The 70,601-nt window shown below is 40.8% G+C and overlaps 1 protein-coding gene across 1 annotated transcript; it reads right to left on the bottom strand.

The window, feature by feature from the left end:
• Positions 1-32,033: 32,033 nt before the first annotated feature.
• On the bottom strand, positions 32,034-43,528 carry muc15 (mucin 15, cell surface associated). Its single transcript, XM_040045538.1, has 4 exons — positions 43,406-43,528; positions 38,439-39,163; positions 36,160-36,336; positions 32,034-33,811 (listed from the first exon to the last, which is right to left on the bottom strand). The coding sequence occupies exons 2-4, from the start codon at positions 39,142-39,144 to the stop codon at positions 33,702-33,704; spliced, it is 993 nt and encodes a 330-aa protein (XP_039901472.1). The 5' UTR covers positions 39,145-39,163; positions 43,406-43,528; the 3' UTR covers positions 32,034-33,701.
• Positions 43,529-70,601: the final 27,073 nt, after the last annotated feature.

The raw sequence follows: 70,601 nt of genomic DNA on the forward strand, positions 1-70,601 counted from the left end.
GCTTTCATGCACCAACAAGCCAAGTTAGAGGGAAGAAAAGCATGTTCCTACAAAAGTGAAAGTGAAAAATACAACATTCAGTGTTTTACAAAGAAAAATCACAGCCTCAAGAATGTATATAGACACAAGAAAACAACCAGATTCCAGTTATTAAAAGTTTTAACTGATTCAGTTTACATCTCACTTAAAAAGTTGATGTTTCTTCAATGAACAAGCAATTAAATTTCATCCACAGTGTGTGCTGCAGCTATTATGAAAAATAAACTCACAGTTCTCCAAAATCTTTGTTTAAAAGGTCGTGAGGCAACAATGGTCTCGCAGAGGCATGTTACTTTAATCTTTTCTTGCTGTAAGCCCAGCTGACACATACTGTAGTACATATGTTTTGTTTGTACTTTGATTCATGGTTGCTATGGAAATAAAGGTTCTTGGATCTCGGAGAAAGTGAGCACAATCTAGTGGTCTAGTGGGAGCAGGTTGCATGTTGACAGCGGAGTACCACTGGCTGATTTAGAATAGCACACAAAGAGCTGGATACAGATTCAGAATGGTAAGCATGCATTGCTGCTATGCTGGCATACACAAGGTGCACAAGAGATGTTGTCTTCTCTGGTCCTCTGAGACAAACACAGACTAGCAGAATACATCTTTGGCAAAAGGCAGCATATAAGACACATGAGGATCATGAGCGCATACAGAATGTATATGTGGAGAATCACCCTATCGAATATTCTACAATACTCTATACACGTTTCTGTAAAGCCTGGTATACTGAAAACTTAGGAACTGAAACTCAGGTTCAAACTACTTGTGTTGGTTCGTTGTTTGTGCAGCTGTGTGATCCCTGACTCCTGCAGTCCACATGCTTGAAATGTCCTTGGCCAAAATACTGAGCTCCAAAACTGCACCCCAAAATATAAGTGTGGTATGTCTATTTCAGTGTGTGTACATATATATTACAAGGCAAGCTCAGATCCAGAAAATCAAAATTAAATTTCATGCTTTTCCTCTTCTGGTGTGTAATGGCCTTACTAAACTTTGTTAATACACTTTATCAGAATAGTTGTACTCTACTTTTATTGTTATTAACCTGTCAATAGGAAAGTGCAGGTTTTATTTTCTGTATTAGCATTTTAGTCTTCCTGGACTTTTGGAGAGGTCATAGGAGTCTGCTCATCCAGTCAGCAGGAGTTTCATGGACTTTCAAAAGACTTGCTGCCTGTTTCCCTGTGGGATCATGTGCATGCTAGTGTAGGAAAACTGAGGGTTCTTGTATAACCAAAGTGAGAGCTCTTATACTTGTGTAGGTGTATTTTGACATTTGTTGCCAGGTCTCTTGGAAATGAGATTTTTAATCTCAATGAGATTTTACTTGGATAAATAAAGGACTGAAAACTAAAAGAGCACAGTGTTCACAGTAGTGATGTGCAATTGCACTAAAGCTAGTGCACCTGAATGTCATACTAGGGAGGTAAATACAAGTGGGGAGCAAGCAAATCAGAAACCCAGGGCACTGCAACACTACAGGTCTTAATTAGAAAGAGTTTATTTCCAGGCCAGAAAGGAAGAATAACAAACAAATGTATGAAATGTTCTTTGTGCACTGAAATCCCCCACAGTCCAGCAATGCCATTTTCCACAAAAAAAAAAAAAAAAAAAAAAAAAAAAAAAAAAAGGCAGGACAAATGTTCCTAGTATTTGACAACAGGGGTCTAATTTCTCTTTGGAGCGGGGACTAGATTTGTAGTCAAGACCGCCTAAACCAAGACAATACCAAAGACTAGAGGGTATCAAGACCAGGACCAGACAGATCAAGTGAAGACCAAGACAAAGTCGGGACAAGACTAAGACAAAAAGCCTTTCAACTGCAGCCAGATGCTGCTTCGTTTACGGGTGTCAGGCATATTTATGAGTTTTTGTGATGCACTCGCACAGCCCTCCTCACCGCTGTCTACGTCTCACTCACTGAGAGGACAGACGCACGCTCCACTTGACTGTCGCGTCTCTCACCCTCTGTTTTTCACATAATGATATTATCCTATATCCTCGCATGTGATTAGCCACAATATGGAGGGATTGGAGCATAGCTGAGCCACTGTGTGAGAGCTGAGCAGCAAAAAGAAATTAAGGGGGGAGCCGGCTCTCGCTCAATGGGAGTCGACTCTTCTGATTCATTACAAAGCACGGCTCTTAGAGCTGATGCTTTTACACATGAAAACGTTACATTGTGTGTCGTGGATACTGTTTACTCCAAATCTCCCGACTACCATGTCGATCTGAGACAGCAAGACCACGTAAACGTAGTCTTGAGACATCCAACTCTAGCGGGGACAACGCCAGCCTAGTACCAGGAGGACAAGGGGGACGCCTCCCATCACAGCCCAGCTTACACTCTGCACTTTAGTCTGTCGCTTGCTACCACAGCGTCTTCCCTCGTGGCATCGCCCTGCAAGCAGATAAATACTGGCCAGAACCATCATCCGGGAAGCTGGCCTGGCTAATTGCTATGAAGACACTCCAACATAGTTGCACCTGGTAAACAACAGTTGAGACACTACTAACAAATGCACCTCTGCCCTGCTGTCAATCACGCGCATTGTCTCTTGCCATTACCGTTCCTACTGTCCAAACTGGGTCGCCGCATTACGCCTCTGACGATCGGGCAGCACAATCTCGCCAGCGCCTGGCTTCTCTGCATTCCTCTTTATATCTGGGCCTCCTGCAATGCTCAGCCAGCTTCCTTTTAAATGGGCCCTTTCACCAGCTGATAGGCCACCTCAGGACACACCCACACCTCAGCAGGTGATTGCTATCAGCCAATTTGTCCCATGGCCAGCCAGTCCACAGTGGATTAAAACAATGTCATATGAAAACACTTAAAAAAAAAAAAAAAAAATCATGCAATACAAACATCAGAATAAAATCATGCAAATAAAACAAACACTAAAATCAGAATAAAACCAATTATAAAAGAAATAAAAATTTCCACTGTGTCACAACACAGATTTCCTTTTCAATCTGATACTTAAGAATTATCATACGAGAAAAAAAAAAAAAAAAAAAACCTGGAGTCCATGCCTGTATTTCAAAAAGTTCAATTAACAAGCATTCAAAACAATGTGACTGAAAATGGAGCTTAAACATTTTACACATACATGTTATCCAACTTCCTGTTAGCTAAAGCTTGTGTAAAATATTTGAGTTGCATTTTTATTTTCTACAGCCTACAATATTTGTTTTACAGCAAGTATGCTGTATACAGTATTTTAAAGATACCTAACCTTTAAAATCCACTTTAAATACTTACCCTACAACATTGTTACATCCCCACAAAAGAGGTCTAGGGGTGTGAGTGGGATCGGTAACAGAACAGAATGAGAAGGAAAGCAGACCGAGTTGTTTAGCATATAATGTTTTTATTGCAAATAATCCTAACACAAAGAGTTGGCCACACCACTTTATCAATAAGGCCAAAAAGAAAAGAAGAGGTTGAAAACAACAAAGGAAACAACTACCAAACAAACAAAAAACTCCACACCACAAAAAGGCACTTTCAAAGGCTCACCGGCCCGACTACTCACTTAACACCACGGGAAGGACAAACACGCACTGAGACCATTCCACCACCTACAAAGACAGAGTAGAGTCACAGGAACAAACCACCCACATCACACAGTCTTCCCCAGCCTATATAATCTCAGAGAGGTTATTGCTGACTGGGTCAAGATGCCAAACAAGGGTAATGAACAACAGGTGCGTCCTGGAGAGAGGGCAAACAGGGGTGGGAGGGGCAAGAGAGGAGGAGGCAGAGAGAGAATGACACCACACCCACACAAGAGTAATTTCAAGAGGAGGCCCTGCTAGGGCCATAACACCTTACCTGAGTAAATCTAGGCCAATTAAATTGATATGAGGTGATTTTAGGGACACACATTTTACTCCAAGCTATACTCATACAGCTGTTTACCGTAGCATGTATTTTTTTCATTCATGTAAATTAGAAAAATGGGATTCTGTAGTTTTCAAGATGTTGAATTCTCGTTGTTTAAACATAGATTCAAAGACCTAAGTCTAGATGCAAAGTCACTTTCCAAAATTCAGCAACAGTGCTACACGTAGCCAACAACTCCATATGTTCTCCTTTTATACCTGGATAGTACCTGCCTGCAGCATCAAAGGACTCAACGAGCGACGTTTGTCTCAACCTAGCAGCACGTGTCCCTCGCCTCCTCTTCAGTTCACCTCATCATAAACTCATCATTATATTCTGTGTCATGATTTATTTTTGTTTGTATTTGACAAGGCTTGTGGTCTTACCAAATGTTTCACAAACTGCATCTTGGCTGTTTACGATCAGCCTTTTTTACCAACTGAGAGATTGAGTACACATGAGCCATGACACATTTATACAGCCGTATTTCATTATGAAAGGCAGAAAAAGTATTCCCACCAATCATTTATACTCAGAATTACACTACTTTTTGCAGATGACTTAGTTCGGTTAACTTCATTGGAGCGGAACCTTCACCACATGCTGGAACAGTTTGCAGCCCAGTGTAAAAGCAGCCAGGTGAGAGTCAGCACTTCCAAGTATGAGTCCATGGTATCCTGCTGAAAAATGGTAGATTGGTCCCTCTGGGTTGGAGAATTATCATCTCAAGCGAGAACTTTCAAACATTTCAGTATCTTGTTGATGGTCCAGTCATCATAGGAAGGTCCAGCAACTGCTTTTAATTTAGCATTCAGTCTACTTTACAATCCTCTTGTGTACTCATGACCTGTGGCTAGAGCCCTAGAGATAGGGCAAGGGATCTGTAGGGAGCTTGGTGAGGCTTTTTTGTTGCTACTTTTTTGTGTTGAAAAAAGCTAAAGTTGTTCAGGCATCTGATTTTGGAAGATTTATCCAATCATGTACAACTAGGAGGAGACCCCAGAATTTGCTGTGTCTGGTCTGATAGCACCTTGGGATCCACAGGAGGGAACATTTTGCTGATGAGAATTGTATGTGTACCCTGCTCAACCCTTAGATGCATGAGTGACTGGACCCTACAATCCTCCACAAGTGGTTTAAAAACAACCCCCCCCCCTTCCCCCCCCACCTGCACGTGGTTTGTCACAACTCCATAAAGTTGTGACTGCTGTAATCACTACACAGAGGTACACTGTACAGTGATTTTCCACACAACCTCCTGACTTCACTATTTTCATTTCTTGAATATCAAATCTTTTTTTTTTTTTTGCCTGTCCTGTTTGGTTCTTTTGCCATCAGAATTATTGTCTAAAGGCGATGAAAGATGCCCAACGGATTTACTTTACCAAATGGACCATCCCAGCCTTGCCGTAATGGTCTATTTGATTCACCTTTTATTGTTTATTTTATTTATTTTTTATTTTCACTTGCTAGATACGGGACAGACTTGAATGAGGAAAAGAAAAGGGAGAAAGGAAGAGGGGGGGAAAACAGCGGAGAAGAGGGACGGGGATAAAGGGCAAAAAACAACTAAATAAGCAGACAAAAAAAATACATATATCAATCACCTGGATCACCTGTTGAGAAAGAAAAAGGAAAACAAGCAGAAGAAAACGAGAGCAATACAATAAACAACATCACGATGATATATGGGAATATAACAGTAAATACTAAATATTAAACATTATTGTGCAGCACGTAAGATCGACAGCGCACAGTGTGCTTTGAGGTAGGAGCCAAAGAGGCTGTAGTTTGTGTGTGTGAGCACCCGTGTGTACACCTGTGAGCATGAGCGCGCTTGTTTTTAAAAGGTTCCTTCATGTAATGATCTGCTAGAGGGTGTGGGGAGCCACAGCTCCGTCCTCCAGGGCATGAAGCAGGTATGGAGGAGATCAAGACTCCAGACATCCAGAGGCCCCCAGAACACAAGAGACCAAGGAAGACCAACAGAGGGGCAGCTGCTCCACTATCCCAGAAAGAGCTGAGGAGAGACCCAGATGAGGGGTCACTCAGCAGCTGCGGAGCAGAAGCCAGGGGGGGTTGCAGTGACGTGCCCGTGAGCTCCGCCGGCAGCCAGCTGTGCCAGAGTGACCGAGCCCCAGGCCACCCCATCCCCGAAGTGGCCCGAACGAGCCCCAGGCTCCAGGCCCCGATAAGCAGCCACCAAGGAGTGAGCCGGTGTGTACCTGGACGCCCATCCCCGGACACAAAGAACCACCAACGCACTGATGTCTGAGGGCGTCTGCCACTGGCAGGGGGAGTGGTGGGGGGAGATAGGCCTCCATACCTTGAATATCAAATCTTGTTGTCTTTGTTTGGCCCTGTCTGCTTTTTTCCTGTGGCTGGTAACAGAGTTGTGGCTTTGTTAACCTACACTTTCCCATTGCTTCAGTGATCAGGGTTTGTAGTTGGGGTCAACCTTCTCATATGTGGTTTAGCAAACTCCTTTGAGAGCATAGTGACAATGACCAGTCATACAGTGGTGATACCGTTGTTAAATTCAGGGTGCCGAGCAGTGAAAAAGGTGTATTCAGGGTGGCAATGTCAAATACAGCACCATGGGCCACCTTTATGTTTTACACTTTGAGGTGTAGTAGAATAGGTCCCCACAATCTGATTCATAGTATCTACATCTTCTTTGGTCTTGTCGTAGAATCTGATAAATTATGTTTATCCACTTTCTTTTTTTTCATCAACAGCCACCGATTCTTTCTGACATAGCTGCCATATTTGATGGGCTTGTTTAACATGTGATGTAGAAATTTGAACCTACCACCAAATGGCACAAGCTGTTCGTTTATTGTAAAACTATCACTGGTCCATAAAATTCCTTACAGTTACAGTTGATGAGAATCAAAAGTTCCCATGAAATGCCATAGTAAATGAATGTGGGTAATTTTTGACCCATTTATGGAAGTTTGAGGTAGTATTACAAAAATGACATTTTGCAAAATGTATAAAGTGTAACTTAAGAATTTAAACTGCATGATTTTAAAACAGATTTTTTTAAGGAATAGCTGGAACATGAAATTATAACAACTTCATTAATTAGATATTGCAAGCAGTGGCGGTCCTAGCCTGTTTGGCACCCTGGGCGAATACTCCCTCTGGCACCACCCCCACCCCCCCACACACACATAAAACATATTAAGGATTGTACATTGACATAAAAATGTTCAATTCAATTTTATTTATATAGCGCCAAATCACAACAAAGGTCAACTCAAGGTGCTTCATAGATACAGAGAAAAACCCAACAATCATATGACCCCCTATGAGCAAGCACTTTGGCGATAAAACTACTAACTAAAGTCCACAAACAGGACCCTGGCATAAGTTCCCCCCCTTGACCGCCCGGGAACTTATGCCAGGGTCCTGTTTGTGGACTTTAGTTCGGCTTTTAACACCATTGTGCCTGAACTTCTTTCCTCCAAACTCTCCCAGCTCAGCGTGTCACCAGCTACCTGTCAGTGGATCACCAGCTTCCTGACAGACAGAAAGCAACAAGTGAGGCTGGGGGAGATCACCTCTGAAACCCGGTCCCTCAGTATTGGTGCCCCTCAAGGATGTGTCCTCTCACCACTACTGTTCTCCCTCTACACTAACGACTACACCTCCAATAACTCTGCTGTCAAACTCCTAAAGTTTGCAGATGACACCACTGTCATTGGCCTCATTCAAGATGGTGATGAGTCTGCATACCGGCAGGAAGTTGAGCGGCTGGTACTCTGGTGCAGTCAGCACAATCTGGAGCTGAACACTCTTAAGACTGTAGAGATGATAGTGGACTTCAGGAGACATCCCTCAACTCTGCTCCCCCTCACCATATCAGACAGCCCTGTGTCAACTGTGAAGACCTTCAAGTTCCTGGGTACAACCATCTCCCAGGACCTGAAGTGGGAGACCAACATCAACTCCATCCTCAAAAAGACCCAGCAGAGGATGTACTTCCTGAGACAACTGGGGAAGTACAGTCTTCCACAGGAGCTGCTGATCCAGTTCTACACTGCGGTCATTGAGTCTGTCCTGTGCTCCTCCATCACAGTCTGGTATGGAGCAGCCACTAAACAGGACAGGAGCAGACTGCAGCGGACTGTACGGGCAGCAGAAAGGATCATCAGCACCCCCCTGCCCTCCATCCAGGATCTGTACCTCTCAAGAACCAGGAAACAGGCAGGGAAAATCATCGCAGACCCCTCACACCCTGCACACAGACTTTTTGATCTGCTGCCCTCTGGCAGACGGTACAGAAGCCTGCAGACCAGGACCACCCGACACAGGAACAGTTTCTTTCCCCTCGCCATCTCCCTTCTTAACAGTTGACCTGTCACACTGCTCCCACTGCCAGACTGCAGCTGGACCTTATGTACATTTTGTAGTATTCATTCCACCTCATTCATTTCTGTATTTTATGTATATAAGTTTAGATTCGTTATTTATAGTTGGTTTACATAGCTTTGTGTATGTATGTGTAATGTGTATATATAGACACTTGTGTGTGTGTGTGTGTGTGTGTGTGTGTGTGTGTGTGTGTGTGTGTGTGTGTGTGTGTGTGAGATTTACATTGCTGTGCTTGAGAGCCACCATCTACCGGAACCAAATTCCCTGTATGTGTCTGCACATATACTTGGCCAATAAACACGATTCTGATTCTGATAGTGGGAAGGAAAAACTCCCTTTTAACAGGAAGAAACCTCCGGCAGAACCAGGTTCAGGGAGGGGCGGCCATCTGCTGCGACCGGTTGGGGTGAGAGAAGGAAGAAGTTGTCGGAACAATACTGAATTTCACCAGAGAAACACACACACACATATATGAAGAGAGAGAGAGTATGCATTGTATGCAAACGGCTACCAAACAGCCATCATAATTTGTCATACAATGAGAACAGGAACAATCAACAATTGACAATGACTAATTAATATTAAAATCTGTAACATAATGAATTGTTTGGAGTTTAGTCCGTTACTGTTACTATTTCTTCTTGGAGCAACTGTAACCCACATAATTTCCTTAGGGATTAATAAAGTATTCTGATTTTGATTGTTTCAGGATGACCTGCCATTATCCAATGACACATCTGCTTACCTGTATCATTTGTTCGTTTCTCCTCCTCTTCTTTTCTATTTTTTCTAAACTGAGCACCTGATGGCTTTGAACTTTCTTGTCCATCTTACATTGGTTTTAATTTTGCACTCCAGTATGAACACCCATCCCCCAACCTGAGGATCACCACAACATAACCTAATAGACCTACACCTTAGTTCACAGATTCACTTTGTCTAGGGTTTATTTTTGGGATTAAGCACAACCCAGGATTCAAATCATGGATAGATAATGGGCTTGGATTTACAACATTATGAATGAAATGTGCTCTATTTGGAAGCAGCCGGTCCCCCTCCCCCATCGACGGGTTGTGTGTGAGATTTTAAATCATCAAACTGTAAAATATACATTTTAAATTGTTATTGATGCCTTTACCCCGAATCCTAAAGCGTATATTTATTTTCTTACTGTTCTTATATTTATTGTTTGTTTACTTGCACTGCTGTAACTGGAGCCTCGTCGTCTCATCTCTCTATATACTGGACTGTATATAGAGAGATGAGACGACGAGCGGAGATAACAATAAAGTTTACTTTGACTTCAGCTGTGAGCAGGTGCACCGAGGGCTCTTGCTCTCAATTTATAGAATTTCGAAAAAACATCAGTGCATAAATAAGTCTGTATCATAATGCCTGGTGTTTTCGTGTTTGTTGTTTTTTTTTATTTTGTTTTATTTTGCGAGTTGGTTATTAGATGCTGCTCCAGCCAGCCAGAGAATCCCCCGACGCCCCGGCCACAAGCAGCAGGCGCACCTCGCAAACGGAGGGCGCTCTTACTCCCAGCAAATGGGCGATAGAAAACTGATCGGTGCCTGTGCCATTCCCAATATGCTCTGGCATGATGTTGGAGCAACATGAGTACGAGTAATTTTTTATTTTTATTTTTTTCCGATGCCCGTGATGCCGCCCCCACCACGATGCCGCCCCGGGCAACCGCCCGTGTCGCCTGTATCAAAAACCGCTACTGATTGCAAGAAAACAACCCCACTGGGTCATTTTTGACCCACTTATGCATCTAAGGGTTAATCCGCTGCCACTGCACTGAATAAGTGGAAGCAAATGGGTGGATAGACTGATGAAAATGAAGGCAATACACTGTAAAATGTCCATTCCCTTTTGGAAATTACCCTGAACTTCATTATATACTTGTGTGGACTTTCACCCAGAAAAGAGTGGAAACCACTGATGCAGAAGAACAGTTCCTGTTACTTTGGTTTGGCAAAAAATGATCTTTATCTTCTGCACTTCATCAAACCCACTACATTTACAGCCTGAGTTTTTAATCATTTATTTAAAACTGAGGCAATCGTGCTTAACTGTGGGCCTTTTAGGATATTTTAGTTCAGTGTTTGAATTCAGCATGAAAAATCTTGTCTTATCAAGCTAATTTCTAGTTGCAGCAGGCAGCATGAAAAAGCATGTAACTATAGTGAACGTACGTTAGCATTTAGCAGATAATGAGCCAAAAAAATGAATCTCTAAACAAAGATCCTGCAGAGTGTAGATATAGATGTAGAGTTGTGTGACATTTACCCAACATATAATGTTTTACAGTTTATAACAGATACCTATTGCCTATTTGCCATTACTAATGCCATTCTTATTTCAAATTAGAAACTAGCTAAGATACTAAGCTAACATTTTTAGCAGCTAATCAGACCAGAGAATACTGAACTTACGTCATTTAGCTGCTTGCAGACATGACTCCAAATGACTGCTAATGTTGCTCCATGTGTTTAGAGTTTGTTTTGAGCTTCTTATGTTTGCAAAGGGCAGCAGGTCAGAAGAAAGCTGCTTAAAGAGAGAGCAAAGGGAGCTACAATTGCCTGTTTCAGACAGTCTAAAAATTGAAGGACTGCAGCAAAGCTCACTAAAGTCTTGTTTTTGGCAGCAACTTTCTCAAAGATGTGTAGCAAATGCACTTTTTGTGAGTTTCTATCGCTCCCTTTGGCTTTTCTACAAGCCTTTAGTTTTCACACAGTGAACGATCAAATATAGCCTTGTTTATCAGTCTTCCTGTTGAATATCACAGCCAACCAGGTTTTAATTTAGTTCAGCTGAGAGGCATGTAATTAATTCGCCATAAGCAGTAATGAGCTGCATTGTAATGTACCATGTAATCACATCCTGTCTAAAGAAAAACGGCTTTGGTATTTGCCTGTGTCTCCAGATATACCTGACTTAAGTATTCTTCACACCCGAATAGCACCAAAGCTCCCACTTGTAAGTCCATGAAAGACACTGCTCTGTCTCCTCCTTTTATTACCTGCACAGAGTGGGAAGAAAAAAGAAGCAAAAAACTGGCAAAGGACTATCATCCTCTGCATTGCAGGCCCCAAATAACTTTCATAGTCTTCGGTGCATTAGGCTGTGGCAGATTTTAATCAGCTTTTCACCTCAGCTATAGCATGATATGCACCGCGGGAGCAGTGGGACCTAGAGACGCACAGTGACACAGAGGATCTTCGATTGGCAGTGAAAGGGGCTAATAATGCACGACATCAATTATCAATGGAGGCATGAGCACTGTTAACTATGCGTCACAGAAAAACCACAAGAGCACTTCAAAGTGCGTATTTATTTCGCCACATGCGGGGCAGAGGGCTTTAAAGGACACCAAATCATGCTCGTCACACGATTTGTCTTTGAAACCTGAGCTCTGCAGCCTGGATACAACAGCGTGATTTTCAAAATAAAACAATCAAACACTAATTACCTGCAACAGCTCATGTGAAATTCCCACTGCTGGTGATATGCGGCCACACTAGGGGCCATCATGCTCATCTCATGGTGTCAGCAATTGCTGCAGTGGCTGCTTTGCAATCAGCTCAGACTGTCGCGTGTACAGTACAGGCATTTCCCGCACAGCGCCGGCTTTCAGCGCTCACATGATAAATGCTGGCACGAGTCTGCTTGTCTCACAAAGAACAATCACAAAGCATTTTGAGCCACAGTAAAAGCTGTGCAGATCAAGTTCTGCAGGAGTGAGAAAAGGCAGCTTCTGCTTGGTGTTGCTCTGACTTTGAGGAAATCGGCCCTTTCCATTTTCATAGATATATTAATCTGTGGTTGTGTTTTGTTTTTTTAACTAAAAGATGCAACACCACCCTTCTTGATTCTTTAACCTCTGGTTTTGTCTTGCTTTCCTCATCCTCATACGTTACATTTATATTAACATTGCTGCAGATTCTCTGGGCTCAGTTACTCCAGTTATTTTATCCAGTGGAATATGGGACAAAAATCACTGCTTTTTGCTGGAACTGCCACTATCAGTTCATTTGCTGAAAGGTATTCACACAGTGTTGATCTTTGACACACAAATCCAGTTTGCAGGGGGATCCGCAGCAAACTGTCTTAGAAGTGCTGACCTTTGAGGGGAAAGAGAGTATAAAATTAAGGACTTTAAATTAGCTGTGTATACTAAATGTTTACGGACCTATCTGCCAGACTTTAAGCTTCCACGCAAAAGAGATGTAGGATGGGGACATATGAGGAATGATGCTAATGGTATCCATGCAGTAGATATATTCCCCTGTATTAACTTACTGTCGTGTTGATGACTGGATAATTAGCCAGTATGTGACCTTCAGTTTCCAGAAGCTCTTACTTCACAAGATTGAAAAAAATGCATCCCTCTCTCCTGTGATGAAAATATATTTGAAACCAAAGCACCAAATTAATAATATACAAAAGGAAAAGTTAGAAAGGTCCCTGATGCTTTAAAAGTGGGTATTTGGTATTTATTCACAGTAGCTTCCACGTAGTCAATGACCTGCTTTAATTATATGTTTTCATTTGGAGCAGTCTCAAAGTGAAAACAGACTGATTGATGCAGTTTTGACTATAATTTTTTATTATTTTTTTTGTGAAATCACATTAGCGCAAAAGCACCGAAGTCTCAATGTCATAAAGTTTCCAAGCACAACTAATTAAAACTAAAAAATGTTTGCAACAGTCAGAAAAGTGTGTCAGCTGAAAGTTATTTGCATTAAAATATCTTTATACCTTTTCCCATACATGTCCTACTTAGGCACAGGATCATGTACTTTATGATTAACAAAGTTACGCTCCCAAAAATATCAGTGACTAATATGGTCTCCTCCGCATATTGTTTATACCAAGTTTCACTGTAAACACATTCCATTTCATCTTCCCTGCCTTTGTTATAATAATATTATTTATTTATTTTTGTGAATTTTTATACTCATGACTAAAAAACAGCAAACCAGAGATGCTGTGAGATTTTATCCACAGGGCTCAAACTGGCAGCAGCTCGGCTGGACACATAATGGGATCTTCTGAGGGGAACAGACTCTTTGCATGAAGCCATTGTTGTAGACTGTTCAGCAACAACACTTGTGTAAAGCACAATGTATCCTTTTAATGACTAAACTCCATGGCTGGCTGCTCTGGCGTGAATGTAGACATCCTGCATGATAATGGTGATAATGAACTGGGAGCATGCGGAGACTCGGCTCGGCATACACTTCACTGCAGCAGTCTGGCATATGGCTTGAGATTTCCATACCTCCTTAACATTTGTTGACCTTGATTTGAGCTAGCCTGACTCCCATACATAATTAGTACCTGTTAATTTCTACATTCCTCCCCAGCCATCTAAAGTCAGATGCCAAGTGGGAAGTGGCAAGTGCCTAACCAGGCTCCCTCTGCTTCAGCTGTCTGAAGAGTAGCGGAGGGGTGTAGTCGCCAGCCTTGTTGCTGACCGGCGAGACAGCTGGTGGCTTTCCTGCTGACTCACTTAGCTGATCGATAGCTAATTCCCTTAAATAATCAAGGGACCCCTGCAATGGGAATGGGAGGTACGATAATTGATTACTTTTGCTCTACATTTTCCCCAATGAGTTCGCTCTCTACGATACGTTGCCGCATTTTTCATTGAGCTGTTCAGCGGGATGCTGAGGTATGCGCCTTCCATGCATCACATTTGATTAGGGCAAATTCAAAGATATACTTCCACTTTGCAACGAAATTTACTTTGGTGCAAATCTGACCCGGCAACTGCTTGGTTTGCTCTATTTGAGTTTGTTTTTAAGACACAATAGAAATATAGTAAAGGCACCAGGCTTCAGATCAGTGTGTGTGGTCTCTTATTCTGAACAAATCTACAGATTGAATTTGAAGGTACCACACAAACAACCTGGATTCAATTTAGATTATTTTGCAAATAATGTACTTAAAGTTTGTTAAAAGGTTTTGTGTATACATTACAGTAGCTCAGATGTGGGATTCAGCTGTGCTGCTGAGTAGAGGACTTGAAGATGAAGAGGACTGGGGGTGAATTTTTTTTGCTTGCCTTGCAGTTCTTATGCCTCAGATCTTCTGTCAGCCTGTTTGTGTGTGTGCGTGTGTGTGTGTGTGTGTGTGTGTGCGTGTGCACGCATGTGTGATCTATGCTGGGAGGGCTAGAATAGAGGGTAAAGCAGAGAAATAACATTTTACTGTTGAAGAGGTACTTTGAGTGGCACAAAGCATCTGTTGTTTTATTCTGTATTCTGCTGGCTGCTTATCTGCCGAAACCACAAACATTGTCAGGAGGACCAGGCATAAAAGAAGAAAAGTGCATAAGCACAGAGCCAGCAGCGAGTCAACACAATGAAGAGCTACAATCTCACAAGTGAACTTACATTGATTCATTTCAAGGTGCAAATTAGTTGGTTCAACACATTTTCAGTGGCAGGGGATGCCTGCAGCCTCTGTCTTGCACCCCGTTTGGAAAAAGAAAGGTTGCTTTTATCTCCTGTTTAAAATGTATTTGGACTCAGTGATGTGTCATCAAAAATGTGCATGTATCAACGGATTTTGACACAAGAAAAAAAATAAATAAATAAGCCCGACCTCACTGGGAAACAACAAACGCAGCTTAAACAGTGTTAAAACGCTTGCTGTTTATATCAGTGACTTCTCATGGACGTGTGAATGCAAGTGAATGTAAAATGTAAAATACTGGTGATCACCACTGCCATGAGTGCAAGAGTTTTACCTCCTGTGAGTTTACTAATGCAAATAAGCTTGATAAACAAGATGATATTCTTGCATGTGATGGTACATCTGTAGAGTCATGACTGTATGCAGGCCTGTGAAAAAGTACATCCTGTGATTTAAGTGGGTACATCAAGTTGTTGTTCAGAGCAATAACCTGAAGTAATTGTTCTCTGTGTGACTTTATCAGACTCTCACATTGTTGTGGAGGAATTTTGATGCACTCCTCTTTACAATATTGCTTTAGTTCATTGTGGTTTGAAGGCATTAATTTATGCACAGCTCTCTTAAGGTTCAGGTTAAGGTCTAGGTCATTGCAACACCTTGATTCTTGTCTTTTTCAGTCATTCTGTTGTACATATGTTGCCGTGCATGGTATCTTTGCCCTGCAATGTCCATCTTAAGCCACATTTTAGCTGTCAAAAAGACTAAAAATCTTTAGTGTACAGAGCAGTCGATGGCTGACTCAATGACGTCAACGTGTTGAAGAGGTATGGTCCCAAACTATTTCCAAAACAAGCTCAAATCATCACCATCAATCAGCTGGTACATGGTTTGCATGAAGCATGGTTCTGTTCATTGTGGCCAGACATCTCCACTTTGTCTGTCCAAGGGACATTGTACCAAAAGTTTTGCTCAGATGCAACCTTCCAATACTAAGCCATATTTGCATGTTCTTTTTAGAGAGAATAGGCTTTTTTTTTCTTGGCAACCCTTCCAAACAAGTCATGCCTGTCCAGTCTTTTTCTAATGGTACTGTCATGAGCTTTCACGTTTAACATGTTAACTGAGGCCTGAGATGTCGCTCCTGGGGTGGGTTGGGGGGTGTGCAATTTCACTGAGCATTACTTGGTCTGACCTTGAGGTGAATTTACTGGGATAGCCACTCCTGGAACAACTGTGTGAACACATATCTGAATGCTCCAGATTAGCAAATTTCCAAAACTCCTGTTTTTGTAGAGGTGCTCACACTTGCTGATGATCAGTTAGACCTGTACATTTGATTAACAGCACCTGGCTGCTAATGTGGAAAAATATATGTTATGTGATGTATTTTAGACTGACAATCTGTTTATTCTTGTTTAGATGTGTGGATGTGTAATGCAAACAATTCATTTGAAAAAAAAAAGTCCTATATTGCAGTAGATCTTGGACACTTTACGATATCACAGAATTTTCATTTTAAGAAGATGGAGCTTGTGCAGTTGTCTTTTGTACCTTTTTACCTTTCAGAAATTGTCAGATGTTCAAATGGTTCATGGTTATCAGAGACCTGTTTTCACATTAGATTACATTCTCTTAGTTAAATGTCCTATTACTGCTCACTGTTGTATGATAATTGTATAGATAATGTAGATGTAATAGTAAAATCTGTGCACTTTAAATAGCCTGTTTTTTTAATCTGAATGAATCTATGAATCCCAATAAGTTCAAACAAATGGGGAAATTGTTTCATTTTATTACATTTTTATCTTTTTTTAATCTTTTTATTGTTGTTGTTTATGAGGTTAAAACAACATTTAAATCTATCCATCTATCCATCTTCATCCGCTTTATCCGAGGCCGGGTCGCAGGGGCAGCAGCCTAAGCAGAGAGGCCCAGACCTCCCTCTCCCCAGCCACCTCCTCCAGCTTATCCGGGGGAACACCAAGGCATTCCCAGACCAGCCGAGAGATATAATCTCTCCAGCGTGTCCTGGGTCTGCCCCGGGGCCTCCTCCCGGTGGGACATGCCCGGAACACCTCACCCAGGAGGCATCCTTGTCAGATGCCCGAACCACCTCAGCTGGCTCCTTTCGATGTGGAGCAGCAGCGGCTCTACTCTGAGCCCCTCCCGGATGGCCGAACTTCTCACCCTATCTCTAAGGGAGAGGCCAGCCACCCTTCAGAGGAAGCTCATTTCTGCCGCTTGTATCCTCGATCTCGTTCTTTCGGTCACTACCCACATCTCGTGGCCATAGGTGAGGGTAGGGACGTAGATCGACCGGTAAATTGAGAGCTTCGCTTTTACACTCAGCTCCCTCTTCACCACGACGGACCGGTGCAGCGTCCGCGTCACTGCAGCCGCAGCCCCAATCCGTCTGTCAATCTCCGGCTCCCTTCTCCCATCACTCGCGAACAAGACCCCGAGATACTTGAACTCCTCCACTTGGGGCAGGAACTCATCCCCGACCCGGAGTGGGCACTCCACCCTTTTCCGGCTGAGAACCATGGCCTCAGATTTGGAGGTGCTGATCCTCATTCCCGCTGCTTTACACTCGGCTGCGAACCGTTCCAGTGCGAGCTGGAGGCCCTCACCCGATGAAGCCAACAGAACCACATCATCTGCAAAAAGCAGAGATGAGATTCTGAGGCCACCAAAATGAAAGTCCTCCGCCACTTGGCTGCGCCTAGAAATCCTGTCCATAAAAATTATGAACAGAACCGGTGACAAAGGGCAGCCCTGGCGGAGTCCATCACCCACCGGGAACGAGTCCGACTTATTGCCAGCAATGCGAACCAAGCTCTTACAATGGTTGTATAGGGATCGAATGGCCCGTAGCAATGGGCCAGACACCCCATACTCCCGCAACACCTCCCACAGGACACTCCGAGGGACACGGTCGAATGCCTTCTCCAAGTCCACAAAACACATGTAGACTGGTTGGGCAAACTCCCATGCACCCTCAAGTATCCTCGAGAGGATAAAGAGCTGGTCCAGTTTTCCGCGACCAGGATGAAAACCGCATTGTTCCTCCTGTATCTGAGGTTCGACTAGCGGACGAACTCTCCTTTCCAGCTCCCTGGCATAGACTTTCCCAGGGAGGCTGAGGAGTGTGATCCCCCTGTAGTTGGAACACACTCTCCGGTCTCCCTTCTTAAAGATGGGGACCACCACCCCAGTTTGCCAGTCCAGGGGTACTGCCCCTGATCTCCACGCAACATTGTAGAGGCGTGTCAACCAGGACAGCCCTACAACGTCCAGAGCCTTCAGGAACTTGGGGCGGACCTCATCAACACCAGGGGCTCTGCCACCAAGGAGTTGTTTAACTGCCTCAGTGACCTCGCCCTCGGAAATTGGCGGGTCATTCCCCTCATCCCCAGACTCTGCTTCCTCCTCGGAAGATGTGTCAGTGGGATTAAGGAGGTCCTCGAAGTATTCCTTCCACCGCCTGACAATTTTCTCAGTCGACTGCAGCAGCGCTCCGCCAGCACTATACACAGTACAGGTAGAGCACCGATTTCCCCTCCTGAGACGCCTGACGGTTTGCCAGAATCTCTTCGAGACAGTCTGAAAGTCTTTTTCCATGGCCTCTCCGAACTCCTCCCACACCCGAGTTTTTGCTTCAGCCACTGCCCGAGCCGCATTCCGCTTGGCCAGTCGATACCTGTCGGCTGCCTCCGGAGTCCCACAGGCTAACCAAGCCCGATAGGACTCCTTCTTCAGCCTGATGGCTCCCTTCACCTCTGGTGTCCACCATTTGGTTCGGGGATTACCACCATGGCAGGCACCAACCACCTTGCGGCTGCAGCTCAATGCAGCAGCTTCGGCAATGGAGACGCTGAACATGGTCCATTCGGACTCAATGTCCCCAGTCTCCCTCGGAATGCTGTTGAAGCTCTGCCGGAGGTGTGCGTTGAAGATCTCGCGGACTGGGGCCTCTGCTAGACGTTCCCAGCACACCCTCACTACGCGTTTAGGTGCACCGGGTCTGTCCAGCGTCCTCCCCCGCCACCTGATCCAACTCACCACCAGGTGGTGATCAGTTGACAGCTCAGCCCCTCTCTTTACCCGAGGGTCTAGAACATATGGTCGCAGGTCTGGTGATACGATTACAAAATCGATCATCGACCTGCGGCCTAGAGCGTCCTGGTGCCACGTGCACTTATGGACACTCTTATGTTCGAACAAGGTGTTTGTTATGGGCAAACTGTGATTTGCACAGAAGTCCAATAACAAAACACCGCTCGGGTTCAGATCTGGGAAGCCGTTCCTCCCAATCACGCCCATCCAGGTCTCGCTGTCGTTACCCACGTGAGCATTGAAGTCCCCCAGCCGGACAACAGAGTCTCCAGGTGGAGCCCCCCCCAGGGACTCTAAGAAGGCTGGGTACTCTGAACTGCCACTCGGCGCATAAGCGCAGGTGACAGTCAGGACCCGTTCCCCGACCCTAAGGCGCGGGGAACAAACCCTCTCATCCACCGGGAAAAACCCCAACGTACCGGCAGCAAGCCGAGGGGATATTAGAATACCCACCCCAGCCCGCCGCCTCTCACCAGGGGCAACTCCAGACTGAGACAGAGTCCAGCCCCTCTCCAGGAGACTGGTTCCAGAGCCCAAGCCATGTGTAGAGGTGAGCCCGACTATACAGGGAGTGCAGAATTATTAGGCAAGTTGTATTTTTGAGGAATAATTTTATTATTGAACAACAACCATGTTCTCAATGAACCCAAAAAAACTCATTAATATCAAAGCTGAATGGTTTTGGAAGTAGTTCTTAGTTTGTTTTTAGTTTTAGCTATTTTAGGGGGATATCTGTGTGTGCAGGTGACTATTACTGTGCATAATTATTAGGCAACTTAACAAAAAACAAATATATACCCATTTCAATTATTTATTTTTACCAGTGAAACCAATATAACATCTCCACATTCACAAATATACATTTCTGACATTCAAAAACAAAACAAAAACAAATCAGCGACCAATATAGCCACCTTTCTTTGCAAGGACACTCAAAAGCCTGCCATCCATGGATTCTGTCAGTGTTTTGATCTGTTCACCATCAACATTGCGTGCAGCAGCAACCACAGCCTCCCAGACACTGTTCAGAGAGGTGTACTGTTTTCCCTCCTTGTAAATCTCACATTTGATGATGGACCACAGGTTCTCAATGGGGTTCAGATCAGGTGAACAAGGTGGCCATGTCATTAGTTTTTCTTCTTTTATACCCTTTCTTGCCAGCCACGCTGTGGAGTACTTGGACGCGTGTGATGGAGCATTGTCCTGCATGAAAATCATGTTTTTTTCTTGAAGGATGCAGACTTCTTCCTGTACCACTGCTTGAAGGAGGTGTCTTCCAGAAACTGGCAGTAGGACTGGGAGTTGAGCTCGACTCCATCCTCAACCCGAAAAGGCCCCACAAGCTCATCTTTGATGATACCAGCCCAAACCAGTACTCCACCTCCACCTTGCTGGCGTCTGAGTCGGACTGGAGCTCTCTGCCCTTTACCAATCCAGCCACGGGCCCATCCATCTGGCCCATCAAGACTCACTCTCATTTCATCAGTCCATAAAACCTTAGAAAAATCAGTCTTGAGGTATTTCTTGGCCCAGTCTTGACGTTTCAGCTTGTGTGTCTTGTTCAGTGGTGGTCGTCTTTCAGCCTTTCTTACCTTGGCCATGTCTCTGAGTATTGCACACCTTGTGCTTTTGGGCACTCCAGTGATGTTGCAGCTCTGAAATATGGCCAAACTGGTGGCAAGTGGCATCTTGGCAGCTGCACGCTTGACTTTTCTCAGTTCATGGGCAGTTATTTTGCGCCTTGGTTTTTCCACACGCTTCTTGCGACCCTGTTGACTATTTTGAATGAAACGCTTGATTGTTCGATGATCACGCTTCAGAAGCTTTGTAATTTTGAGACTGCTGCATCCCTCTGCAAGATATCTCACTATTTTTGACTTTTCTGAGCCTGTCAAGTCCTTCTTTTGACCCATTTTGCCAAAGGAAAGGAAGTTGCCTAATAATTATGCACACCTGATATAGGGTGTTGATGTCATTAGACCACACCCCTTCTCATTACAGAGATGCACATCACCTAATATGCTTAATTGGTAGTAGGCTTTCTAGCCTATACAGCTTGGAGTAAGACAACATGCATGAAGAGGATGATGTGGACAAAATACTCATTTGCCTAATAATTCTGCACTCCCTGTATCTAGCTGGTACCTCTCAACCTCACGCACTAACTCAGGCTGCTTCCCCACCAGAGATGTGACATTCCATGTCCCTATTGGGCCCCATGGACTAAGGCCCGGCCACCAGACGCTCGCCCTTGGGCACCTTCCCCGGGCCTGGCTCCAGGGCGGGGCCCCGGTAACCCTATCCCGGACAGGGTAAACTGTTCCATCGATGTTCTCTTCATAAGGGTCTTCTGAATCGCTCTTTGTCTGGTCCCTCACCCAGGACCAATTTGCCATGGGAGATCCTACCAGGGGGCTAAAGCCCCCAGACAACATAGCCCCTGGGATCCCTGGGACACACAAACCCCTCCACCACGACAAGGTAGCAATTCACGGAGAATCTACTTATTAAAAAAATTTTAGAAATGAGAAATAATAACAATAACTATTCACGTTCTTTAAAAAAATAACAGACAGCTGTTACAGCTCAATAAATGGACTGGACATTTTCTCATAACTGAGACTGTAATGAAATAAGGTTATCTGTGGTCATATCCTTCCAGAAAGGTTGATCGCATACAACAAACTAAACATGGTGGATGATAATTATTCATCTATTTTTTATTATCTATAAAATTTGATTTTAAACCCTTTTAAATTAATTCTGTAGCTGGATTTCATTTAATGTGTTGCAAATTGGTATTTTTTCAATGTTTATATTTCCAAAATGCACCTTTTCCAGTTGATTTGAGAATAACTCAAACAGCTAGAAAAGAATTAGTCTTGATTGGCTCTCCTAGCAGTAGAATTACTTTCTCTAATCTGCACGTTTTGCAGCATTTGAGCTGGAATGCCTCAAAAACAGCAGGTTTGCCCCAATTTAAATACACCGAGCTGCTGCTGTCGACCTGTGACCACTCTGCCTGTGACTATGCTGCCTTAAAATCCATCCAATTAAATGCTGTATTAATTCACTTGTCTTTGTTCATTAGCAGTTTACTTGCTGACATCCTGACTCTACATATCACCATATCTCCAATATCCTTATTTCTCTCTTGCAAAGTAAATATGCAGTAATAGACATCGAGTCAAAGAGGTTATTTTGTGTCAAGTGCATTTTTTATATATATATTTAAACCAATATAAAGGTGGCTATTTGTTTTCTTCCTTATTTTAAAAAGCACATAAAGTGACTGTGATGAGACACCACCATGACCACACTGTGCTGTTTTATGTGAGATTACCACCTGTTTTCTCAAGCCTCCCTGAAATGATCTTCTGTAAACAATCCTACGATTTCTTCTAGATTGTTGTTGGCAGTTGAGTTAAAGATCTTTAGCAAGTAAAATCCAGGCAATAATGATGCAAATATTGGACATTTAAGTCCACGGCGCAAACATCTGCCCACAAAAAAAACACAAGCTGCTCGGAAGAACATCATAGTCTAAAATTTGCCATTTTTCAAGTTATTCTGAAAAAGCACAAGAGACTGCAGTGAAACTGCAAGCTTACTTTGTTTTATGGGCAAGCTTTACTCAGATTGTTTAAAACATGTGGACACATCGTTTGGGATGATCATTTTAGGATGACGCGGCAAACTAATCAGTAACTATTTAACTATGCAAAGGGCCATCATTATAATATACCCATCGTTCTTTGGCCTGTCAAACTATACTATACCTAATATTGTGTCTCTCTTTTTTAGCTGTCTTTCTGTTTAGATCAGTTCCAAAGGGACATAAAAACAATGATCCACTTGTTTAGTATAAAAGATAGAAAGCGTAGTGACCCGTGCCAAGTTATCCTTTTTAAGAGATCAAACTCTTACTTAAAGTACCTGCTGAAACCTCTTTCAGCCAGCCATTGACCCCATTAATATTCCATTCTGTGAAATCTGACCCAACCTTTCGATGAAAGCAGGTAAAACTAACATAATGATGCACTGACAGCCTGGAAACGAGAAGCCTTTCCCAACATCACCTATTTTTATAAGCGACAGACTGTTAGGGCTTGATATCTTTGGCTTCTCGATGCTATGATAATGGGGCCTTACAGCTTTTAACTAGAGTTTAACACATTTATTGCTGTACCTTTAATGACAGTGTTGGCTAGCTCTTCCTGTAGAACAGTCATCCATGCATATCTCAACCAATATAACCCCCCCAATAAAATTATGAATTATCTTACATAAATAGGCTGTTGGTTTTCTTATTCATTTCCAGTATTACCAGCAATATAATCATCTGGCAATTTACCCAGGTTTATTTATTTAGACAGAGATCTTGACCCCTCCCCCAATGTTCAGCACAAAGTCACGCCGATGTTTGCATGTCTTAGTTCTGTCAGTGTTAGTTACATTTCCTGTTTTGCTGTGATAGCCTCTTGTCTCGTGCATGTTTTTTTGAGTTTAACTCCTCTTGTCTTATTATTCCTGATTTGCAACTACTGTGTTTTCCACCTCTTTCCTCTTTCCTCACTCATTACCTGGATGTAAATATTGTTTCAGTCTCTCTTTGGCCCTTATTCCCACTTGTGTGTCTTGAAAGTTCCATTCAGTAATTTCTTAGTTAGCAAATTCCTGGTATCTTCCCAGTTTAAGTTCTTTTATATTTTCGATCCTTCCCCCGAGTCTCGGAATAAAGCTGTATTTTGAGTTCAGTGCCAGTTTGCAGTCCTGCATATTGGGTCCTAATCTTTCCAGCCACACCATAACATATGTCAGCCTCCAAGGCCACACTGGATGAAAATGAGGATGGATGATGGTTCAACAAAAAGTCAGTTACTCTTTTGGTCACCACCTTTCAAAAATAATTTATTTTACCCTTGTAGACCCTGCGCACATCGATATATATTGAGTTACAGTATGTTTTTTGAGTTGATATTTTCTCTTTTATTTATTGTTTTTTGTCATTTATACCAGTTCCCACACTCACATAATCCCCAGCACAACCACACCCGTATGTAACCTCAGAAGGTCAGTTCACTCTGAATAATGTGTATCTTCCTAAGCCTCTTTGCCCCATGAGGGCCATAAGCCATTGATGATTCCCCACGAGCGCACTTGGCTCTGGGCAGTCTTTTCCATGCATGTCAGTTTCTCTACGTTTCTGTGTCACTGTACCTGTGCCATGTGTTCCTGCGGTGTCCTCTCTTTGTCTTTCCCAATGGATTCCAGGTCAGAGCTTGTCTAGTGATGTTATTTGTAGGCTTCCTTAGAAACCCCATTTCCTACTCAGGGACTGTATGGATACTGGTTCCTTTATTCTTGTGTAGAGTTGTAAAGAGTCTTGGACATTGTTTTGAGGGGTTTTCTGGCTGGGAAGTGTAAGCTCTATCCCAACCCCTTAACCTGTATAGCTTGGATGTCTCAACCAGGGGCTTATGCACTCGCTGTCATAGCTTTCTGGATCATTAGAGCAATTAGGCCACCACACCACAACAAGAGGTGGACTGAATGGTAGGCATAATATGTTTATGTCTAACATGAGTGTTAGGTCAGAGCTAGTCATTTATATAAGATTTATGACATAAACAGGTGTATTAATCAACATATTTCTAAAAAATAACTAATTCCTGGAGCTTTATTATTATTCATTATGTTATTGTTACAGCAATAACTGGCAACAGAGCAGAAAACACTACATTGCAGATATACTTTTGGTACTCTGTTGTATTACGTCAGCCACAATTCTTACTCCAGCTGTTCTACGGATGCTGTCAATGAAATTCAACTTCTCCTCTGTATTGGATTGTACTGACCCTCATTTTATTTATATTTACCATTTTTTTGTGTGATAAATTTGCAGGAAGTGTTTGGTTTTATTAAAAAAATGTAGAAAGGCAGTTCACTGGTGACAGACAATAACAGAAAACTTCTCATGCAAAGGAACTGACTTTATTGCCAAGATTTAGCATCTGAAATGATTAAATTAGGTACCTTATGAGCAGTCACAGTGAGCTGCTTGTTGTTCCTTCGCCCTTGATGTTTATCTGAGACTCCACTACAATTTTAATCTTGCATTCACAGGAGGAAAAATACTGTCTCTGCGATATATGCTTATTTGTTGTGTGCTTGCCTACTCCCAGTAAATGTAAGTTTAATGTCAGTAAGGCTCAGTGAAGTGAAGGCTAAGTGAAAGTCAAGCGTTTCTGTACCTAGCGGCAGTGCCTGTATATTGTCCAAAAATGTATTGGCTTTGAATACCACCGCACTGTTCCAACAATTCCCAGGCGTCTTAGTTTGCATAAGTGAAATAAAAATCCTTCTTGTTTTTCACGGTGCTCCTCAATATTCATTGCCTGTATGGGCAAATATCACTCCCCTGTCTCATCTGTATATTTGGAAACGCTCTCGTATTTGTTTAAAGGCAGATGCTGACCTTTCAGATCCACCCCAGTGACCCAACAGCAGTGGCGACCGGTGTGGAAAGATCACTGACAGACAGTACCCCGTTAGACACATGGGTAATGTATAAGCTACAGAGAGCAACCGACCTGTGCAGGAAGACAGCGACAGAGGCAGAATGTTAACCTGCTGTTTGGCCTCATTTCTCTCTGTGTGTCATAAGCTGTTGAGTTAGTTTTCATATACACCCCAGGAATCTCTTTCATAGCACAACATTGTGAGGAGTAAATGCACCTTTAAAATGCAAAACAACGCTTTCACATACGCACATGCATGCATACGGTATGTTGTTATAACATACGTCTGGGGATATTATACTCACAATGATAATTCCCCATGGATTTGCCTTAAACATGGTTTGCCAGAATAGACACAAGTACTTTTTTTTTTACTCATAATCAGATATTTTTCATAATAACAGCAGTTTGCTCATCAGCATGCTCACCGTATTATCATCAGTGATTGTACATAACATCAGGTCTGAGGTCTGTACTATTAAGGAAGATTTTTTTTTCTTATCCAGCTAATTTCAGGGCTGACGATAGGTTTTCTGATATATCGCCTGGTAACTTATTCTGCAAAGCTCACCTGCTCTGTAGCAGGAAATAACACCTGCTTTGAAATAATGATCTACCGATCAATCACTTAATCAAAATAGCATCACCATTAATGAAAAATCTCTGTGACCTCTGTGCAACCTAGGAGGTTGAAAAGTTTTTAAATAATGTGAAAAGAAAGGAAAAGAAGATAGATAGATAGATAGATAGATAGATAGATAGATAGATAGATAGATAGATAGATAGATAGATAGATAGATAGATAGATACTGTACTTGTTGACCTCATCCTTTCTGTTTTTATATTTAATGCTTACCCTTGAACACTTTTTCCCTGTGCCGGTTAAACATCACTGATTCTGAAGCTCAGGAAATAAAAAAGTCCTTTAAACAATAATTTTATGAAATACTCGATTATAATCCATCCTCTGTCTTAATGACAGAGTTGTGATATTGATTCAAGTCTGTTAACTCATACAGTCTGCATTTTACCTGCATTTTGCCGGCTTTCTTTCTTTCTTAGTTTCAAATGTATTAATACATCATCTCTTACTGACCAAAGCCTCTAGAGCATAGGTGTCAAACTCTGGCCCGCGGGCCAAATTTGGCCCGCAGCCTAATTACATTTGGCCCGCGAAGCCATACCAAATTACTATTAGAGCTGGCCTACTGGTATTATACAGCTAATATATATATTGTTTAGTATTAAGCTTTGCTTGTTCCATATTCAGTTTTCCAGCAAAACTTATTTGAGTCCATAAGAAAAGATTCATCCTTATATCTGGAGGAAGATTTTTTTTTTCAATAAATATTAATGTCAGCCCGCGACTTTGTTCCAGTTTTGAATTTTGGCCCACTGTGTATTTGAGTTTGACACCCCTGCTCTAGAGTGTGTGTTTTTAATACTATATTACTGTACGGTGCTTTTCCTCTGACACACTCACACTGCTGCTTTGCCCTTTGCAGCTGTGTTGCTTTCAGTCTGTATTCTGTGTTTAATGTCTTCATATTTTTCCTATAACATTGTTTCATCTTTCTTTGAAGCTGCTCTGCTGCAAGTACACTTATCAATAATTCTTTCATGTGAACATGCTCATACCAAGATCGGGAATGCTGATTACCGGCTTTATGTGACCAGTTATCCTGATTGCCAAAGTTAGGGTAAGTGAATCTTGATCTGCTAGTAAATAATAGATCAAAATTCCCATTAGCTTGTTCAAATAAGTGTTGCATAATGTTTGTGTGCTTTGCTTGTTGCTAAATAACAGATTTGCGGGGACTTGTGTTAAAGAGCAAAACCTTTTATGGCGGATACATGTACTGCTCTCAACTCACACATATCGTTTCTGCACCACATGAATGCCAACATATAAAATATTCCCATTGCTATGCCAGGTTTGCGGGAGGATTTTTGGCACAACTGAAAACACACCAACACCACCAGGATTGGCTCCCTACGACTTTGTCCTCTTCTCCCAAATAAAACTCAAGTTGGAAGGTTGACGCTTTGATGAAAGAGAAGGAAATTCAGCAAAATTGCATAAGTGCAGTCAGAAGGAACATAGAACACAGGAAGCAGTTATAAATGTGTATAGAAACAGTCCTAAAGGAGACAGTGATCAAAATATAATCGGGCAAGATTGTTGCTTTTTATGAGTTTTTCTGATTTTTTTCTGATTGCAGCTCATACAGAATTTAAAGCCACACAGTATTTTTCCAGCCCTAAACACAGAAGGTGGAATCAGCATTGCGGTGACTTTACTTAAGTAAAATTTTATTTGTATAGCACCTTTCAAGATAAAAATCACAAAGTGCTTCACAGAAGCTAAAACATAAAAACAAACTTAGTGTACAGTCTGTGTCAAAAAGAATCCAATTTCAAAAGGCTGTTTTTAAAGTCCCGTATTTTTTGGACTACAAGGCGCACCGGACTATAATGCGCATTAAGATAAGTCAAAGTTCAACTCATTCACAATAACTTTCAACATTGTTCAGTTGTAACACATAAAATACAGAACAATACACTCACTTTTTCAGTTCATTCCTCATCCACAAATCCATCAAATTCTGATTTTGAATTCTCTTGCAACTGCTCCATCCCCATGTTCTACTGCGTGACTGATAGCCTTGAGTTTGAAATCCGCTTTGTAAGCATGGTAACAGGTGCCATTTTGGGGTCCTTATACACACACCATAATGTTATGTTGAAGCACAGTATGTATTACTCCGCGAGGCTCCTGACTGCGGTAGCCGTAAAGCTCCGACAATCCATCAAGCGATGCGGCTTCGTAGCTTACCAAAGTCGTACTTAAACATTTTGATAGATTTTTGAGCGCTGTGTAACACATGAAATCGGTTCAAGGTCAGTGAGCGCAACTAGAATTCATACATAAGGTGCACCAGATTATAAGGCACACTGTTGATTTTTGAGAAAATTAAAGGATTTTAAGTGCGCCTTATAGTTTGAAAAATATGGTAATGGACAGAATCTTGTAACAAATTTTAAAATACATGGCTGAATATAAAGATTTATATACCAAACTTGATGATCGCAAGTGCTCAATGTGTCCCCCTCTGGATGCACAGTATATGTGCACAGGTTAGCCAAATGTCCTATAGTTTTGCAAGCATGTCTGGAGTCACTGAAGTTGTTATGCTACCAACCAGGAACCACATGAAAGTCACAAATCTGCTCCCTCTCTTGTTTGGATTGTTACTGGCAAATGGGTGCAGAATTAAAGCACTTTGAAATCGGAGGATTCTTTTTGATACACCCTTTATTTCATATTGTCAACCTTATGGGGTAAAGGCATTTTCACCCCTCCCAGTTTACTTTTTGTTTTGTTTTTGTGACATGGACATATTAATGCTCATAGCATGTAGTGGTAAAACATATAGGAAGAAAAGGATAAATTATCAATTAATAAATGAAGTAGTGCAACATGATTATAAGTGCAAAGAACAAAACTGAAGCTGGAATTTCACATTTCTATTGTTTATTTCAATGAAAGTATTTCAAGGGCTAAGAATGAATTAATTTTTTTTAATCTTGCTCTCAAATTTTCCAAATGAAGATAACACTATATCCTGAGAGTGGCAGGTACTGTAGCTTCAGGTGTTTGAATATTTTGTCAGACTACAGTTTCAGCTGTTCCTTCTTTCTCCAGGATTTGTCTCTGAGGATTCATGAGGCAAGTTTGGCAACTCAGACGGAAACAACAGCTGCACATCAGCCTCCATATGCCACCTCTCCCTGCCATTCTTTCGAGCTACTAACTAAAACTGGGAATGCGAAATCTGTTTGGATATGCTGATGCTCCAAATAATGGCATGCCTTCACCATCATGTGTGGTACACACGGATCTGTGTGGCTTATTATAAAGAAAGAAATAATAAACCTGTAATAGTTTCTTGCATATATGACATAAAAGTAAAACTAAAATTCAGATCCTGCTTACCTTTTATGTGAGGACATGTCTTACATAAACAGTAAACTGACTCACTTTTCAAAGTAAATAACACACTTCCTGAATAGTGGTGAAACCAATGTCACTGCTGGAAGTGAGTAATTTCACATTGGCAGCAACTTACTGAAGTGATGTAAAGTTGCAAGGATGGTACAACAAGTCCTTTTGGAACATGTTTATGCTTCTCTCACAAAGACAAACCTTAGCTCATCTGTCCCCTCAGTGTTTAAATTTCAGCGGTGAATGTTTAAAAAATATCAAACATCACTATTTCAAGTCTTTTCACCTAAGAGTGGGAGGTAGTTAGACTTACTTAGGCTTACAAATATTACACTTGTTTCTCAACACAATTTTAAATTTATATTAATATTACTTAAACACATTGTTGGGTATTGATTCTCGGACTTACGCAGCTTTGCTCCCAACATGCCTGTCCATTTGTTTGCTATATGATCAGTGTGACCAAAACTTGGGGCAACAGCAGTTAGTCTGGGTACTCTTTATGTTACCCCATCATTTGAATCACAACATGGAGTACATATAGAAGTGCCTAAGCCACCGTTTGGACTGATCCTTCATTGGGGTTAGTGTAAATAATTAACAGGGTTCACCTCAGAAACATGACTTTTTATGAGAGGCAGACTTTTCAGTGTCAGCAGAAAAGCAGTGTAACAGGATAAATCCAAGAAACAGGGGAAGATAGAATATGATTATGCTAACAGATAATTTATTTTGTATGCACTTCTGTGGATCAAAGCCACACTGAATGACTTCAGAGCTTGTTTGTTTTCCTGGCTTCAGGAACGGAGGTTTCATCCGCCTGTGCCGATGTTGGAATGTACACTATATAGGCAAAAGTGTTAGGCCACACAGTCTCTTAATCTTTGAATTCGGGTGTTTTCGGTCCCATTGCCACAAGTGTCACGCTCCTAGTCATGCAGTTTGCCTTTACAAACATTTGTGAAAGAGCTGTAAAGAACTCAAAAATCTCTTCCCTCAAAGACATTCTACAATGAGCTGTCAGTGGTGATATTATAAAGTGGAGGCATTTAGGAACCACAGGAAGTGGTTTCATGTGAGATACTCGAAAGTGCCCAATGTTCTGATGACTCAGTAACTGCAAACCTCCTCCAGCATTGCAGCATCAGCACCACATCTGTATGCCAGGAGCTTCATGGCATGGGTATCCCTGGCCAAGCAATATTGTCAGGCATAAACTGGTCCGTGGCGCAAAAAAGGTTGGGGACCGCTGCTCTTAATTGTTGTGACACGTGTTCGAAATGCAGAGCGGTGCGCTTGATTTACCACACGGAGCAGCGCGAGAGTAAAGCATGAGGGAGGGGCTAATAATCGGCTCAGTCATTTTTAATGATCGTTGAAAGCCCAGATCGTAATCGTGATTAAAATTCGATTAATTGAGCAGCCCTAATAAATACAACAAAATAAAACTAGTACCGGTACCGAAAAAAAGAAAATTTATTCATAACGCACGTGAAAAGACCAAGGAAAACCGAGTAAACGATCAAAACGATAACAAAATAACGCTGAAAACCGATAAAAACCCTGAAAACCATACATTTCACACCTGAGCCTCAACTCTCGCGGCCCGGTACCAAACAACTCACGGACCGGTACCGGTCCGAGGCCCGGGGGTTGGGGACTGCTGGTCTAGTGTACCACTACACTGCCTTCGGCTGCACCGGCAACAGGGGCCTGGCTAGCTAAGGGTTTTTCAAGGGTGCAAAGCTGAGTGTCCAATTCAGAAGTGAAATTAATTAAATACTGAAAAGTCCCAGATCAAGACCTCAAGTGGTAGAGTGTATTGTCCACTAATCAGAGGGTAGTTCAATCACCCTACGCCTCCTGTCAACACTGAAGTGCTCTTAGACAAGATGCTGAACTGCAAATTGCTCCTGATAGAAGACAAGCACCTCACATGTCCTTGAATGCGGTCCATTAACCATTTACCACTAGAAATAAATATGATGTCTTTGTGAAATACAGGAGTGAACACATATTTTCACCTTGGAAGTATGTAAATATTTGTATTTGGTCCTGACACATCTGCTCTGGTTTTGTCTTTCCAACCCTGTGGTCAATGACTGTGCTAAATAACAATAACAGGACTTTAGCGTAATTCACCACTGGCGATTAACCTGTTGTAGAAGGCTCATCTGATAAGAAGGCACTGATTTGAGTTATTACAACAGGCCTGGCTTGTAGGTTAAACTCATTTCCTGCAAGTTAACTTGGAAAAAAAAAATTTCAGTTTAGCCACTAAAAAAAAATGGCCTCAATTTAGATAGCAATCATTTCATTTCATTTGAATTAATTTGGCTCAGCTGGAAGTAAAATTAACCTGTCTATACCACCCAAAGAAATGTGTACACATTCTTTATCAAGGACTTAGCCTCAGTTAATTGATTTGAGCACCCTGCCAAACAATCACATCCTAAACTGTTGCTGTTAATTAAAAGAGACCGAGCAAGTTTTGTGATGAAAGAAGGACGCCCTTGTTGTCCAACATTCTTAATACTGACTCTTATGTCTGTGCGTGCATGGAATGACTTGTTTTATAATGAAAGCAAACACAATTTGTATGTCTTTTACACACATTTGAAGGCAATTATGCAAACTCATGAAACAGAGACAGTTTTGGGAAGGCTGTTTATTTAGTAAAGCATCATCCAGTTACGTATAATTTACAAGCAATCACAACCCATGTCGAATTCTCCAATAATCCAACTGCATTGCCTTGTTTAATACTGCAATGCTAAACTCGCTTCTCTGACTCAGGAAAAATGCTTCATGCACTGATTGATGTGTAAAATTAGAGAGGAAGGAAGCAGACCCAACATGTCTGCTGAACTAACCACAGTATATATGTATATATTTACATGTGTGTGTGTGTGTGTGTGTGTGTGTGTGTGTGTGTGTGTGTGTGTGCGTGTGCGACAGTTGTCTATTGACTATTAGGGCAAAGCTGAGGTACATATCAATCATAGAAAGGAAGCATATTGATTGAGTGTTGGTGTCACTCAGGTAATGATGAGTGAAAGGACTGAATGAGCTGAAAGATATGTATATATCTGGATTTATTTTCTTTAAAAAAGCATGTGTGTTAACAGAACCAGTGTAGAAATAAGCAATATTGTTAGATTTTCTTGTACAGTTGCATTCGATACATACAGAATGGAGTTAATAGCTACCTATTGTCCAGCCACAGTGGAGCAGTTAGATAAGAGATGCTTTTTTCTGAAGCAAAATTATAGAAGAATAAAAATAATAATAATAATGACGATAGCCTTTTTTCTAAATTTGCTGTGGTTATGCTGCAGGTAAACAGTATGTACCGATGTGCACACAGTCACTACGAGAAAGTCAAATCTGTGTTTGGACACCTGGAGGTCAGAAGATTTAAGTGGTATATTATGTTGATATAGTTGTTGCTTCTGAGTAGTGCGAAGACCAAATACACAGTTCCCTTCCAGAATACCAAAATCTCAGCCTATGAATAACAACGCAGCACCCAGCCTCCCTCCCCCTCAGTCACTAGTGTGTAGAAAACAAACTGAAGTCTTTGGCTTTGACGCTTCAATTCTCTGACTCTGACTGCCAGTTGTGGAATATCTGAAAAGCACAGTTTGAATTTAACTGCTTATTGCCTACCTTATGCTGTAACAGCATGTGATTGGCGATATGGATAATGTTATTGTTCACCACAGCTTCTGAATTTTGTTGAAAAGGCCTCGATAGGCCAGCTGTGTCGTCTGCTATTTAGACGGCAGGACATCAGTGCTATTTTTTTTTTTCAAACATTTTGCATCAGCTGGAACCTCGTTGTGCTTTGATGTGCTTTTATGCTAATGTTTCTGTTTTGCTGGTGATTAACTGAATTCTGTTGGTGCCATTCACACAAATATGTTTAAAAGTAAGGCAAAAACTTTTGATTTTGACATTGTTCACTGACTGCAAAGCAAATTCTTCATTAGGAAAGACTGTCTTTGATTCCCTTTGGCAACACACATAAATGGCTAACAGCTCATTTTGGCTTTCTCGGTGTACTCAGATGGATTGCCTTCAGTGATTCCTAGTTAAATACAGAAAATCTGATTAACGTAATACATAATCTGACATAAGTATCATCTGTGGCTGACAAGAGACCTACATAATTCACTTTGTAATTCCCATCCACAAATGCCACTCTCAGACCATCTTATTTACAAAAATCCACACATTAGACAGTAAGCTGTCTACTGAATGCCAATAATCATAGCTGGCAAACGTTTTTTGAAAGGGAGTTCATGACTTTGTAGTTTCAACGGCGTCCTGGAAGGTTGGACATTTGGATGGTGTCCCCTTGTACTCCTGGGTTGTAGTAGGCACCAAACTTCAAGTCCATAGGCTCACTGCTGTCTAATCTGAGAACTGGAAAGTAGACAATATTAAATATTTATAGCATAAACCTTGTCTTTTGCAAAAAGAGAAGTACTCTAATTAACTTGTTTAAGTGGAAGATTAAAGAGTAGACCGCTGTCAGTGGTCCAATCCTATGTCTTTGACTCCTAGGTTTTCTGTTGTAATGCTTTTATTTTTAGCATAAGATAACCAAGTACACAGAAAGGAGCAGTCTACTGATTTATTAACACACTACCATTACACAGTGGCTTTGACAGCAAAAACATACCCTAAAAGCAAAGAGCAAGAGCTCTCTTCTCGAGGCTCCATTTTGAAATAACCTTAACAAAAATCAATAACACAAAGCTCTTTTCCTGAATGTGCTGCTATTGTCCCTGCTGAATAATTGTTTTCCTCTGCACCTACAAGTACCATGGAGCATTATATAGGAAATCACTACACCTAACTCCGATTAATAAATAAGATCGATCGAAGGTAAGTGGACACACCTAAGACATAAATTACACTTAACCTGAAAATAACTGCATCACAGAGATAATGTCGCCAGCCCTTAAGGATCTGCTGTGAAAATATACTCAGTGTAGCAAGAAGGACAGGTAATAAATCCTAAACAATCTTATGTTGGGTTTATATTACTTGTGTTGTTTTCTGGAGTTGCTTTGCTTGTGCAAACGAAGAGTCTAAGAAGAGAAGGAGCGGTTGTAAAGGCCAGGGCTAAAGTGACACTTGGGGCTATACCGCTTACTCAACTTGTGTTGTGTAAGCGATTCTAAAAATCACCAGTTCCATTTTTTTTTAATCTCATGTACCCCCACAGACCTGTCAGACTGACTTGAAAACCCTTTCATCAATAACACATATAATGGTCAACTTTTGTTTTTTGGTGGACGGGTTGTTGCAATTTTGCTTTTGCTGGGGAATAAATGGTCTGACCTTGAGATGAGTTTGCTGGTCTGTCCACTCCTGGGTAGATTGTGGCAATGTGTTAACACATAAATTATATTTGATACCTGTATGAGGCAATGTCACTGACATCAATGACAACACTGAGATCAGTTGAACACTTGATGTTTCTATCACTGAAATAAATCCCGGGGAAGAAAAACACTGTCTTTGCAAGGTCAAAAACGCTTCTTCAGCCTGAGACTCTCTGGCTCACATGTACAATTGATGACAGTTTACCACACACAGATACAGACACTACATGCAGAAAACAACTCTTGCTTTAGCTTTCAAGCGAGGGGTAGCAGTACTAGCAAGGTTATTGGATGATAACAGCCATAGAGGAACAAGCACACAGACCCGCAGTGTCTGGCTACCTCTTGCCTCTCGCGAGCTTTTTTAATCATTCATTTCTGCACATGAAGCTTGTGGGCTTGTTTGCATTAAGCGCATAATTTACATACATGGGCCTCAAGTAGGCAGTCATATCACGTCACTTTACTGGTGAACTGCCAAGCAGTTTATCAAGTGCTCTACACTCTTCGAGTTATACTGCGCAATACTGAGCGACTGCGTGACCAAAGAGGTTTTCTTCCTTTCCATTTTGTAACTCTGCCTTTGTTACCAGAGGAGTTTCTTTTAACAATGTTGGGTGTTGTCAAGAGTATATGTTTTTCAGTTGCCACCCTGTTTCTCTTACATTGTCGTGGGTGTATGGCTTAAGATGGAATGTGACTCATCTGGAAAGTGCAGGTACATTTTCAAGCCGGCCTTCACTAGACGCACTTTGCCAGCTAATCGCCTGTGCAGTCATGAGTCCCACGTGCATATCTGTGTGCACTTTAATGAATTTAACTGGAGATGAAGGAAGGTTATGTACAAGGGCGTGTAGGGGAACTGTGACAACAAAGTGCTGTTTCCCTCTAAGTTCATGGCAGGAAAGCAACAGATTAGAAACTATCATAGTACATGATCCTATTTTGCATGGTGAGGTTACCTTATTATGGGAGGGTTGCCTTATTAAAACAGGATTAGTTATGCACTTGTGTGTGTGTGTGTGTGTGTGTGTGTATGTATGTGAAAGGGAGAGAGAGTAAGAGAGAGCAGCGCCTCTCTCTTTTGTCACTATGTTAAACAGCCAACTTTTTTTTCTTTTTGTAAAAGGGACTGCGGCACTATCCAGCAGCCAGTTACCTTAAATACGAGGGGATAAGTGAGTTATAGTGGCTCATTATGAAGCACTGACAAAGGCATATTTAGCACAGTTTTATCTCAGCACTACATTTCTCGGCATAATTTAATAGTCTGCTGCCAGACGTTTTATTAAATATGAGAGTCTTTCGATAGCTATCAAGTCGGCAACCCTGATTAAAGCGAACGATCTGTTACTTTATAGCGCGAAGGAACACACATACCTGGCTCGGAAGGATACTCCTCAACCAGCTTCCTGTGAGAGAAGGCCTTCTGTTGTTTCTTCTTCAGGATTACGAAGGCCACCAGTCCCACAAATGTCACAGCCACGGCTGTTCCCAGCACTGCTCCCCAGGCGTTGTGTCGTTTACTGATCTGGGGATCTGTTGCGAAACCTTCGTCTGAGGAGTGAAGGGTTGTGGGGGTGGGAGAGAGTCACAGATAATTTGTCAACAAGAAATTATTTACATCGTTTGGCATCTTTGAGGGATAATTGTCGACTAATTATGGCTAAAATGTGTTTTTCAAATTGCGTTCGGAGCCGCAACACATTGCATGGTGATACATCACAATTATTCAGAATTGTATAATTTACGCTGTGATAATTAATGCAATTAACGTGCCAAATTCATGATAATTTCTGGAATACATTTGAATATTTTAAGGCAGCAGGTTGTGATCGTAATCTAAATGTGGTGAAATTTGGCTGAATACTTCATGAATAGCATTCAAGTTGTCGTTAAATTATATATAACAACTGTTTAAATGGAAACTGTGAAACAATAACTAGCCTATTGACTTTTTGTTGTTGTTGTTTTTTCAAAAAAATTGGGTTTTATTTGTATATGACATAAATGTTTGCTGCTCTTCTATTTTAATGTATGTGTCCAAGGCAACAGCAGTGGAAAATAATTGTTTTTGCAAGTGATAGAATCGTCTTCAACATCCTTTGACAGAGAAATACTCGAGTGGTATTTTGTCAGGGCTCACACATAAATAATTCAGTGACTTTGTTCATCTAGAAACGGCTCAATTGACAGACTTGCTAGGATCAATTTACCCCTAATCCAAGGCAGGCTGAACCACAAGACTTGTTTCATTAAGTGTTTTTCTATTCTTGTCATCTTTTTTTTTTTTATTTCACTTTAAAGTAAACATAATGAAACGTAGGTGGAAATAAAGATTTTAGCAATTGTTGCTCCTGCTGGGAATTTATTTTTAGTTAGCTCGCAACCTTTTAAGGTTGGCAAACAAATTGAACTGCAAGTTATCAGTTTTTTCTTACATTTTCATCTCATGATGACAAAAATGTACAAACACAGGCAAATAAAGTTTGTCTAAAATTGTGTAGAGAGTTGTTCAAAGTTTTACTGAATGGACGATCAACGACTACGAACTGGACTGCTCTGAAATTTGGCACAGATACACGTCATGTTCTCTTTAGGATGAATCTGGAAACCTTGAAAAAGCTCAGTATTTTCCTAGGATATCCTTAAAAGCTACCCATGTCATCCACACCATTATTAGGTAATTCCCACAGGCATTTCCCACACAGAGTTACTAACAGGTCTGTATGGATTGTAGCTGAGTAAGTGAGGTGATTAGCTAATTGTCAGTTAGTGTCAGAGAAAGCTAAGGTGCCTTGTGGGATCTTACATATAGACTGTTTATCTGTACTCTGTGCTTTTCTACAGTTTCTGTGCACATGCTGTTCCTGTCATGATAACTATGGAGCTTTTTTTTATCATTTTGTGCTGCCCACAATTTCACATCTGTTTTCCTGCTGCCTATTGCCATCATCTGTTAGTGTTATGTCCTACTGTCCCATCTGTCCACGAGCTGTGTCATTTTAATCCCCACTGCAGCAGCTCTGCAAAGGTTTTGTTTTTTGTACTGTGGTCTTCTATTAGCTTACGCACTGATTAAGAAATATAAATTTCCTTTCCAGTCTTGTCTTCCTGATCTGGTGGTCGACACCAAAGTCTAGTCTCACGCCCTTTCACCGACACAGCACAAGTATCTCTGACCTCAGTCCCTCGCTCTCTCTTTCAAGTTTTTTCCCCCCTAAAACAGGGTTTCATTGTTCGGCTGAGAAGGTGGTTGTAATAGACTCCTTTGCTCATAGCAGCCACCTCGATAGGACTTGAAACCCAATCCAACCTTTGCTTTTGAAAAAAGGAGTATTTGTCCTCTTCCAGTGGGAAAATAGATGCTGGCAAATATGGGCCAGGAAAGGGATGTAAAAAAGCAATTTGTTAAACATATGACATGATAATATTTTCCTCATGAGCACCAAGCATAGAGGTCACCGCTATTTTTAAATCCTCCTTTGCCGCCTCATGGATCTTATTCTGATGTCTCAACCCGCATTAACTAAGTCAAGTCAAAATCTTCTAAAACTTTCACACAGACAGCATATTCTCCGACTGTCCATCTGCCTTTTGCCTTCAGGATCAGACACACAAATGTGGACCAGATCCTGTTACGCAGACTGCACCTGTACCTGTATCGGAGCTGCCCGCTAAGCCCGCGCTTTTGTCAGTCTTGTTGACCTTCTCAGGCGTGTTTGGAGCAGCAGCAGTTGTAGTCTCCGGGACGTCGGGAAGAAACACCGTTGTAGGTGAAGATGTGGTGGTTGTCGCGTTCATCCCTGGCACCGCTTTTGTGGTCAGAGTTGTTGTGCTGGTTGTTGTGTGCTCTTCTGTAGTGTTGGTCTCTGGAACCGAGGTTTGTGACTCTAAATCGGTGCGATTAGAGTAATCTGGGAAGCTGGTGGAGTTTCGCGGGGTCAGCGTTTTATTAAATTCCCCTTCAGTTTCCGTCATGTTGATCTGGCTTGTGTTTGTGGGATCTGTGGTTGTGGTCGGCGGCAGCTCGGTTAGCTCGATCGTACCGTTTTGAACTTCAGGACTCAGGGTCGTGGTGGTAACATTCTGATCCTCCCATTTCTCATTTCCACTGTTTTCCTCTTCTCCTGAATATGGTACCACTGAGCCAGATGCTGTCCCACTGTAGTCATTATTTGACTCTGTAACATCAGCTCCCTCATCGTTTCCTTTAGTAACTGTAGCATTCTCACTTCCTTGTGGAATTTTGCCTCGTGCACGCAACCAACTCTTATCAATCGTTCTCCCTGGAGAGTCTGTTGTATATTGGAGTGATGCCAGGTGGAATGCTTGGACAAGCAGGAGAAAGAGCAGAAGTCTCATTTTCCCTTTTGTTGTTACTCTGAAACACATGAAAAAACATAAATAATGATATAATAATAATAATAATCAGCTGTAATGATCGTAGCATATGTATGTATATATGTCTGTACAAGAAAGCTAATCAGAGATTATTCCTAACAGGATGTTAAGGGCCTTTGGAGTTAGCCACAACTAACTATGTCAGCTTAATTGAAAGTATCCTTAATAACTACTCAGTAACTCAAATACCATATGATATGACAACCTGCCCATGGCAATAAGGAGGAGGCTGAACAGAATTTGTCAGTGTCTGGAAAAAGTATTAGTCAATAAGAAATTTCATTGGATGAGCTGTATCGACAGGCTGTCTTAAGGAAAGCCCAGTCTGCTGTTGTTGTCCAAAAACAATGAGGACAACTTCAATATTTCTACATTTGGTTGAGAGTATACCTTAATACTGACACTAACTTCAGCTCACTCCATCATGTGATGTCACTGCCAAGCTCAGTGTTTTGTTTGTTTGTTTGTTTGTTTGTTTGTTTGTTTGTTTGTTTGTTTTTTGAGGGCTGCATAACTTCTGTTAGAAGACTTATTTCGTTCATCTATTTTTGGAATTTTTATTTTTTGCCTTGAAAATCATTTTTATTTTCATTTTGTCGCAGATTTATTCATCGAGGTCACCTTCATGCGAGTTGCTTCTTTAAGGTCATCTTGCTCACTTCTTTGAAAGCTGCTGCTTGCTGCCACCTCCAGCAGATAAATATCCGTCATCAAGAAACATTGAGACCCGACTTTTAAAGTTACTTTGCAATCTGCTTTTTCCACGATCAAAACTCAGCTGCAACATTTATCCATTTTGCATTGTAAAATTTCCCAAAAGGGCATCAAAGCTAACGATAGCCGAGCAAACTTGCCCCTCTAAAAAGAGTGTGGATGTGATGTAGCGTTGAGTGTTATGTCATGTATACTGCCATACAGCAGTAAACACTGATATGAAGAAAATATTTTATTCCTTTCAGTCTAACTCAACGCTGCACTACTATCTCAACTATAGTCCAGGAAGATAACATTTCAGTAGAGCTGCCATCAACTCACTACTTAGAAACTGTAGTGATATAACACATTATGAAGAAGACTCATTTACAATAATAGGCAAATTGTGTTAATCATTAATATACCATGGGCTATTAGAATAATTAGAAAAAGATGCATGACATTTACATTGCATTGTTCCTAACCTAACCAGTGATAATTTTAATTAATATTGTGGATTATAACAATTACAAGTCCTCATTTTCCCAGTTCTACACTTGTACTTTACCAGAGTTTTGTTAAATTGCACATTGACAGACATGTTCCCGACGGGCTGTTTATTTTTGTTGCTTTAATGTGTTTTTTTTTTTTTTCTTCAAAACATAGGGAGATTGGAAGTTGGACACAAAATGAATTTTTGATTCAAATAAAAGCTAAAGGATGAAAAACAGCTTTTCTGTTATTTCCTTCCCCCCCTGTTTTCTTTGAGCGTCTGAAAAGTCTGTTTACCACCTGCTGAGTATAAGCACCATCAGGAAGGACCCACAGGTGCTAAATGTGTGTTCATCACAGCCTTCAAAGTCCGCCTGGCCACACTGGAAGACTCAACAACAACAAAACATCTCTAGCCTGATTTTTTTCTTCCCCGCATTTTCCAAAATGCAACCAAAACACCTGCTTGAGGGGTGAAGGTCAGCTTCACTGACATGAGTCATAATAAAAATCCTTGAATTCCACGCCACCACCTGACTTTCAGAGAGCTGCTCAACGGACAGCTGACAGCATTGTGAACGCGGCACATTCGGGAGCTTGTTGGCAAATTTCTAAGCAGTCATCCCCTACGATGTCTGCATAGCCCCGACACCATCTCTGGTGAGATCTGTGGCTTTTTGACAGTGTGAATTGTGCGAGTGCCCTGTGAGCTATGTGTTCTCCCCTCGGCTTCACTCCAGTACACAAATGACTGCAAATCCCTACAGGGCACTCTTGCTGTGAGTCACTTTGTTGATCAGTTGCTTTGTTCTAAATTCATGCTTGTTATAATCAGCACGAGAGGCTCAGTGTACAGTGTGTAACATTGGCGCCTGGAGCAACAGAGGCTTCACTTGCAAATCTGGGAATTTCACATTTCCGGTTTTACCTGTTTTGACATGTTCAACAAAGGTGCTAAAAACATCAAGGAAGTACTTTGTTTTTAGCTCATCGGGATTGATAATCTGGCAAAAAGGAAAACCCAAGCGTGTATATTCGTTATGTTTTGAATACAGTTTGTATTTCCTTGAAACTGCTGATGTTAGCTTTAAAATAGCACTGCTCAGTTGTTTTGACTGACAACTCACAATCAGCCAGGGATTGTTCAATCGCTGGTTAGCTTTTCGACAAGCTTGTTATCATCCGACGACTTTGTTTTCGTGCTGGTCTTTTTTGTTTTCCGAGAAACAAATGGGGGGGGGCGGGAAACGTGTGTGTTTTGCTTTTTCAGCCTGCCGCAGGATCAATCGGGCTCATTCGTGTTCGCCGATCGTGCAACACACACAAAAAAATGTTTCAGTCCAGCAGCAGAATGGCGGGAACAAGTTAGAGCTCATAACACTGCAGCGGTGGAAAATAACAAAGTGGCGCTTTTAAGTGACACACTAATGCATCTCCTGCCTCTCCCGTCGCTTGATGGATTTTGGAATACTGTGTGAACTTTTCATCCTTCCTCTTTCTCCCCACATTTCCCGTACACCATCAATTTTAAGACAACAGCTCTCAACTGAGCACTCTGTGGAGGATAAAAGTCTAATTACGCTGCAGGCATCTTGAGAAGCTCGTGTAAAGGAAACCAGTTAATGTGGAACCAGTTTTACAAGCAGCTCAGCAGCGTCACTGTTCTGTTTTGTTGTTTGATTGTTCAATGTTCAAATGAGCACACAATCAGCATGGAAGTAGTTTCTCTATAATGCAAAGACCAGAGTATTATTGGTGATTGTCAACTCGCTTTAAAAAAACATAGAAAAACATTGTGCAGCTGACCTGTTCAGACACAGACTCTACCACTATTGTGTCTTTGGATGGCACATGTGGGCCGTGCAATTTCAAACCAGCTATGCCCACTTTGATGCTGTGACACAGAGCATAGCTATGAACAACAACTACTCTGAATCATTAAAAAAAAAGAAATTACAGCAGTGAGCTGCGCCCAGAGAATATTTTGACCCGCCAACTAGTCTTCGCGCAGCAGCAAGTTCACGGCAACGGGGAGAGAATTTTGCTTCTGACCCTTCGCACTCAGAGAAGCCATCTGTTGAAAAGAGCTCCCACTATGCCAGTCTGTCAGAGCGCAAGCTATCATCTCAACAGCTCAGTCAGCCGTGCCTTCATCAACATCACACAGACACACTCACGCAGGCTGAAAGGGACACTAATGTGATTCCTGTAAACACCTGGCGACAGCGTATCCTTCTTAATTATCTGACATTTTAGCTGTCTGAAGTTATTATCACCCCTCAATATACTGTAATTTATTTTACATTCATGTGGAACGCAACCTCTGCGTACAGCAGAAGTTTCAGGCTGTGTTTATACTCCTGGTTAAGAGCAGTTGAACTCTTAACCAACTCTCAGCCCTACCCAACAGTGTATGAAGAAAATAAAATTTTCTTTGTTGACTCTGCTTATCAATGCATTTGTGTGGTTAGGCCATATTTTGATTGGTTTTTTTGATCTTAAAGTGTGCGTACTCTGGATTAAAAGATCTCAATAGTTCATCCATCCCAGTTTTTAAATGTACAAAACATCGCTCTAAGGCTCTTAACTGTAAAAACTGGCAACCACTTATTCCCCCTGCCTAGGTTATATAAAGTCTTAAAGTATGTATGTCACTCGTTGTGACGTTGTGGCACCTAGCAACCAACTTGTTTTCTTACTTTCATGTTGAAAACAAAAGCTCTTCAGTTTTTGAATCTTCTATTTTTACACTTTCAAAATAAGAAGCAGTGACAAAACCTGCGGGGTACGGCCAATTGTTAAGTGTAACTGTAAATGTTACAGCTACCAAATCAAATATCATCAAACACAATGCCGCTGTGAAAACAAAAAGTGGAATGAAGATAGGGGGTTTGTGAATATTCATAAAAAATAACAGTAAATATGGTCCTGAAAAGCATATTCCCGACAGCTTTTAGCCTCACACGTTTGCTGTGAATTGGAAAGACAAAAATATAAATAAATAAATAAATAAAACCCTCCCTCAGTAAATCCTTACCTTATTCTTAGGCTATATCAGATGAGAACAGGTGCACAGGCAACAAAATCTCTTCACTCAGCTGCCAACATGTGAGAGTGAATCAGCAGTCGGCTTGGAGAGAGAAGGAAGAGAAGGAGGGAGGGAGGAGGGCCCGACAGAGTGGCATTCAGGGAAGAACCTGTTCAACCTGCTTCTTCACCTGCCAGCAGCAGAAACACGCCCTGAACCGCATCCAGTTGCATGCCGTGAAAAGGCCACGAAGGACGGGGATGAAAATGAATTGGTGTACGAGTAAAGAGGGTTGGGGGAATGTCAATTTGCTACCACCTCATTATTTCATGTTGCCATCTAAATAAGTTGATTATATTAATTTTTGGTTGCCAGGTTTCCAGGTTGCCAGGTTAGATCTGTGAATTCCCCCCCAGTGGGCGGAGCATTTTGCCAAAGGTCCTCTGAGCCTTTTTTTTTTCCTCCTGCTGCGGTCGTCATGGTAACAGAAAAGAGGCTGGTAAGCTCGGGTTTCATCCATGCTTTTGTCTCTGGTCTATATCAGGCTACCAGGTGACGTGTGACTTTGTGAACTCGCAGGTACCGTGCGTCAAATGAGCCAGGATTGCTTTTTTGTCTCGTTCCTCGATTAAGTGAGTTATGCAGAGGCTGAATTCATTTAGTGCGAATGAGCGAGGCTGGTGAAGTGGCACTCAAAGCTGGCGTGTTTTGGTGAGTTAAGAAGAGGGAGTGGCTGTGCTTGCTTTGCTAATGAAATTGAAAACTACAAGTTTCCATCAAATAGTCTGAAAGCCCATCCAGTTCTTCAAAAGAGTACGCCCAATCAGCATGAGCATTATACAGAATACCTGGCAGCCATTAATAGTCCAAAATCAAGTGCTTTAAGTCGGTTATTTTTACAGCTTCAGCCACTGCAGACTCGCCTCAGTCAAGCAGCTACACAACACAACTAACCTTCAACAGGTCATGTCAAAAATCTCTTTGAAATATGAATAAAACGAGATGAAAAAAGCAGCAGAGCTGTCTGTTCAGGTCTCGGTTATTACTTCCTACCTGTTTTACATGTTATAAGCCAGTAATCAAACACATTAACTTTCGCAAAAAGTACTCATGTGTTTTGCTATCATAACCACGTGGGTTTATTTATCATCTTGCACTGAAGATGCCATTGTTTAGCTGCTGATATACTGCCATAGATGAGGTTTAACAGTGGCCCACTGTTCCGAGCACACAGAGTTCCTCACAGACAGCTTGTCGCTGCCACCTCATGTGGCCTGCCAGTGTTTGAAGCTAATGGGATCATGTAGCCTCATCAGGGATGTGAATAATAGAAATGCCTAAATCTTGAACGGAGGATAAACAGCCTTCAAACTTGAGTGCAAAACCAAAGTGTGCAAAAGTCATGAAAGGTTAAAGGAAAAGCAAGTTAGGGTGCTATGAAACCTGGAGAATGCATTATGAAGAAGGGTGCATTTGTGAATACTGACGTTTAATGCCAGGTTTCACCCACTGCCCAAAAGATCTGTAGCTTTATGGATAGATAAAAGCACTGTAGCAAAGTCTCTGTTTCTTTGATCTTAGGCAGTAGAATTTAGACAGTAAGAACAGCAAACAGTCATACCAGTTTTCAGAATTACAATAAGGGAGGAATGCAAATAATCATACATGCAATTCTTCCTGTGAAAGCTCATAACTGGAGCTGCTTGGAGAGAAATGCCCTCAGTATCTAGCTCTCAGACATTTGCATCGCAAATAGATAAGCCTGTATGTGCAGGATTGGGCCATTTGACTCACATGACTGTGCTATCGCATAGACAAACCTTGGCACAGAGAGGCAACACATAGAAAACAAAAATAATATTTAATGTGTTTTAACATTGAGTTAAAAACACAATCTGAAGAAAAAAAGAGGCATTGGCATTAACTAGATTCAAATGTAGCATAGATTCACACATTTTTTCACTCATTTCTGTAATGTGTGACATACAGTCAGCCGACACTTTGTCAGTACCGGGTTGGACCCTCTTGTGCCCTCAGACCTGCCTTAATTCTTCATGGCACAGGTTCAACAGGGTGCTGGAAACATTCCTCTGAGATTTCGCTCCATGTTGGCATGATAGCATCACACAGTTGCTGCAGATTTGTCAACTGCACATCCATGATGGAAATATCCTGTTCCATCGCATCCCAAAGATGCTCTATTGGATTAAGATCAGGTGACTGCACACTGAATACACTGAACTCACTGGCACATTCAAGAAACCATGACTCGAGCTTTGTGACATGGCATGTAGCCTGCTAGAAGCAGCCATCAGAAGAAGGGTACACTGTGGGATGATAAAGGGATGGACAGAGTCCACAGCAATACTCGGGTAGGCTGTAGCATTTAAATGATGCTCAAGTGAGCCAAAGTGGGCCTCCACACCATTATGGCACATCCACAAGCCTGAAGCACTGATAGAGGGCTTAGATTTGACCCTACCATTTTAATATTCCAGCAAAAATTCGGCAGACCAAACAGCATTCATCCAATCTGCTACAGCAGTGATGTTCTGGTGCTGTAACCCATCTGTGCATTTTTCTCCTATTTTGAATATTAACAAGTGGTCATTTGGGTTACTGTTGCTTTACTATTTGCCCAAAGCAATCTGACCATTCTCCATTGACCTCTTAAACCACGAAGGCATTTTCTGTAACCCTAGAAAGTCCTGGTAGATCATCAGTTTTAGAAAGAGAAATGTGCATTTGGCATAAAAAAAGCAACCATGCCACATTCAACGTCACTTAAATCACCTTTCTTCCCTATTTTGATGCTCAGTTTGAACATCAGCAGGTTGTTTTGACCATGTCTGCATGTACCTAATGAAGTGGTGAGTCTGTATCTGATGGATAATATAATTCGGAGTCACTTGCAAGTTCCAAAAATAGCATGTTAAAGTTCAAGCTGATTCTTGAAATTGAGTCTCAACTGGATGAAGAAGTAACTGTATTACTCTGGCTCGCACATGGACAAACACCAACACAATCCTGCTCGGTGTGATAATAGCAGAAGCATAAAAAACTACTCCCAGGGCTGTACAGGAGAGCTGATCTAATTAGCATTGCTTTGTAAATATTGCTTCATGTCTGTTGGTGCTCCACACTGTCTATCAAATTATAATTGATCAGATATGTGCAAGAAACGGAGGGAAGGGCGATCGCAAGCAGCAGATGTCAGCGTGACACATTCTTTCCTCAGGTGTCAAGGGAAGTTCTTCGCTTTGGCATAAAAAAAAAATACTATCAAATGTTGTGACACTATATAAAATAGTCTTAAATGTTGAATCAATGTGATTTAGCTTGTTATTTGTTCTTTTTATTAAAATCTGATAAACTTCAACACTGCATCACAACACTCACCTCAAGGCTCTTTATATTATAAAGTAAAGAATCTACAATAATACAGAGAAAACCCCAACAATCCTTTTAGTAAGTACTTGGCGACAGCGGGAAGGAAAAACTCCCATTTAACAGGAAGAAGCCTCCAGTAGCACCAGGCTCAGGGATGGGGCAGCCATCTCCCACGACTGGTTGGGAGTGAGTAGACAGATGTCAAAGAGAGGTAGAGATGAATAATAACTAAAGATCAAATGCAGAGTGGTGTACAAGCACATATAAATACATTTATACATTGGACTGTACCATGTCTCTTATCCCAAAGGATGGAGTGCCTGCCTGGATAAGTGAAACAGAGTATAGGGGCTCCTATTTCTGGATGATTCAGCCAGCTCTTATCTCGCTGTAGATACATCTAGTTATATAAATTAAGCTAGAATTCTTCTTCATTAAAAGTCTTGTCAAACACCTCCATAGCAGAATGAGTAATGAGGGCGGCGAAAGGATTTTCAACTTTAATTTGAATAAATCTGGCACTTTCATGTATTCATTCATATGTATGGCTCATTCATGTACCAGATTCTCCTAACATAGACCACTGAATATATTCATTCAACCAGGCTTCAGTGCAGGCCCCACATGTTTCTGCAAACGTTCTGGTCCGTATTGAATAGGGAAATGTGTTGCCATTTGTCATCGTAATATATGCTGCAGAGCACACATCGTTTGATGGCAAAAAATCAAAGACTGAATGTAAATTTACAGTTATGTACAGCACACTGACAGCCCAAGTACCCAGAAATTCACAAATGTGGAAATTTAGATGATGCTCCCTGAAATATATCTCCCAGACTCAAGATAGACAAAAGCGCTGCAGACATAAAAACAGTGAAATCGCCCAACAACAGCAACATGCTCACTTTGAGAATCCAGAGATATAATTTCCCAGTGTCGGATTAATAATTTAGTTACATAAAGATGTGCTCGCAGCGGTATCGTGTGAATTATCTATCAGCAGTATTAGGACGTAGGAAAATAAGCCTTAATATGTGAACACGGACGAGCTTGTTCAGAGATCTGAGGCTGCTTTTGCTGTACTGGAGAGACTCATTCAGGGAAATGGCTGCAAGAGGGGTATAACAGCCAAACTACCATAATGGGTCTGCACTTATCTGAGTCTTTGAAGCATCCTTCGAGCTATTATTGCATTTGAGGTTAATTCGCTCTGATTAGGCAGGCAGAAAAACAGATCAAACCCTGGATGCTTGTCAGTGTCTAGTTTCAGATTAGCTTTGCTGAAAAGGTGTGTTCATCTTTTTCACTTTTACGATTCATTGCTGTTTATTTTCACAAGTGTGCTTCTGAGTTAAAGTTTCACGCGTGTAGTTTAAACGATAGTCTTGTTTCCAGTAAGTTCTCCGAAATGGCGCTCTCAGATCCGCCTGTTAAGCATTAGATTTGATGAGTGTTTTCCCCGTGTGCTAAAGATTCTGTGGCTCAGTCTGAACAAAAACACTTTGCAACTCTTTGGAGAGGCATAATGAAAAAGCCAAACTGTGCACGCTCTCACTTATTTCCTCAGTTGATTATAAAAAGCGAATAATTTCCACCAAGTCGAATTCTGCGCGGCTTCCTCATGAGGATTTTATGGTTTTCGACTCTGTCTTCATGAAAATGAAATTTTTACAGTAAATTGCCTTCTATGTGAGCTAAACAAAGGACATGTAATCACAATATATGTTTGTGGTGTTGCAGTAACTGCTGCCTGGCACCTTCCTGCTACATCGATGAGTCCTCACATTGCTTCTGGTTTTGGTTAGCCTTTAAAACAAATGCCGGAAAGCTGTTTTTTCCAGACGGATCCGGAGTCTATGCCCAACTGTTATATTGCAGTGAACTCACAAAAGGCATTAATGATACCCTCTTAAAACCCACAACCAGCAAGTGATTTGTGTTGTGCGAGTGTGAGTGCAGGGCTGCATTTGTGCAGCACTGGGGATACCTCGCTGTCAGACTTGAATTATCTCCTTCAGGTTTGTGTCTGGCAGAAAACAGTAAGACCCAGAAGGCAAGGAGGGAAAGCTGAATGGCTCTGCCTTGACATCTTTTAGGTTTACACCTAGATATACACCGTGCACAGTCTAACGTTTCCTATTTTTATACCACCTCAGGAATAGCTGTATTCCACTATATTGTGAATTCAACACATGTGAGCCTCGCGGCCTTCATTAGGGAGTCGGGCCCAAAATACACTGGCTGAATAATGAACAGCCAATAAAGGCTTTATGGGCCTATTTTGGAGTTTTCTGGATCTCTTTTCTTCCTCGCAACTATCTTTAACAACAGAAAAGCAGCTCACAAGCTCTCTGTGATTGTCAGGATCTCAATAAAAAGTGCATTTTAATAGTGCCAGTGAAATGCGGTGAGGAGGCAGAAGAGTACAGCATGTGCTGTAATCCTTCATGCAAAAATCTGGTAATATAAAACAAGGTCACTGTGACATACAGACATTCTCGACTCCTCAAATATAATTTCCTTAATGTGTGCAAAATGTCTTCTAAGATAAATTACCATGTTGGATAATATAATTTTTTCTTCAAATTGCAGAGCTGGCTGCGTGTTCTTCTCCCTTGTTTTCTGTTGAAGTGCTGTGTTTGTGGGCAAGTGCACACCTCAGGTGGCACAAGAATAATCTGGTTTATTAATGGACGTTGAGAGACTCAGTTACAGGGTGTCGAAGGTACATGTAAACAGCCAAGCTGGAATGCAGCCAATTGCAAGGTTATTCTCTGCGTGGAGCCAAAGGACAGCTTTGTATAAGCATCAATTATTCAAGCTAAAAAATACAAATGAAACGATTGCTTAAACACCTCAGCCCAATCTTATTTTCAAACCGGAACTGAATCTACAGCTTCATTTACGTTTTTTTGTTACTAAACATGCTTCATACATATTATATAATGGCAATTTAAAGGTTCTGTTGTATATCAATAAGTCTTGCAAACACACGTCTTGGTTTACAGCTCAGTTGTTGATTCTGTTCTGCGTTTCTCTCTTGTCGTTTTAGATCAGTCGCTCCCACCTCCCCTTCTGCACCAGACACATCTTCTGATCTTCTCCGCCTCTCCACTCACCTGCTTCCACTTCACTAATTAGTCACCTCAATAAATAAAGCTGGCTCACAATACTTCCTCTGTCAGTTCGTTATTTTTTTTTTGCACTGTAACTTCGCAGCACTCCATCGCCTGTTTTATCGCTGCCTAGCTTTTGCTTTCTACCTGTAAACCTGAAACCCTGCCCTGACCGGCTGTCTTGTAAGTGAACCCAGTAAACTACTGGTCCAGTCTTACTTTTCTCTGTGTGTCAGGCAGTTGGGTTATTTTGTCCATAGCCAGTAGGTGTCGTCCTAAATGGCAGTTTTTAACCAAGAGTTTATTTATAATATGATAATAATAGTAAGAAGCTAGATATTCCTAACACTAAAAACAAATCGTGGCAAGGAAGATTCCCTTGTAAGAAAAGGAACCCTTGCGATTGCTTTGTGTATTGTTTTGAAGTCTTGATTTTATATTTATTTAGTTGTTTAGCATTTTAGCATTACCATCTTTACTTTTTGATCCCAGAAGTAACCTTGTTTGCGTGAGCACTTGGAGTGCTAAGTTATGAGCTAATGCTAGCAAAACTGGTTAGCATGCACAAACTGTATAAGTGTGATGCACAGACACAGATCTTATCTTATCTACTGATAAGTGCTGTGTAACGAACTACAACAGAGACTTCTTCAACAGGTTGTACCACACAGCAAGTTGTATTACTTGTGGCCTAACTTGATTAAAAATGTTCCCCAAAAAAGTACTGACTTGAAGTAGCTTAGCCTAGCAAACAGCTAGTGCAAGGGTAGGCATTTAATTTCCCCAAGGCGCCATATGAGAAACTGGGACTGTTATGGAGGGCTAAACCAATGAACTCCATAGTGTTCAATATTAATTCTATGTCTTTGTTGCAGCCGTCCACAATAGTCCCAGTTTTTCATGTGGTTCCCTGGGAAAATTAAGTGCCCACCCCCAGGGGGAGGCTCAGCCTCAAATCATAATGTCATGCATACAGTGCCTTGCAATTAACATTAATGGAATATGCTTTTAAATGTAGTCAACGCTTCTCACATTTTCATACCTCATTTCTATGGGCTCAAAATGTGGTCATAAATATTTTGTACTTGTAAATCAGGATTTGTATGTGTAAAAAAGATTTGTATGTGTAAAAAAAATTTGTGTGTGCGTAAAAAAAGATTTGTACTTGTTCTCTGATTGGATTGTTACATTTGTGATTGACATGACATTGACCAATCAGATGAAAGGAAGAAAAATAGGGTCAAAATTCGTACTTGTAACTTGCAGGGGGTTTTTTTTGGCTAAGTCCACACACAAATCTTTTTTACTCACGCACAAATCTTTTTTACACATACAAATCTTTTTTACGCACACACAAATTTTTTTTACCTTCAAAAGCAACCTAATTAGTTGGATGACCTATTGTAGTGAATAATTTATACTGAATAACCAATGATTCCAATATAAAAGACCAGTTTTAGGTGTATTAAGTTTGAGTTTAAGTTTTAGTTATCAAATCCGAAGCAAAGGCTTGGTCAAGATGACCAGAATTTAGCAAAAATAAATTAACGAACAATTTTCAGCCAAGCAGACAAAAGGACAAACATGCCCGACATTGTTTCCATTTCTTAACCACACAAAGGCAGTCCACCAACTCATCAAGCACTATTCAGTACAGATATGGAAAATCACCCTGTCACTCCACTTTACAAGACCTAAACTGGTAAGAGTTTTTTTGGCCACCTGGTTTTTCCTGCTCTTGTATCGCTCTCCATGTTCCTCACTTCTTCTTTGCCCCAACAATCACACACAAATATAAAAATGTAATTTTATAAAAAAAAAATATTATAAGAGCAGGTTAAGGATCTACATTTAATAACAGTAGAAAACAATGCTTAGTTATGTGACGTTATCATCAGTGAATGTAGGCAAAACAAAAGCAGTCTTGACTTCATAGCTTTTTTTTGACTACGCGTCCACTCTGAGCTTTTTCTTTTTGCTCCCTCTCGATTTGCTGTCTAACAAACGAAAATAATAAAGTACATCAGCTCATTGCCAAAACACATGGTGGTTTTTTTTTATTTTATTTCAATGAAGTAACCTGCGTTGACAGGTTAACTCATTGATTTTTCAATGAGTCAGTTCAATATTTAGTTTAAAATGCAATCAGTTTCTTACCAGTTTGTCAGACATAAGTTTTTAAGTAAATCAATTTCAATTTTCCTAAATTAGTGTAGTGAAGAATTTTAAACCTTTTTATGGAACGTGTAATTTGCAAAAAATACCACCCTCACTTCCTAAGAGGTAAATTACTTGTTGTACAAGGCTACTTGCTGTAAACATATTATTTTATTTTAATATCCTTAGCCGAAAGCAGTGAGTTTTGGCTATGGAACTATAGTCTTTGGCACTTCTGCAGTGGCAACCTTTTATTTTATTTATTTTTTTGTATGTTTGTTTTTCATCAGCCTTGAAGATTTCTGCTTGAGGCAAATCCAGCTCATGGGTGCGGCACCTGTTTTTGAAACTGGCCGCTGCAGATAGAACAAAAAAAGAGGGGTTGGGCAGAAAAAAAAGGAAAGAGGATAGCTGACATATATATGAAGGTATATATACCTTTCAGTACTAATTATAAAACAGATTTCTCAGTATACGTTGTGCTGATCTGGTTAGTACTGCAAAGGCAACGCTAAGTGAGCACTGAGGGCTCAATAATAATTTTTGTTTAAATTACGAGTGAGCGGCAGACGGTGTGTTTAACCCTCTCCAGGCAGACGTTGCATATTTGCAACAGTTAAGAACAAACAACCTGATTACCCCACATACATATTTTATGAGTTTTTTTACTCAGAAGTACCACTGCAGGACTTGGTTGTGCATTAGCAACAAAAAACTTAATTTGGGCCTGAGAGGGTTAAATATATGACATCATATAAGCAGAGTAGATTAGCGTGAGGGCAATCAGTGCAGGGCAGCAACCACAAAGAAGAGCACAAACCACAGGCGAGAGTTAATAACCTACAAAGGGAATGCAATAAGCAACAGCCACTAAAACAACCACATATAGTAAAAATATATGACATAATCAGTAAAAAAAAAAAAGCAGGTTTTAAAATAGATTTTAATATAAAGATGTGCATTTCTGTGATCTCCAACAGGTAATTCCACACCTAATGGGCTTGCTTATAGCAAAGGCAATTTAGTTTTAAGGTTTATGACCATGATCTGAGACCTGTTGAGAGCAACTTTTTTCTATACATTTGGAGAAAGGAAGTACTGACCCATTTGCTATGGATGACAGCATTTATAATGAAAGAACTTACTCATTGTGTCTACAGTGATTGGTTATCAGGTGACTGCACCAGGTCACTGATTTGTCATTAATACACCTACACCTGCCATTTTGTGACGGACACTAAGTGCACAGGAGGTTTAATAAACCTTTTTTTTTCTTGCTGTTTGATACAATTGTGTTTCATGGCAACAGTAAAATGTCACAATCTGCTCACAGTCCAGTTTTTTTTCCTCTGCTTCTTCCACCCACCAGAGTCCTTCAGCCTTTTCATCTCATTCTCATCCCAGGATGTCAAACACTGTCGGTTTGTCAGATTCCGTTGGCATCGCCTGATACGTACAAGATGTCATTTGGCGTCAGTGCCTTGACGCAGCGGACACAGCGGTGTTGGGTGCCTAGAGATAATAGTCCTGTTTAAAAGGGTAACAATGAGGCAGTATGGGTGGTGGTTGCGTTCCCCGTTTGTCTGCAGTATGCGTCACCATTTTGGAGCGCTGGATTTAGCATCTACTTCACCGACACATTCTCATCCCCGGCCATAAAATGATTCTATTTTGTCATATACCGTCTGCATCTCCTGTAGCTCACAGCGTGTTAGTTGGCACTGGTCTCTTAATGCATTCACTTTGCTCCCACTCCAAGTGACACTATATAGGGCACATTTCTGAGGAGCCAGTGGCTTGGACAAAATGACAATATTTGATGGCTCAAGAATGAAAACAGACTCATTCTGCACCCACTCAACTTTCTGCCACTCCTTATCCGGGCCATCCTGTCTGTTTGAGTCACTCTTGCGCAAGTCCTTTATATGTTATTGTCTGACAACCAGCAGGGTAAGCTAATTTGCAATAACAACAATAATAATAAGACTTCGGCACTCCTTATGTTTCCCTGATCTTGTCTGCATTTGCGTCCTTTATGCTTTACTGTCACCGATTTAGAGTCCACTGATCCAAGTGTTTAGTGAGATTTTTAAAAGCAATTCTCACATGGCTCTAAGGAATAGATGAATGCCTTTTAATAATTCAGGAAAGATATTATGAAAAAGGTCAAGTAAGCAACTCTAATTCTCATGTGTGTTGCCTCAGACATCCTGGTGAACTTCTATCGTTGCACCATCGAGAGCATCCTGACCAACTGTATAACAGTCTGGTACGGGAACTGCTCTGCCTCGGACCGGAAGGCGTTGCAGAGGGTCGTGAAAACTGCCCAGCGCATCGCCGGAGCACCACTTCCTGCCATAAAAGACATCTACAGGAAGCGGTGTCTGAAAAGGGCTGGGAAAATCATCAAAGACCCCAGTCACCCATCACATGGACTCCTCACCCTCCTGCCCTCTGGGAGGCGCCACAGGAGCCTCCGGACTAAGACCACCAGGTACCGGAACAGCTTCTTCCCCACAGCTGTCAGACTCCTGAACTCTGCCTCCTGACATCTGACCACGTTAACACATGGACTGAACATACACACACCCACAATGGACAACTGTACCCTCAAACACACAATAATAACATGGACTGAACCACCACTCACAACCACTAGCACTTTATATAGCCTCTGTAGGAATTATATCTCACTGATCTTAACTGCACTACTGTATAGCTCTGTGTAAATAATCATTCTGTACATACGATAATTTTTAACCCTACAACTGTTTACAACTTGCACAGTTCCCATTTCTGTATAACTGTATATCTCAGATTTCTGTAAAGTTATTTATTTCATATTCTGTATAGTTTTTCATATTTATATCCTGTTCATAGCCTGTACATAGCTTGTACTCACTACAGCCTGTACATACTTATAGTTATAGAATATTCACAACATACTTCATACTGTGTACATTATAACATACCATAATAGACCCATTTCTGTAATATACTCACATATCTATATTATTGCTAATATATATTGTAATATATCTATATCACTAAAGCACTTCTGGATGGATGCAAACTGCATTTCGTTGCCCTGTACCTGTGCATGTGCAATGACAATAAAGTTGAATTCTATTCTATTCTAATTCTAATTCTATTCTTAAATACTGTTTTACGTACTACATGAAACGTGCACTGTTCATGTTTATTTATAGGCATGTCCTGTGACAGGTGCCGGTATTGGTTCCTTCCAGCTGATGACTTAATACAAAATGAGCTACAATGGTAAAGCTTACATCTCTTTCTTCCAGTAAAACACGTTGTTGTTGAGTCTGTAGGGATTGTTGGCTGCAGGTCTTATTCAGTGTGATTTGTTTTGTTTTGTTTGGGTTTTTGGCATGGAAGGAAAGGTCGTGAATAGATTTAATTTAGCGCCATAACTGCATTAACCCGCCAAATCTCCGTTAGCGAGTTAACGCGGTTAGCACGTTAACGTGTTAGCACTGTCCAGCCCCACACGCACGCGATCCACGCTAACTCACTAACGTTAATGCGGTTATGCTGTTAACATAATTTTAACGAGATTAACGCTGACAGCACTAATTTAATTATATACGTAGCTTCGATTTTGGGGTTGTTTTAAACTGGAAACATAGCAAAATTGTCTTAGTTTGTATACTGAAAGCAGACAAGTACTTGTGGAAAATGTAGTTCGGGGGGCAGTCAGACTTAACTGCAATTTTAATGGGCTGTAAAAATGCAACAATGAGGTAAGAGAGTCTAAATAGCTAGAAAAGCATGATAATTCTCAGTGGGCACGTTACAAGTAATATCTCTATAGTAATCCAGTGCTGATGTGATGTTTGTGTTTCTTTTTGCACTTTTAGTCCACTTAAAGAACGAAATTCCAACTTAACATACGTGTGTGTGTGGGAGATGAAGCAGGACTAATGGGAAACAAATAGCACACGATGACATGCTTTCCTTCATGCTCTTTGGATCAGATCAGTGCATTGTAGATGAGTAGAGATACTGGATACCAAAACAATGACTAAGTAATTCCATATTTTGATATGCTAAAAAATAAAACAACCCTCTCAGCCAAACATGACACACCTTTATGAAGTCATGATATTTATACTGAAATTCATCATAAAAGCACCCGTATTATAATCAGATGTGTTTGTTTATCATTTCTTCTTTTTTAGGACACTGATAAATTTGAATAAGCAAACTATTGTTGAATTGTTTTTCTTAGCACTATTTTTAATAAAGGACACTCTTCTCAAGCATCCTTTATTGAACCATCATTCACAAGATAAGGTATCAGGAAGACATCCAAGGCAGTTAAAAGATACTTTTTAAAAAAAATCCATCCTGAAAACAATCTGATGTTCAAAAGCAAAGAACTGAAATGATTTCTGTCATGTTTATGGGCTTGATGTGACATAAGAGAGCCTGAAATATCAGGATAAAGCAGCATAACACAGAATCCAGCAGCTTCCAGATTATTTACACATGACAAAGAGAGCGTTGAGCCAAGAATGGAAAGTCTTTAGGTACTATGATAATATTATCCAGTTATTACTTCTGTATATCCTCTACTGCCTCGTGCTTTTGTTTGATCCAATGTACCTGGGCTGTTGTGCTCACATTACAAACTTGAATCCATCTTCAAGGTTACCACTTTATTCTGGTTTGTTTTGGCATGGCACTTAATTAAATCATTAGTGCACTACACTGAAGTGCTACATTTAACCCCTGTTTGTAAGACTGTAACGAAATGACCCTAAAACTGCAAACTTAACCAAGGTTACTGAACACCCATCATAAGAGATGAGCCTCCATGAAACCTTTAGTCCTTCTATTCTTGGTTTGCAGATAATAAATAACTGCTGTAAAAAGAATGGGGGAAACAAAGAGCAGCCCAAACTTTTGTTATATCTGGTGTTTTTATGCATGTAATTAATTCCTGCTACCGTCTTCCCCTGCAGCAGTGATAAGATATTGATGATGTGTTGTCGACCACTAGATGTCAGCATCAACCAGCAACTTCACCTGTGATCACATGCAGTAGATCCCCGACAGTGACAGACTGACCTCTCCTCTTGCCCAGTGCTTTGCTCGGGCTGTCGTCTTGACAGTAACCTAGAACAGTTTGAAACACTGCTTGAAGCAGCACCTTGAAATATTACTAGCCTTTAGATGAGTCCAGAAAGGGATTCAATCTCCCAAGATAGGCAGGTGTAGAAAGCATCCAAGAGAAGTAGTAAAGCCAAATACACAAAGAACACATTACCAAAGTATCGTGAACCATTGACGAGTGTTGGTATAATGTCAGAAAGTGTTTTGCTCCCATAATGTGTGTTGGTGCAGCTAAGCTAAACAAACTTTCATCAAATGTTGAATCCTTTGATTTTTTTTACTGGAGGCATTTATGAAACTGCAACAATCAGATCAAACAATGGTAGCAACATTTTTCACGCAACGTCAGCATGGAAAAAATGGCGTAAATAAAAATGTTGCTTGAAAAGATAAGATTAAAATTCTTGATTTTAATCTTATCGAGTCAGACTGTCAGTGAACCGATGCAGCCGGAGTTTACGCAACCAGAGGAGCGGCTCTCCTGGAGCTTTCAGTTCACGGCCTGGTGTGAGGAGTGGCTGTGTTCACAAACCTGCAACTAGAGCACTGACCGCAAAACAAAGGGTCAGACTAACCTTTATATGCTGTTCTAGAAGGAAGGCAAGAAATGCTAACGTGTTGCATAAGTTTACTTTTATACCGATATTTTTTTGTATTGTTTTTCTGGCATTTCATTTTCTTATTTATTTTACTGTCTACTTACCATTTGTATACAGCACTTTGTGACCGCTCGTCTGTGAAAGGCGCTTCATAAATAACCATTACTTACTAACTGTCAATCAGTTCAAAGTTTAGAAATTAAGTAAACACTTCTGAAATAACATGTGTTGAACAAGTCAGATCACTTTTATACATATTTGTTGTATTTTTTTATTTGTGACCACTTCTCTGTTAAAGGTGCTTATAAATAGACGTACGTACTTACATTCGGTTTAAAGTGAAAGTTCAAAGTTTAAAATTAAGTGAACTCTTATACCACTTATATCCACTCTTGATGAATGAATTATTCAATTTGAAAACCTTTTGAGGGCCTAATGCAGAGAGAGGCACAAAGAGAGAAATGCATTATAGCACGAAACCGAAATATCACTAGGGCTGCAATTCATGTTTAAACCTTAAATAGGTTTAAATACAACAACTGTAGCATTGTTAAAATGTTTGCTTCAAACACATTGAAATACATTTATAATCAAATATTTCTGCAGCCACTTCATAAGTATATCAAATAACGTCTACGGTCAACAATCCCACTGCTGTGTGATAAGAAAGGCTCTGTTTGTTGGAGTTGGACACGACAGAGCTCAGTGTAGAAATTCCATAAATGACTCCAAGAAAATTACAATGTGTTCAGTTTACCCCAATGACCTGCAAAGTCCCACATCCCCATTTAATAAAACACATTTGACATACTGTAAGGTGGGACAGGATGCCTGCAGCGTGAGGTTTTGAAATATCACTGCTTTGTGTGTTTCTGCAGCTAAAACTGATCTAAATCGGTTTTGAAGGTTCTTAAACTGTTAAACGGTTATTTATACCTCAAAATAGCTCTTATGGTATATCTTGTCATTTTTTTCAAATGCTAATCATTTTAATGCTACATCCTGCATCCATCAGATCCATTTCATATGCTTTTACAATGTTTCACTGACAAATTAGGAATAAAGCATCACTGTGTTGCTTAAATGGAAGATTAACTACAACTTAAAATACATCTGGCATCTTCAGTGTTGCTGCTCAGTCCTCCTCGGACCAAAACAGAAGAATTAAGTTCTTCACCAGCAATGACATCACCATCCAGTCATGAGCTAAAACATCTGCTGCCCTAAAATCCAGACTCGCAGAGACAGTGAGACAGATAGGGGAAGCAGGCACAGAAAATGGGATAATACATCACAGGCGAGCTCCTTTTGACCTATGAGAAAATATCTTGAAAGACGAACTAAGAAAAATTCATTCGGCTGAATTCCATTGTTCCTTTGACATTTTGTGGACGTTCAGTGTGTCCAATCTGTGCTGGAAATGGTTTACTTGGATGAAGTCCTTGATGTAATCCGTGAGATTTTTCACTCTTTTCACACACGTTGCTGTCTGTTCTTCTCTGTGCAATAAAGCATTTAAAGTCAAGCAGAATAAACCATTTTTCTTCCCTGTAGGTGTCAAATAAGTATAAACAACCTGCAATCCATTATTGTGACTTTTTTCTTTTGCTTTTATCGTCTTAAGAACTCCTGCTTTTTCTTCTTCTTTTTTGTGGTCAGTATGTGTGCACTGTTTTCTATGAGATGAGACTGTTTGTCTTGGCTGCACAACTTCTTGGAAAGCCTGACTTCTTTATTCTCACATTTGTTTGGCTCACAAAAAGGGAAAACTCTGATGCAACGTTATATTGCAACACATCAGGTATGTGATAACTGCTGTTTGTTTGTTCGCCTTCTTGTCTCTCAACAAGATTATAGGCCAAAACTCACGCTCTGAATTTCACTACACTTGGCTTAGATGCGCGGCATACATGGGCAACACACAGGAAGCCATTAAATGTTGAGATGGTGCTGCTGGATCGCATTCGTTAAAACTACCTTGGCACTGGCCCATGGCAGAGGAAGCGCTCTCCAAGTGCCCTTTGATTTCAGCACATGCGACGCAGAGAAAAGTGCCAAATGCGATCTCTATTAGAGTGTCTGTGTGGACCAAAGCACGTTTCCTACTAATAAGAAGAAACGAGCTTGTCACCAGTTGAAAAACACTGCACCAACTTAAAACATAAGAGGTATAAAAGCACTTACGCAGGTGGAAACAACGAATCACAGTTGAATTCATTTGTGGTGAAACAAAGTTACATATGAAACCTAACATTATGAAAATGCTACGAGCAGTGAAATCAGTAATATCCAGCAACGTCAGGATTCGGCCAAATGCAGATGAAGCTGGCACGACCTGTTTTTAATGAAAATTTTAATCCAAAAAATATACATGCAACCCAAAGTATACCTTGAAGGAAAATGGATAAAATACATATAGTGTGTGACAGCTAAAAAGAATCTAGTTTTAGCTCTTTTTTTAAAATGTAATAATCAGTTTAATGTGTTTCTTTTAAAAAAAAAAAAAACACTTTAATATTTAACCAGACTGTTAAAGCATTCTGTGGTTCAGGATGTTTGCCCACATTAAAATTGACTTCTCTGGGTAATGGGAAAATCTTCTACTTGCCTCCCAGCAGCATTAGAGATGTTCATGATTTTTTTTTTAAACCTACATCAGCATGTTAATAGGTGTTATAAGCCAGAGAGGATTAACTCTTTTGCCAGTTTTTTGGAGATTTACAGTGATGTGGAACAAAAAAGGCCACTGGCTAACCTCCTTGCAGTCTTTGATCTTCTTCTACAATACCTCAGTGTTCATGTCAAGGGATATTTGCACACTGATTAGCTCATTCTCCATAAATGTTCTTTTGACTGGCCAGGTTATAACCTAATGTGCCTAGGAAATGTCTCAGCGGCTCAGTTTCATTTGAGAATCTGGAGTCACTCTGACTTACGGTGACAAATGGAAAGAGTTGCGTATGCGGCACCTCTTCATTGTGGTAGAACAGAACTGGAAAAGCTTTGTTTCATGACACCAAAACCACACGCATACTTACCTCATACGCTCCTTTTTATTCTTGCATTGGAAACTATGCTCTCTGCTGTGTGTCACCAAAATATATCAAGGTTAAAAAGGTGTTTTTCTTTTATATATTTATTTTTTCAATATCATAGAAATAGCCACCTCTGGCAAAACAGACATAGGAAAAAAACTAAATCCATGACCAAAGTCAGAAACCACAATATCAATAAAGTAAAACATACTATATAAAATGGTAACTTCCAAAGTATATAAAAGAACCGATAAAATAAAAAAATAAGATTGCTCGAATGACCGTTCCATATAACTTGCTTCATTAAGCTGTGGGCACAGTGTGAACGTTCTGACAAAACTCTGGGGAGCTGCAACACAGATGTTAAAGTCAGAGTTTAACACTAAATGGCCAAAAGCCCAGGTGGAACTAAAATATAGTTTTTTTTTCATCCCATACCAATCTTATGTAACTAGATTAAACAATAGTCAGCACTTGGGATGTAATAACTCATGTAACATAAGCTGTAGCTTAGTGCTGAGAGTAATAGCCATTACCTACGATGGAACCTGATCATTTGGCTTGTTGTTAAGTTTTGGATTTTTTTTTGTTCTAGTAGACTTTCAGCTCACAGAAAAGCTTCAGAAATGCAGCTTCCTCTTTTCTCTCCACATCATGCTTCTCTTTTAACAAAGATAACATTGTTTATTTTTTTTTCATCAATCGTTTGTTCAGAAGCTTGTCCACATGATCTTTGGCAAACTGCAGCACAGTTGTTTTTGGAGAGCAATGGGTTGCAACGATGAAAATTACATTTGCCAATGTGAACGAGCCTTTAGTTGTCCAGAAGTTTCACAGCGCCTTTGTGACCTCACAGATTATTACATTTGTTGATCTTGAAGCAATATTTATTGGGTGATCTGTCCTTGGGGAGAGAAACAATTTTCTTGAGTTTCTTCCATTTGTACACAGTTTTCCTGACTGTGGATTGGCAAAGTCCAAAGAAAAGATTGTTGTCTAAACTCTGTCAGCCTGATGAGGATCAGCAACTCTTTTGTTTTTGTCAAAGTCCTAACAGATAAAGAGAGTGCATATTGTGATACACTTTCTAAATCATGGGTTGTGAAGATCATACTTGTTTTTAAATAAAAAACACATCTCATTGCTGGTGGGATAAAAACCCAAATCTGTTTTTACCTTCATATTTTTTGCTAACCCTAGAGACTTATATTTTCCCTCACTGGATCATTAACTGAGTTCTCTTTATCTACTTTTATTCATCTTAAGGGTTTTTTTAGGGCATATTCAGGCTGGAGTATGGCAGGAGAAAAGGTTCACAAACCTTTTTCCTGCACCTGTTTTTATTGGACAAACTAGCCCTATACAATAAATAACGTCTTTATCATCAGCTAACTAATTCAGCAAAGTAATGGCTTAATTAGTTGCTCAATAGCTGATGAAATCTCCTAATGACTAGTACAGGCAGTCAGACTGGAGGCAAGGAATGCAGTTCCTGTTTTTGCCATCTGCTGAGATTAAATATGCATACTGTTGAAAAATGGATGGAAAAGAATTTTGAAGGTAAATAGATAAGTTGGTTTAACATGCATGTAAATTAATTAAGGAGTGCGGGCTAAAGTAACTGGCCTAATATTAATAGCGTCTCAAATGGCAATGGAATATCCGAAAACACCTCCTGTACTCATTTTAGGGCTGTCATTTGAAGCACGTCTTCCAAAGCTTAATTTATATTCTAAAGGGAAAAAGTACACTGTGAGCATTAATAGTGTCATTCACAGGCAGACAGTGGCGCAAATGGATTCATTCCTGTGGCCTGGCGCTCAGGCAGACAGTCAGGATACTCACAGAGCCCCAGCCACCATTCATGTAGCAGCACGATCCAAAGATTACCGCACTGGCTCAGCTGTCTTGCCAACTACCACACAAACTGCTTACAGCATGTGGAAAGCATGCACCCACACTAAAGTAGGGGTCCATGGGGCATGAGTTTCAAGGGGGACTCAACAACTCCTTTGTGCTGTGAAAGTTTTAAAAGTCTGCTCGCAGCACAAGCAGCTCTAATCAGCAGCAGCGTTTTATCAGCAGCTCAGCAATGATCCCCACTCACACCTGCTGAAGTGCATCTTAAAAAGATCCGGGCCCTTTCTAAATGTCCTCTGACCTTTACAGAAGCACTTTTTTGTTAACCACAAAAGAAATCTAGAGGAGAATATGCGGAGGTAATTTATAAAGGTATCTTCTCTTAATCTTTCCAATCACGCCTAATGATTCTTCGACTGTAATTTTCAGGATTTATAACAATTAGCACCACAAACTGCAAACGCACTCCTTCGAGTTAAATAGTCAGAGGTACAAAAGCTAAGTTTAAGCTCTTCACGCAGACTCCCACCATCTGTGACCTTTTCCTGAGGCTAATAAGTCTTCTTGCGTAATTACATGCCGTGAAACCTTGCACCGTGGCAGTAAAGGCATAAGCTTCATTAAGACGCACTCATGGTTTCTATTAGATTTTTCAACGCTAACTTCACTTTTACCTCCTTTTTTCTAAAACTGACCAAACAATAATTCCTTTGAATATATCCAGGGGTGTGCTTTTTGACACCTGTGTGGGAGACTACCCGTCATTTTTGCCATGGCTCTCTGCAAAGAAATTCTGTTTAATACATAAATGTATTATTTACTTAATTATTTTATTTTTTAAGGGGTTTATGTCATTTCTCACCAGCACGTGTATTTGTTATCATTTAGTCAGTGTGCAATCAATCTATAAGGCAGGCTTTATTTATGCAGCACCTTTCAGGTTGGTGCAGTTCAAAGTGCTCCAAAGATGACAGACAAGCTGATAATAAGACAGAACACATGTTGAATAACGAAGTAATAAAAACAGCTTAAAGACAGATCCAATAAGCTAAGGAGAAAAATATCATAAAATGAAATGGAACAATTTTACATCATAACTAAACTAAAGGTAAATGTATATATTACAATAAAAGAATTTTTCAAAAAACTGAAACCATAAACTCAGGCAGAATGAATCTTTAAAAAGCATCCTTTTTCCTAACATTAGTGTTATAGTTGGCGGTGGACTGGATTGTAACTAAAACCGAGTGCTGTTAAAGCTCTGGAGAGGTAATAAATAAGAAGACTGCTTTTAAATCTGTCATTGTTACCATGGTGAAGAATAACAATTCATGTCTCTGTAAGAACAATAGCAAAGTCCAGAGGCCAGGCTTACAGTTCAGCACCTGTTGGCACCTTGACCCTGCAGCATGGCTGTACAAAGCTCATAAAATCTAAACTACAGCGCTGCTTCGTGAGGTCACTGCCTGAAATCGGAAGGACACAGTCTGGTACAATCCCTGTCAGAGCAGAGCAGGATCAAGTATCAAGCAAACATGGAAAATAACCTCCCCGAGGTGAGAGGAACATGCACGGTTCAGGAGGTTGAAAAATACCAACCAGACGTTGTTCAGCTGTCCTGCAAACCCTGTCCACTCACGATGTGAACAGCTATGTTGAGACACTCCAATGCAGGTATTGATGGGAAACCCCAGCCGGCTGGGTGGAGTTTACATGTTCCCTCTGTGCCTGAGTGGTGTTCTCTCCTGACACTTCCTCCCACAGTCCAACAACATGCATATTAGGTTAAGTTGTGGTTCTAAATTAGCTGTGAGTTTGAGCATGAATAGCTGTTTGTCTTAACGTGTTAGCCGTGGAACAGACTGATGAGCTGTCGAGGGTGTAACCCGCCTCTCGCCCTCTTTGACAGCTGGGATAAACTCCAGCCACACTAATGCCAAGCAGAAGAACAGTGTTAATAACCAGGTGCATTTTTATTGGACGCTTTGCCACTTTAGGATCCAAATATTCTCTTAAGCCCATTCAGGAACACTTTGTCTCCGTGCCTAAAGTCATCAGCTCCATAGCTAATGCAAAGACAATAAAGTTCAACTGCACATATGGAGAAGAAATTGAAAAAAAACTATCAAGAGGGAATTTCCCATTACCTCAAACAGTAAATGTTTATGTTGTATGTCTTATGAAACTGGATTTCTCATGGAAGGGGCCCCATTTCCATTCCCTTTCAATGCTGTCTCAGTAAATAAATAATAGCATGAGATAAAGCACAAACATGTTGAAGCTTTTATTTAATTTTGTATGCACATGGCAGGCCTTAAATAATGATAATTATAGCATAGAAAAAGAAAAAGAAAAACTCTTTTTCTGAAAAATGAAGAATGAATGAAGAAATCTTCAGGTGGCCCACCTTTGATCTGTGTTACTACTTAATGGGTCTTATAGCAGTAGGTCAAATGGCAAGTGAATTTCATTTTACAGAGATCAAATCTAACCTTCACAACTTCCAGTTATTTCTAAGTGACCGAGTCCATTTTGTTGGTTCAGGCATCATTAACCTATATCTACAGCAGCTGCTGTGCTAACAGCTTGAGTGTGTGCATTTTTACAGTATGTGCTTAAATAAAAAAAAATGTAAAAGAGCTGCAGGCTAGATGTGGAATGCAGATGCTTCCTTCTGCACTACAGAAAGCTGCTCTGTAGCAATTTCTTATGCTACAGTTGCAGCTAGCTTCTTAATCTCAAGCCGAAGAGTGACACACCTCTTTATTGATCTAAAAAGTGGACTTTTTATTCATCTACAAACATGGTTTGTATTCAAAACCCAAGAAAATTGTCACCGGTGTATGTAATTTTTTTTTTTTATATTTTTTTTTTTGATAGCCGTACTGTAGATGTGGAGCTCTTAATGCCTTTCCCCATCACAGCCTCAGATTTACAGCCAGTCTGCTATGCAATATTGCGTGAGTCATTTCCGTTAGTGTCCGAGCAATTATATGGTTCATATCAACTCTCCTAACACACAGCCAGGCTGATTCACTGCGGCTGAATGAATCACGTCTCATTTAAACCAATTCTTATTCGAATCTGCAAAAATTTCAAACTGTGCTTTTGTTTAGATTCTGACTCATCTCTTCATTTTCGCCTAATGCATCATGAAAAATGTCCATCTGCCCAGCAAGCTGGATTAATCCTATTGTTTGCAAAAATGGGTGACTGGTGTTCAAAATCAGTCACTTCCAATCAGTGCTTTATACTAATCTGCATGAGTGTACGGATCAAATTCAGTGTGACAATGGGACTGATTTCATTCTGAAGCATCGCTCAGTTTCTCTTTCATTTCTCGTCTTCCCTCTTACTGTAAGCACATACAGTAGAGTTTCATTTGGGTTTGGGGTTTTTTTTACAGCAAAATGGGTTTGTTTGTCATCACCGCTGTGTATTCCATAACTCATGCAAACATACATGCATGCTTGGCCATTGTTTAAAAGATGACTCAACACTACTATGTGGTTTTTCTGCATTTCTACCCAGATTTCTCCCAAATTGGAACAGCCAGTTCCCCGAGCACTGCGGTCTTCCCTACTGCTAACTCCTACAGTGAGCCCGGTGGAAAAGTTGGCATCCCAACAGTTATATTCGGTTGGCTTACTGCAACTGTAACAGTTTGTCTTTCTTTTTAATTTTTTTTTTGTTTTTTTATCAGTTGCTTGGAGATTTGGGGAGCAATACAGAGAAGAAATCGTATGAATCACTTGGCTTTTTGAAGACCGCTATGATTTAATATCAGCGAGAAGGTCATTTGGTCAATGGAGTTTTGACACAAGGTCACTCTAGAAAAGATGGCCAACATTCGAGGGACTTCAACCCCCTTATAATTTTAGTGATAATCAAATTTGCAATTCATCACAAACCAGCTGACCTACCTAGCACCTTTGAGATCCCCCGGGGTCTGAATCCTGGGGGCAGTTAACCAAGTAATGTGACCTTGGCTGAGCCTGGAAAAAACACATGACTAAAAGAAATGATTTTACTTTCATTTCCTAACCTCTCAGGGCAGGTTGAAGAAATTACTCTAAGTCCTGTTACAAAGTTTGCTGCTCTGGTGTGTTTACTCACTTTCTGTACAGTGAGCATAGGGTATCAGAGAAGGCAAGTCAACCCAAATAATTTCAAAGCAACTGCATTTTATACCACAAATGACTAAAAGGGAGGCAGAGTGTAGCTGCTAAGGTCTGATAGATGGTTTATAATACAATGACGCGATAAGATCAAAGAGTCTAAACTCTAAGGGATTGGAGACGGTCCTGACACTGTTTGATCACTGAATTCTAAAGTGTATTTAACAGGGTGTGTATTTCCATTCTTTAAAAAAAGAGGTTCAAAGAACAAAGGATAGAGTGTCTATCTTGATGTTCTCCATCAGGCGGAGGCCATCACATTTTGAGTGGGAGGAAGCACTGCAGATGTTAACTGAAATGTTCTCAGGTTAAACACAGAAGACTTCTTTGGGAAATGATGATGACACACTATGCTATAAACCTAGTGCTGTTCTGCCAGCAGCTAGTGGAGAGTGCTGAAATTATAGTTTTTAAAGCACATTCACTCACGCAAAGATTCAGGCCTCAAGGACTTGTCTTTTCACTCCAGCTGACATTTTAAACTCAAGGCTGTTTGGGGACATGCTGCTGAATATGCTGCTGTCCTTCATATGTTCTTACACTCTCACAAGGAAATAAAGAACAAAGGCAGCATAAGGTTGTGTATTGTATTTGCCAGTGGAGTGTTTTTTGTTAATTGATTTGTAAGTCATTGAGTGAAATAAGTATTTGATCCCCTGTAACCATGTAACAGGCAGAATTCTGGCTCACACAGACTGTGCCCAAGTGCCACACAGATAACAAATAATCAGTCAATTACAAATATTCCTGATCTCAACTCTTTATGTTTGTAAAGCACACCTGTCCACAGATCCAACCTCCCCACCACTATAGGCAAGACCAAAGAGCTGTCAAAGGACGTCAGGGACAAGACTTAGACATGCAAGAAGCTGGAATGGGTTACAAGACCATCAGCAAGAATTCTGGTGAGAAGGTAACAACTGCTGGTGCAATCGATTGGAAATGGGAAAAAATATAAAATGACCATCAGTCAGCATTTGGTCTGGAGCTCTGTGCAAGCTCTTATCTCACAGGGTGAGGATTATCATGAGAAAGGTGGAGGGTCTGCACAAAACTACATAGAAGGAGTTGTTAATCATCTGAAGACAGCTGGGACCAGTCACCAGGAACACCACTGGTAACACAACACATCATAACAGATTAAAGTCTTGCAGTGTTCTTAAGGTCCTACATCTCAAAAAGGCACATGCACAAGACCATCTTAAGTGTGCTAATTAACATCTAAGCAGACACCATGCCCACACTTAGGCATGGAGGTGAAAACATTACGGTTTAGGGCTGTTTTTATGCCAACAGTACAGAACAAGTTCACTGCGATGGAAAGGTCCATGTATAGTACTATAACATCTTGGATGAGAACGTCCTTACATGAGTCAGAACACTTTAGATGAGTCAGATGGGTCTTCTGACATGTCAGTGACCTCAAATATACTGCCAAGGAAACAAAGGGAGTGGTTAAAGAAGAAGCACATTAAGGTCATGGAGTAGCCTAGCCAGTCTTTAGACCTCGAGCTTATAGAAAATCTGTGGGCAGAGCCGACATTTAAGTTGCCAGGCGACAGCCAAGAAACCTAAAGGGCTTAATTTAGAATCACCAGTTAACCTAACTCTAATACCTGCATGATTTTTGATTGTGGGAGGAAACCAGAATACCCAGAACCCACTGCAAACTAGCCAGATTGTGGATTTGAACCAAGGAACAGCACTAACCACCACACCACGAGCTATCAATCCAGGCTCAACAAAAGTAGGAAAATTATGATTACAAGGCTTGATGTAGAATTTTCTGTACGTTTTTGTCCTCGATGGGTTAAACCACAATAAAGAGCTATAGCATACATGTGGTGTGTATGCAGTTGTCTGCCTCTTATAACTCCAGTGATTTTCCTGCGGTTTGAAATCTCGTGTGATCTTGTGAATTTTGTGAGTCCAGCAACTAACCACTCTTACTAGATTGTATCAGCTCATCTCAACAAGAACAAATTAAGTTGTTGAATTTCATACAGATTCTACACGATTTAATTACGTTCACCATAGAAACATGAAATTATTTTATTTTGTTACTTAGACTTTTGTAAATGTTTCCTTTTTTTGATTGTGGCCCAAATACATATTTCCCCACTTTATATATTTAAGATGGGAAACAGTTTCAGACTTTGCTGAAAAAGTTTGCAATTCTCTTTTAAATGTGTGTTCCAGTACCTTGAAAAGATTGCCAATAATTTATAATAAAAAAAATAAAAAAATACAAATATGTAAGCCAAAAGATAAGCCAGTGTGAGCTTTTATTGTGCAGCCTCTTTCACCTGGCAGAAGGCTACACACACAAACAAATAAATAATATATAGAGCCAGTACTTTTACAACAACAGCAGCAGTCCAGTCATCATCAATGCTGCCTAATACTTGATAAAAGCACCTGCCTGTCCACCTTTAGCGCAGAATAGTGAGTGCCATTTGTTTGCTACCATCACTGGCATAATGAATATAATGCAAGATTAATGCTATTGAATTTTCAGGGGATGTATTTCACAGCTTCTAGATATATTTGTTGTGCCTGAAAAACTGCGGTATAGCCCCGTCTTCAATTCAATGAGGAGCCGCACACTGACAGTAAAATCTCTGCTGACTCCACAGATGCTAACCCGCAGTGTGGAATAAAGGCTCTATATCTGCAGAAGTCTGACACGATTATTAATCAACAATAACTTTTAACCCTCAGTGACAGGCAGACTCATCACACACCACAAAACGACTGCAAACGCTTATACAACTGACGTCAGTTTCGAGCACACACGCTTCAAAAGCGAATGAGAAACTGCCCTAGTAACTTTTGCAACATTAAACCTTTGCCAGTCCTGCCGGTGAGCATAAAACCGCTACCAGGAACTTCGGCTCTTAACACTAACTGTTTTCATCAGCGCTTCATCATAAAAATGAGCAGAAGTTACTGGCTTCCTTCTATGTTTATGTTTCCAAATTTCCTGTGCTGTGAACCAAGCAGTGCATTATTTATGCTTCCCAAGTTCATATACCACAGAGTCCCTGAAGTCATTATCCATCGAATGAGACGTGCACCAAATGACGCCACCCCTGACTGCGTATGCAAGGTATTATCGTTTTATGATCATAGTTCTCCTCGCGTTACAGCCTGCGGGCATGAAACAGAAAGACGTCACATCTCAGGTCTCACCGATATTTTGATAAAAGGTTGTCTTTATGATTATTCAACTATTTTTACTACCTTTGCATATATTCATATTGGACACACGTTTGTGTTTCATTTGTTGATAGAGCAAATTTGTCTATATGTGAGAGATTTGTTCAAAGAAATGTGGAGAAATGTTACCTTTAGAATAATAAGAATTAATAGCTAAAGCGAGGATGATGATTATGACACTATCTCAAAGGGAATTTACCTAGAAAGGGTTTTTTTCTCATGCAAAGTCTCTGCAAAGGTCTATTCAGTCACTTTTGGATCTTTTATAGCAGTAACTGTGTGGTGAAATAGCTGAAGTCACCGCTGGACAGAGTACAAGGAGCATTAAGCTGTGTTCACTCAGAGGAAGGCATGACGCAGGATTCCTCTGACAGCGGCCAAGATTCAAAATCTCTTAATCAAAGGGGGTTGTGGAGTTTGTGCTCTGAAATGCTCCGATATTTATTTCATGGCTCTGTTAATTCAGCAGATTTATCTTGAAATTATGGTGAAATTTACTTGTCTGATTAAAT

This window comes from Simochromis diagramma, unplaced genomic scaffold, assembly GCF_900408965.1.
Source record: "Simochromis diagramma unplaced genomic scaffold, fSimDia1.1 OVJJ01000079.1, whole genome shotgun sequence".
Lineage (NCBI taxonomy): Eukaryota > Metazoa > Chordata > Actinopteri > Cichliformes > Cichlidae > Simochromis > Simochromis diagramma.

Coding starts and splice junctions, on each gene's coding strand:
- muc15 (XM_040045538.1), bottom strand. CDS start 39,144: ATGAGACTTCTGCTCTTTCTCCTGCTTGTCCAAGCATTCCACCTGGCA. Junction 36,337..38,438: donor AGCGGGCAGCTCCGATACAG/GTACAGGTGCAG, acceptor TTCACTCCTCAG/ACGAAGGTTTCGCAACAGAT. Junction 33,812..36,159: donor GGAGTATCCTTCCGAGCCAG/GTATGTGTGTTC, acceptor TCTACTTTCCAG/TTCTCAGATTAGACAGCAGT.